Below are 72089 nucleotides of genomic sequence, written 5' to 3'. Positions count from 1 at the left end.
GAGGCGGCGAAGTTCCCATCGGCCTGGCAGCCTCAGCCCCAGACAGCGGAGACCAGCGCACGGGAGGCTGGCATCGCTAGCCAACCTTCAAAAGGGACAACCAGCATCCAGGGGACCAAAAAAAAAAAAAAAAAGCGGACGGAGGGGGCCCCGAGAAAGCGAAGGCAGGAAGGTTCGGAGGCCGCGCGGCCCCCCACGCCTCCTCACCGCGCGCGGCCCCCGGGACCCGCTGGCGAGGGGCCCACGCTCGCACGCTCCAGGCCTCGGAGGCGGCGGCTGGCGCTCTCCATTCCCCCCCCCCCCGCCGGCGACAGCCGCAGCTCGGCGTTGCCCCGGCGACCTCCCCGAAAAACCCTCCCCTCCCCGGGGCCGAAACAAGATGGTGGGCCGTCCAGGCACCGCGGCCCCATTCTCCTCAGCCAGGGAAAGCCGCCCCCCCCACGCCCCCGCCCGGTGCGCTTCGCGGCCGGCCGCTTCCCTGGCCCCGCGGGCGGGGAGGTGCGGAGAGGCTTACCCACGACGCTGCAGGACGTCCGGAGCCCGGAGGAGGAGGAGGAGGAGGAGCGGCGGGAGCCAGGAGGAGGAAGAGGAGGAGGCGGCGGCGGAGGGGAGGAGGGGGACGGGGGGGGGAAGGGGGACCAGAGCGGGGGCGGAGGCGGAGCGGAGGCCGAGCGGAAAGGGAGGAGCGCGGAGAGGCCGGCGAGCCCGAGCCTTCCAGCGCCAACTGAGGTTCGCCGAGAACTCCCCCCCCCCCAATATAAGAGCGCGCACGGCCTCATGGGTAGAACGCGGCTCCTAACGTGCACATCCGGGCGCCTTTTTTGATGGGCCGCGAGGCCCCGGGGCGGGTGCTAGCATGTGCCCCGCCACGAACCTTCTCGAAGTCTCGGGGGCCACCCCGGGATAATCCTCCCCGGGGAAGATGGAAGGGAGCGGCGCGAACACCCACCCCCAGATTAGGGCTTACTGAGTTTGAGCACACACAGATAGAAATGCTGCCATGTCTCTGGGAATGCACAGGGCCGGCGCGAGTCCTTAACAGGGCCGGGGTCACTATCTCTCGTGCCTGAACGGAAAGGAGAAATTAACTCGACTTCTCGAAGTCATTGACTGATGACATCCAGAACGTTTGTTTTGAGCCCAATTTTGTTTTCCCTTCTCACCCCTCTCATAGACAGTCCTGTAGTTACGTGAAGTTCTTTTAGCTTTGGAGATCCCGACGTGATTGGCCGTCCAGGGTGGTACGGCCGTAAGCATAAAGTTCTTTTACATTTTCTTTTGTTTTGTTTGAGCCAGGGTTCCTGGGACTCGCTTTGGACACTAGGCTGGTCACAAATTCAGAGATCCACCCGTTTCTGCCTCCCGAGTGCTGGAATTATGCCCAACTTTAAAAAAAAATAAGAAAAGCACCTGGCTGGGTGGTAGTCGCGCAGGCCTTTAATCCCAGCATTCAGGAGAAACTGCTGCCTAATAAAACTCATGAAGATTAAAACCTATGTTGCCTACTTAATATTTTATACCTTGGAGAGTCTTAAGTTCCCCCTTCGGTTTCTGTACATATTTATACTTAACATTGGACATATTCCCCTCATACTCCGCTAAGCACCCTTTTTTCACGTTTCCCCTCTTGTAATTCCCCATTGACACTTTTGCTTCTATACTCACGCCACATATACATATATTATTTTAACAAATTAATTTATCTGAGTTGGACTCTGACCCTAAACTCACTATGTGACTGGGGCTGGCCTTGAATTTCTGATCAATTTCAGGAAAATGGCCATTTTCACAACATTGTCTATGCTGATCCATTAATATAGACAGTCATTATCAGCTTTTAGGGTGTTCTTCAAAATGTTTTTTGACACAGAGTCTCAATACATAATCCCTGGAGTTCTCTCTGCATACTGCAGTGATATTTTCTGTGTGATCTTATAAATAAAGCTTGCCTGAAGATCGTAGTGCAAAGCTAGCCTCTTTAGTTAGTCATAGAGGCTAGGTAGTAGTGGTGTGGTGAAAAAATTAATAACTAAAAGATCTAAAATTAGGGCTTATAGCAAGAAGGGAACCCTAGAGAAGACAAGAATTTCTGCCAGTAGATAACTCCCTGACTGCAGAGGACGGAGCCCACATGATGTTCTCAGGAGATAAAGAAGAAAGCAGGATCAGCTTTGTTCACCAGCTGTGCAGACATCCTCCTGCCCCCATTATCTTGAGGACAAGGCCACAGTACCCGGGCCCAGAGTGGAAAGGAATTCTGAATCCCAAACTGATAACGGTGGAAGCTGCCCCAGGCCCCCCGGCCCATCCCTCCTCAGGCGCCAGTGGCTGTGATTCGGAGCCACAGGGCATGCAGCACAGGTACAGGTGTGTGTGTGTGTGTGTGTGTGTGTGTGTGTGTGTGTGTGTGTGTGTGTGTGTAACGACTTTGGTAAATAGTTTTATGTCAACTAAAAAAATAAGAGTAACAAAATAGATGGTATGTAGATGTGATGGCTATGTGCAGACTTGGTACAATCATTCTGATACAAAGAAGACAAAATAAGATAAAACAGTGAATGTAGGAGACAGGTCAAATGGAGCTGCAAATTCAAAGTTCCACAAAATCACCAAAGTGAAGGACCAAAAATTAAAATTACTAAAAGTTTAAAAACTTGAGCCCTAAATCTATACAGAGAAAGGGAACTTCTGATGGTAAAGGAAAAATTAACTCCTCAAATCTGGAATGCCATGTCTGGCGCCTGAGCCCCCTCTCAGAGAAGGGAAGGTCACTGGCCGCCACTTATGTCAACATTCCTTCTTCTGTTAATTACTGGTCAGAAAGATCCCCTGCAGGTTAAACATACCTTCCCCAGGGATAACTGACAGACCCTGTGACCCTGCAACTCTGCCTTGTCTTATCTTACTCAAGGGTATTTTGCTTAAAAATATATAGTTACCTCTTTACTCTGTACTTTGTACGACCTTAAGTTGTAAAAGGGTCAAAGGAAGATGTAAAGTGTTTGCTGTGGGTTCTCATACTACAAATACTAAATTTAAAATTAATAATATGGGTTAAAAATTTCGACCATACCAGGTTAATTCTGTTTATAAGTTCTGTTTATTTCTCAAAAAAAAAAGTTATATGTACTTGTTAAAATGTTCTACCTGTGTTTTCCGGTATACGCATAAGTTTTGTTACAAGCATACAGCTAAAACAAAAGTGGTTTAAATATGTTTGCTGTCTAATGCTAACAGCAGTCAGTCATTTATAGACATAGCTCAAAATTTATCTCTGAGCTTTGGTCATTAAATTCGGATTATCAGAAATTCAGATGTTCTTTTGATGTAGATGATATTAAAACTGTTTTATGGTTAAATCTGTTAAAAATTAAAACCAGTTTAAAAGTTAAAACTAGTAACACTGGGAAGTGATAACATAAATTTAACAGTCACCCAAGTGATAATGGTTTTAAAGGCATTAAAGGATTTTTAATTGTTTTTAAAAACAGTTTTTAAAATGTTTAAATTTATAAGGTTACAGGATATCTGTGTTTAGATTATATTGTTAATGTTTGTAGTTAAATCAAAGGGCTAAAATTTAAGATCACAGCCATAAGCTCCATATACTAACCAAAAGTTGAGATGCTCATTTTTTATGATACAATAAGATTTTTTATGATACAGTAAGGCGATGCATCTTTTTTTTTTTTTTTTTTTTTTTTTTTTGCTAAATTTGGTAAGCTTAAGCTATTTAGATAAACTGTGTCATGCAGATGTTTCATGTTTCCCTAAAGGAAGTTCAATTTAAAATTGTTATTTTTAAAGCTAAACCTGACAATGTAAAGTTCTAGTTTTATAAAAAGTTCTTAACCTATTATAAAATGTTAAGAAATACAAGTTACTCGCCATCTTATAATAAACTGTTGGTTATAATCAAGCTAAGTCCTAATGATTTATAACGGGGATAAACCTTATTCAGTCACCTGTATATGTTTTCAAAGGTTAAGCTTAAAACAAGTAACTAAAAACAAAGCTGTCTATTCAGATCTACCTAGCTAGATTTCTGGTACTACAGAGATCTGTAGAATATGGCATTTAAAATGATAACTAAAAAGCTTATAATATCAGACAGAGAATCTCAGATCCTGACAATGACTCAAGGTCTCTAAAGAAGGTTATGGGGGTACCATGGATTGTGACGACGATGACCAGTGAGCAAGATGCTCAAATTCCATGCCTGCTGCCAGGCAGGACCCGGCTCAGACTGTGGAAAGTCTGCAGGGCACTGGAAAATTGATTACACCCCCTTTGCCTAGACAAAATAAGGTCAGTCTTTTCCATGTCCCTCTTCCACAAAGAGACAGAGAGAGAGAAAAACCCTCTCACTTTATGGACCTGGTGAAGATATACTTCTGCCCCCAACACTATAGAGACTTGGGTATAGCTAACTGCATATGGACCAGCCGCTGTCATTTTTAATAGATTCAAAAGTTACATAAAGTTTATCCTTCTCAGATCTCTGATAGTACTGATGGCAGGGCAAGCCATAACTTTGTCAGCTTGGCAGTATTAGGCAGCCTTGATATGGCTCCTAAATAAGGATCTAAAAAATATAAAGACATATGACTCTTAAAGATATAAAAATAATTTACAATATAAAAATTCAGAGCTTAACATTTAATAAAGTCCTGATAAGCTGATAGAGCGGTGACACCTGCTGTTCAGTCACAAGCTCAAGGTTTTATGATTTATTTTGGTTGTCATCTAACTATAAATGTAAAGGGCTTTCCATCAGGCCTAAGGCTCCTCTGTCCAATCTATACCTGGATCTCCTTGGACAGAAGAATAATGTACAAGCTTCTAACCCAAATCTGTAGTTTTTGCTAGGACTCAAAGGTGTAAGTATATTCCTGCTTTTTTACAGATACCTATTTTTTCTACAATATGGATTTCGGTACAGATTGGTAATGATAATATATCTAAAACATTTATGTCCTTTTATATAATAATGTTCATATATGCTTCAGAGACTCAAAAGTCATAAAGCTCAGATCCCCTTCTCACAGGTCAAAAGGACTCCAGATCAGAATGCCTTTTGTTATCTCACCTGTCTGTTCCTGAGGATGGAATTTTCTCCATGGTTTTGGGACTCCTGTCCTTCTTGATCACTAAAACTATGGGCCTAAGAGTTCCAATTAAATATATAAGTTTTAACTTGTGTTCCCAGTTTAAACATGTCTCAACAGATTTCCGCTTCTGGCTGATGAGCATCAGTTGCTGACTACAGCCTGCTCCTAAAGACTGCTAGGCCCCTGCTGTGGATGTGAACAAACTCAGCCGATGTGAATCTATCCCCTATTTTTTTTTCTTTTAACTAGCATTTCAGCCTTCTCTGGCCCCAGACAATACCCCAAAAGTCAGCAGGAAGTAGTACAGGAAAGAATACGTTGCCCCTTTTCCCTGGTTGAGATGCTAAATCAAAAGAAAACTCCCATACATAGGGGACAAGATGATTAACTTGTACCCCAAAACCCTCAAAAGCAGTCTTTTAACTACTAGAGATCCAGATCCAAGATTGGGCCTCTAAGGTCCATAGCAAAGGGGGGGGATGTGATGGAAAACTAATAACTAATTAATTAGGGCTTATGGCAAGAAGGGAACACTAGAGAGAATAAGAATTTCTGCCAGTAGACAACTCCTTGACACGGAGTACAGAGCCCACATGCTGTTCTCAGGAGACAGAGAAGAAAGCAGATTCTCACCACCAGCTGTGCAGACATCCTCCTGCCCCCATTATCTTGAGGACAAGGCCACTGAACCTACCAATCCGAGATAGATAGATAGATAGATAGGAACCCTGCAGGTGTGCTGAACACCACTGCCTTGTAAAAGCTTTGTACTCCATGAAATCTCTGTAACCTTGAGAACTAGTGGTTTCAAGCCTCCCTTTGCCTTTAAAAATGCTTCCCAAATGTAAGCTGGCGCCTTACTCTTCAAATAGAGTGAGGTCCCAGCCGGTTTGGTTCTTAGCAATAAAAATCTTTTGTTTTTGCAGTTGGGAGTCACTTCCTTGGAGATTGAGAGGATCCCCTGTAGGCACAACAGTGGTACACACCTTTAATGCCAGCACTTGGGAGGCAGAAGACGACTGATCTCTGTGAGTTCAAAGCCACCTTGGGTATGTGAGATTGATCCAGCCTAAAAGAAAAACAAAGCTCATACAAAGGCACTCACAGCACTAGGGAGGTGGAGACAGAAAGGCATATGAGTGGGCTGAGAGAGGAATGTAAGGCCGGAGGAGACAGGGCAGTCTGAGCAGCAGTCAGACTGAGGCAGTCATTCTGGGGAAGCAGTGTGAGGACAGGATCGCCCCTTTGGTCTGACTGTCTGCCAGCCATCAGTACCTGGAGGGCCACCTTGGTGGCTGCCTTGCCTTTTGTTGATGAATATGCTGTAGGAGACATCTAAATAAGAGAAGAATTAGCAGCATCCCCCAAACCCAGCAAAACATATGTAAGGGTCCAGGAGGGATCAAAGAGTCTTTTTAAATTGTTTTACACACTTGTCAAAACTCAGTCTCCAAGGACATGAATGGTACCCTAGTCATGTTTAATCAATGAATTTGATCTAGAAGCGATATGGAGTAATTGAAAAACTTGTCTGACCACGTCCCTTTTGTTGCCATAAACCCTGTTGGAAGTATGGTAAATTGGAACCAGAATCATTGGCCCCTTTACGAACGAGGGAGAGATCAGTCCAAGGAGTGGGTATCCATGGCTGAACTGCTGCATTAGGGCCTACATCTCTCAAGGGACATAGCAAATATTTCAAGATTTGCTAGGAACTGATCAGGCTGACCTTGATTTGGCCAACGTCAACCTCATGTTGGAATTACTAGTGCAGAAGAAGGAACAAATGAAAGTAGAGCCACAGGCAGCTCAGCTACAGGTCCTGATGGAGTGCCTCCAGGTTGCAAGGGGATGGAGTGCCTCCAGGTTGCAAGGGGATGGAGTGCCTCCAGGTTGCAAGGGGAAATAGGAGAGTGTAACCAGAGCAGATTCAGTGGGAACTAAGTATTTTGGAAGAGGATGGAAAAAGAAAGGAAGATAGCCTAGTGCCTCAGTTTGAAGCTCCTTCTCCATCACACCATCTGTTAGCCAGCAGTGATTATGAAGGCCCTGTTATACTAAGGGATGGATTCACAAGTCAGAGGTCAAAGGTCTATCAGGAGCGAGAAAAGAGGTGTTGGAGAGTCATCTTTAATTTGATGGATCCTAAACTTTTGGCTTTCAGTTCTGATGATGCAAAAGTGAAGGTGTGGTCTACCAATTTAGACAATTCCGTGGCAAGCATTGAGGCAACAGCTAACATGTGCTATGTGTGCTGTGGGAAATTCAGCCTCTCCTCCAGATAACATTTGGCTTTTGGCTGTGCAGATCACTGTGTTCACTACTACAATCTTTGAAACAATAAACAGCCAATAATGGTATTCAAGTGACACAGAAAAGCAGTTTCTTATGCCAAGTTTGTTAGTGGTGATGAAACTGTCTTCTTCTTCAACAGCCAGCCAACTAAAACTGTGGAATGTGGGCAAACCATATAGTTTGCATTCCTTCAAGAGTCATATTAATGGAAAAAACTTTATAAGGCTTACTTCCAGTGGAGGTTATATAGCTTGTGGAAGTGAGAACAACTCAGTCTACTTGTATTATAAAGGACTTTTTAAGACTTTGTGGACTTTTGCGTTTCATACAGTCAAGGATGTTCTGGAAAAAGACAAGAAAGGCCATGGTCAAACCCTGAGGTATCACAGTTGAGCTAGGTTGAGACACCGGTGAAGTGTTTGCTACAATGGGCAAACATCCTGGTAGTCCCCCCTAGGCCCCCACCCATGGGTACTGCAGGGGAGATGTAGCCACCCATGGTGCAGGGGAGGTGGCAGAATGGGAAACTGACAAGGACCTGGGGGGGTATTGTTTTCTCCTTTTCTCTGTGTTTTGTTACCTTTGCCTCCTTTTGTTTTTCTTTCCTTTTCTTTCTCTTTCCCTGCACACTCTTCCTAATGATCAGAGTTAGAGGAAATATCAGACATCGGTGGGATGGAGCTGATAGACAAATGGATATCAAATAGTTCCTGACAATGTTCATTGTGGACCTTAATCTCCTGCACCGAGGAGGATCTTAAAGAAAGTTATTCTCATCGCCAACAAAACAAGGATAAAATATAACCGAGGGGCTACTCCTGAGGCTACCTTTTCATTCCTATCCAGACACAAAAACTGCATCCAGAGATCAGGGTCCCATATATTCTTTAAAGCCGGGGCCTCTGTCCAAAATTTTTCTAGGTTCACAGATTTGGCCCAAAAGAGACATGAGGGCCCCATATGAGCCCCCTTACAATGAGAAGGGCGATTTGCCATAGTGAAAACACCGGTAAGTGACAGAGGGAAAGGATGTGTGCACTTCTCTGGAGGGGGAGCTGTGAGAAGGATGATGATCAGAGGCACTCCTTGGTTCCACCTCCTGGAGGACCAGTCCTTATAAGGAGGTGCTGGGTGAACCTATCACTTTCATGAGACAAAGACCAAAAAGAAAAGAGAGGGCCCCACAGCAGGACTGAGGGAGCATTCAACACAGAGGGCCTAATAACGGAAAAGCACCCATCAGGGGCTGCTATCTAGTGAGCGGAAGGGATCTGTCAGGGGAGGCACCAAAAAACAAATGCAAGATTGGGTCACTCCTGCCCATGTCGCGCCCCACATTGCAGGTTGCCAGATGTTGCAGGATTCAGAAGCATGTCCCTTTGGGGTAGGAGAAAGTAGGCACAGGAACAAGTTGAAACACCAAGCTCCGTTTATTTCAGGGAGGGAATATACTCCCCAACCTGCCTCAGGGGAGGAGAGCCTCTGAGCTGGCATCTGCTGAGGTGACATGGTCGTGTCTTGAGTGCTGCGATAAATGTGTGCTACCACTGCCTGGCTTTTTCATTTACTTTTTAAAAATGATTTATTTATTATGTACACAGTGGTTTTTTAAAAAAGATTTATTTATTATGTACACAGTGTTTTTTTAAAAAAGATTTATTTATTATGTACACAGTGGTCTGCCTGCACATAGGCCTACACGACAGAAGAGGGCACCAGATCTCATTACAGATGGTTGTGAGCTACCATGTGGTTGGTGGGAATTGAACTCAGAACCTCTGGAAGAGCAGCCAGTGCTCTTAACCTCTGAGCCATTTCTCTAGCCCCAAACGCTTTCTTTTATAGATTATCTTGGCCATGGTGTTTTGTCACAGCCAGTGAGAAGTAAATAAGACATCAGATAACTTATCTGCCACATCCAGTATATGTAGGGCTATTATCTGCTATCAATCTTCTTTTATTACAAAAGACTTTCCCACAACTTTATTTCCAGAGTCTCTTCTTTGGGATCTCCTGTTTGATCTCCGAATAACCATCACATCACTGGACCTCTGTCAAACTAGAGTTCTCAGCATCAGTCATTTTGTTTCTCCCTCTTTTTATTCCCTCATATCAGCAATAAATACTCTAAACCACTGAACACCTTTCTATCTCTGAAGTAGTAGTGTTTTGTTTCATTTTAATTATTTTTGATATTATAATACAATTACATCACTTCCTTCTCCCCTTTCCTTCTTCCAACCCCTCTCATGTACCCCTCAAATTCAGTCTCTCATTTTAAAATGTTATTGTTGTTGTTGGTGGTGGTTGGTGGTGTGGTGGTGGTGGTGGTGGTGGTGGTGGTGGTGGTGGTGGTGGTGTGTGTGTGTGTGTGTGTGTGTAACTCTTGTATGTAGAGGTCAGAGGACAACTTTGATTTTCTCCTTCTACAACATGGGTCTTAGGGATTGAATTCGGGTTATTTCAGGGTATCAGCTTTGGCAGCCAGCACCTTTACTCGCTGAGACTCTTTGCTGTCCCAACTCCTATTTTAAAGTAAATTGCCTATAGTTTTGACTTGCAGAAGCTCTTTTAATAGTCTTAAACATAATTTCATAATAATAATTTTCAAACATTTTCTCTCATTGCATGGCCTTGTCTTTGCTTGATTGAAAGTATCCTTTAGGGCACCAAGTTTTTTCTTTTTTTCTCATGAAGCTCAATTTAACCGCCTTTTCTCTTTTTTTCCTTTGGTATCAAGTTTAAAGAACTATGACCTTATACAAGGTCAAAGTAACATATCTGTATTTCCTTTTGAGATACTTAAAAATCTCAATTCTTATATTAAGTCTTTGGTATATTTTGTAGTGATTCATGTTTGTATCAAGAGGTGCGGTACAAAATCCTTCTTTGTTATGTGGAAATACTATTTTTTTCCTCATGGTATTCCATGAGGCATGAGATATATTCATAAATGAGATATTCTTTAGCCTGAAAATGGAATGAAGTCCCAGTAAATGGTACAATACAGGTAAGCCTTGAAGTCATAGTACTAAAATGAAGAAGCCAGATACAAAATCACATGCTATCTGATGTTTAAAAATATCATATATTCAGAATAGTTGTATCCATAGAGACAAGCACATTAGTGGTTGCCAGGGTGTGGGTGGAGGGTGAATATGGAGTGATTACTTAGTGAGCAGGAATTGTTCCTATGATGATAAAAGGATTTAAAACTTTAGAGAGGTGATGGATGTCTAGCGTAATGAAAACATTGCATGCCACAGAATTGAACAATGTAAAAACAGTTCTTTGTGTGTTAGGTGAATTTTATCTTAAAAATAAATATGAAGCTAATAGGTCTTGGAGAACTCCTGGTATCTAACAATGTGAATAATTATAGATGTAAATAATTCTATCAGGTATATTCTTGATGCCTCATAGAGGAAAACAGTGAGCATTCAGCTGTGATTGGTATGCCATGAAATGAAGAATCTGATTGTTTTGAAACCATTTTTTAAACATCATATGTCCCTTCTAGCACCAAGTTGGCAGTTACTATAGGAATTATATTGGTGGGAATAATATATCCTCCCATTAAAATAACACACACAAAGATTGCATTAGAGCATGAAACAACAACAACAATCTCAAAATGGTATATGGCAAAAGACAGCTTTCATTATAGCCCTCAGGGTTTTGTTTTGTTTTTTTGTTTTGGGTTTTTTTTTTTGTCTTTTTTATTCTTCTTATTTTATTATTTTACATGTTGATCCCAGTTCCCTCTCCCTCCCTCCCTCCCTGCCTCTTACACTCTCTGCCCCCTCACATGCACCCTGACCACCCTCCCCTCCCATCCCGCCACCCCAATTCCATATGTAGGGGAATGCCATCCAGTTGGGGTCATGTAGATCTGACAGATCATGTGAAGTAGGGACTAGGGCTTCTCTCCTGTCTCTAGGTTAAGGCAGTATCCCTCCATGGGGGATGTGTTCGCCAGGTCCTTTGTGCACCAGGGATACATCCTGGCTCCACTGTCTGAGGTCCCTTAGACTGCTCAGTCCTTCTAGCTGAGACCCATATTCGGGGGGTGGGGGGCTGAATCAGTCCCATGCTGGCTTCCCAGCTATCAGTCTGGTGGCCTGTTAGCTCCTCCTTTTTCAGGTCAGCCTTCTCTTTGTGTTTCTGCAGCCTGGTCTTGTCCTCTCCATCTGCATCTGCATCAGCTCAGTGTTTAGGTATGGGTGTTTGCTTCTGTTTCCAACAGGTACTAGATGAGGGCTCCATGGATAAGTTAGTTATTGATCTCACTATCCGGGAAGGGCATTTATGGTAGCCTTTCCACGGTTGCTCAAATTGTTAGTTGGCGGCAGTCTTGTAGTTCTCTAGACCTTTCTTTAGGTTCAGTTTTCTCTTCAAAACAATAATGGCTCCCTCTTTGTCATGTCTACCTCGGCCAGCAAGGAAACACGACCACGACTCTTCTTCAAGCAGTTTATTCAGGAACCTTGTACATCATCTTCTGCTCTGCTTCTGGCTCCCCCAGCCCCAGCAAGCTTTTAAATGTGTACTCACTGCTCAATCAGCTCATGCCACCTGGCGATCCCGGATAGGCCACAGAAGGAGGAAGCGCACCACATCCATCAAGCACTTCCAAATAAGGCTTGTTTACAGCTAAGCTGGGACTACCTGACATCCAGCCAGGTGCCATCTTGGGGCTGTGGCTTCCCGTTCTCTCTCTCTCTCTCTCTCTCTCTCTCTCTCTCTCTCTCTCTCTCTCTCTCTCTCTCTCTCTCCTGTCTTATATTCCTACCCTGACTCAATCTTCCTAGTCACATGTGCTTTCCTCTCCTCCCTTTCTCTTTCTCCTACTTCTCTCTCCACTCACTGCCCCCCCACTTCCCATGTTCTCTGGGGACTTGTCCCTTCCCCCTTCTGTGAGGGACTTTATATGAATCTCTTAGAATACACCTTGTATCCTAGTTCCTCTGGTGGTGTGAATTATAGGCTGGTGATCCTTTGATCTAGGTCTAAAATCCATATATGAGTGAGTACATACTATGTTCCTCTTTTTGTGACTGGGTTACCTCATTCAGGATGGTTTCTTCAAGTACCATCCACTTGCCTGCGAATTTCAAGATACCATTATTTTTTTCTTCAGAGTAGTATTCCATAAGTGTGCCACATCTTTTTTATCCATTCTTCAGTTCAGGGGCATCTAGGTTGCTTCCAGGTTCTTGCTATTACAAATAATGCTGCTATGAACATAGTTGAGCACATGTCTTTGTTGCATGGATGTGGATCATTTGGGTATATGCCTAAGAGTGGGATTGCTGGGTCCTGTGGTAGACTGATTCCCATTTTCCTGAGGAACTGCCAGTAGCTCTCAGTTTTTCAGTGTCCTATTTGTTCATTAAATGTTGTAGCAATGTGCCTGACAGCACAAACTTTAAGGAATTCGATGTAGAACAAGGAGAAACCATTATTGGTCACAATAAACAGGAAAACATATCACCAGCTAGTTCCCCACAGGAGCTGCCATGACTGAGGATTTGAGCAATTGCTGTTTCTTCTTCTGAATTAGTTGTCTGGCAAGGGTGACAACTCATTCCTCTGGAAAACAAATGCTAATCCATCAGATCAGATTACATCTCTTCTCCTCCCTGGGGTCTTCCCTGTAGCCTCACCACTGAGCTGTGGAGCAATACCACTGATCGTGGAATCCGTCAAACCTATTCAATCCATATACTTATTTCATGTTTGGATCTTTGTTACAAAAAATGGTCATTGTGCCTATAGTAGTTATAAACACTGTAAGATAAGTAACAGAAACCTCAGCTGGGTGTTGGTGGCACACTCTTTAAGTCCGGCACCCAGGAAGCTGAGGCAGGAGGATCTCTGTGAGTTTGAGTCCAGCCTGGTCTACAGAGCTAGTTCCATACTCCAAAGCAATACAGAGAAACCCTGTCTCGAAAAACCAAAAAAAAAAAAAAAAAAAAAACCTCAAATTCTGATGACCTAATCAGGAAATGTAGAACTACATTCAGAAAATGGTTTTATTCAGGGCTCAATAGGGGCATCAAAGGAGATTTTCTTTCTGCCTACCCTTTTTAAATGGCTGGTTAATTTTACCTTTCCTTTCCTTGTGGCTGAAAGTTGGCTGCTCACAGCCCCAGGCCCCCTTGTTCCTTTGAATACATGTAAAAGAGTTGCTTCTAAAACTCCTTGTATAAGTTAGGGCTACTGCTGTGATGAAACACCATGTAAAAGCAACTTGGGGAGGAAAGGGTTTGTTTGACTTACTTTTTATCATCACTGTTCATCATTGAAGGAAGTCAGGATAGAAGCTCAAGCAGGGCAGGAACTTGGAGGCAGAAGCTGGTGCAGAGGCCATGCAGGGGTGCTGCTTGCTCTCTATGGCTTGCCCAACCGATTTTCTTTCTTTTTTTTTTATAATTTTTTAAAATTTAAATTTGAAACAAGCTTGTTTTACATATCAATCCCAGTTCCTACATTCTCCTGTCCTCCTGTCCTCCCCTGCTTCTCCCACCAACCTCCATCCCATCCCCTTTCTGCTCCCCGGGGAGGGTGAGGCCTCTTCTAAGTCTGTCATATCATTTGGAGCAGGGCCCAGGCCCTCCCCCCATGTCTCTAGGCTGAGGGAGTATCCCTCTATGTGGAATGGACTTCCAAAGTGCATTCACATTCTAGGGATAAACACTGATCCACTACCAGAGGCTTCATAGACTGCTCAGTCCTCCGAACTAACACCATTTTCTGGTTTGGTCCTATGCTGGTTTCCCAGCTATCAGACTGGAGTCCACAAGCTCCCCCTTGTTCAGGTCAGCAGTTTTTATGGGTCTCTCCAGCTTGGTCTTGTTCCCTTTGCTCATCACTCCTCCCTGTCTGTAGCTGGATTCCAAGAGTTCACTCAACCTGCTTTCTTGTAGCACCTAGGACCATCATCCCCACCCACAATGGATGGGCCTTCCCAATAATCACTAGTTAAGAAATGTCCTACAGGCTTGCTTGTGAACAGTTTAATACAGGCATGTTTCTCACTTGATGCACCTCTGTCTCCAATGATTCTATCTAGTTCATGTCAGTTGACATAAAAATTGCCAGCACATCTCCCTAGCAGAAGGATACAAAAAACTTTCCTAAAAACAAACTCTCATTGGTCTCAATTCCATCATAGCTAAACAATATTCTTGAATGTAACTATTCAGATTTATTGAGCTGGGATTACATTAATTCATTTATATTGGAACCCTACATACTCAAGCAAGTATGTGATACTAATTAACTAGGGGTCGCTACAATAAGATCTGGCACTGGGTCATGGTTTAACCATTGACATCATCACAAAAATCTCTAGGTACAATTGCCTCCTACACACACACACACACACACACACACACACACACTGGGCAACTCTGGGTTCTACGAAATCACAACTGTGCTGGCACACACCTTTAATCCCAGCCCTCAGGAGGCAGAGGCAGGCAAATCTCTGTGAGTTGGAGGCCAGCCTGCTGGTCTACAGAGCAAGTTCCAGGGCAATACAGGGAAACCCTGTCTCAAAGAACAAAAAGAAAAAGAGAAACAAAGAACTTGAAATAATTTCCATTATATTTCAACCCAGAGTTCAAGTGACTTCTTTTTGCCATGCCATTGTCCCCAACACTTGCCTTTTTCCTTGCAACTTACTATCTGTATGTGCCTTCTTACTCAGCAATGTTTCTTCTGCATAGGCCTTTTAAGTCTAAACCCCCAAACCGACTGCTTCTCTCTGGAAAATTCTTACTTCCATTTCCATATTGAACAGTTTTGAAGGCTGTTCCTTTCTGCTCTGTTTGAAGCTGCTTCCTCAGGCCAACTACGGAACTGGTGTGAGAATGGTAGCTGCTTGTACTGCGTAGAATGAAGAAGACTGTTTTGGATTCATTGTCTTCCTGCTGTTTTACCCTGTGGCCCCAGGTCATATTGGGATATATTGCACAGATGGGGAATTGAGTGAGAGCTGGGTTCGGAACCCTAAGGCCCACTTTCAGTCTTGGAAACACCCGGCACACATCCAATCTGACCAAGAACCCTCATCTCTTTTTTCTGTGAGCCAAATACCGTTCGGAGCCTCTTATGGCCCAGCCTCCCTGTGTCTAAGCTTCCATGAGGTAAGGAGAACAGGATGACAACCATTTCTAGCCTGGGCAGCATGCCTCTGCAGCTATGTCTCCTGATCAGCTTTTGGGCTAGGAGGGGGAGAGAAAGGGAGAGGGGAAGTGTCTTCCCTTCCTACAGCTCCATGCTCTTCAGGAGGCATTCTTCTACTTGCCTGCTTGACAGAGAGCCCGGGGAGCTTGTCCCCATGCCCTTGCTGAGGGATTTGCTCTCCAGTCACTGACTAGGCCCTCAGAGTCTCTGAAGGCTCCCTGGTGCCCTTGCTGAGGGATTTGTTCTCCAGTCACTGACTAGGCTCTCAGAGTCTCTGAAGGCTCCCTGGAGCTTGGTTTGCAGCTACATACTTCCTTCCAGCAGGTGGCGGAAGCAAACTGGGGATTACAGGGTAAACTTGGAGCTTTTCTGTTTGGAGGCATTTGAGGCTGGCAATGAAACCAACTTCATTGAGGGCAGGAGGAGGGAACATGTCTCCTATAAAACAAAAAGGTCACCCTCTCTTTTCTGAGAGACAGGCAGCTTTCCTCTTCACTTTTCAAAGATTCCATGCTTGGCAAAGGGACCATTGGTGGTCAAAGGGGAAGCCAGGCCTGTTTCCACAGGCCAGGGACCTTCATTCAGTTAGCTGGCTGTTGCCCTAAAGGCGAACATTCTCACTGATCGGTGTGTTCATGGAGCATTGGGGGGGGGGAGTGCTAGAGGTGGACAAGAGGCACTTTGATCCTGTGTCTCTTTAGTTCTCTGCAGATGGCCAAACACACACACACACACACACACACACACACACACACACACACACACACACACACACACACACACACACACACACACACACACACACACACACACACACACACCTGCACATGGCTCAGACATACTACTATGCGTCTGGGAGCGCAGGGGAGCTGACAGCTCAGAACTCCCAAGCTAGTCAAGGTGTAGAGCAGGCCAGTCCTGGCAGGGTGGCAAACATGGGTGGAGAACAAATGGGGGAAGGCGGGACTGCCAAGAGAAGCACTGGTTGTCTCCCTCCCTCTATCACCCTCCTGGTCCTCTCTCCCCTCCCCTCCTCCACTACCAGAGAGGACCGGTTTCATCCCCTGCACTGTACTGTGGATGCCCTGGGATTAGGGTGTCAGTGGCTAAACCTGCTCTGTCAAGAGCAAATTATCTGCAACCATGCACAGGGCCTGAGCTTGTCTGCACCATATCCTCTGTTACATATTATGGCTTCCAGTTTACCGTTTTCATGTATTCCTGAGTGTACAGAGGAGTAGGTCTCTTTCGTATGCTGTTTCTTTCCTTCCCTTTATTTTGTCCCATTCCTATGTGCTGGTTTATGTTTTAGCTCACTATATTATATTATATCCCCTTAGAAGCCTGTCTGTTTTCTAAGGAGAGCAAAAAGGGGGCAGATCTGGATGGCAGGGGAGATTGGGAGGATCTGAGGGGCATGCAGGGAAGGGAAACCACAATCAGGATATATTATATGAGAAAAAAAATCTCTTTTTAATAAAAGGAGGAGGGAGGGAGGGAGTGAGAGAAAGAGAGAGAGAGAGAGAGAGAGAGAGAGAGAGAGAGAGAGAGAAGATGTGGGAGCTGAGAGCAATATAGCGTTCTCAATTGGGACATTAGTGGTTTAGTGGTTCAAGGAAATTCATGTAAAAGCTGGAGAACTATTATCTATGGTTTAGTTAATAGTGTTATACCACATAAATGTCTTGGTTTTTGACTAACATGCCAAGTAACATAAATCTTAGCAATTGGAGAAGCTGATGAGAAAATCCCATAGTATCTTTATAATTTTTCTTTGATTCCAAATTAGTCCAGATTTTTTTTTCAAGATGGGCTTTCTCTGTGTAACAGCCTTGGCTATCCTTGAACTCGATTTATAGTGCAGGCTTGCCTTGAACTCACAGAGATCCACTTGCCTGTGTCTCTTGAGTGCTGGGATTAAAGACATGTGCCACCATACCCTTCTCCAAATAATTCTAAAATAACAATTTTGCCACAATAAAAGAAAAAAAGATAAAAATGTAATTTTTATGAAAAGTTCTGTTTTTTCCACAAAACAATAATTACAACCACATAAGATAAGGAGCCAAAATTAGCCCCTACCTCACAGTGTTCTTTAAATATGATGTAGTTCTGGGCTCAGAGAATATTCAATAAAATTGATAATTTGGGGGGTAATAATTTAGAACCACTTAAGGGTAGTATAGGCCTCTTGGGTGTGAGCTGGATGTGTGCAAGAAGAGGTGGAAACAGACTTCTTAAGGTTTCATATGCAAACTGATCACATAGGCACTGTGCAAAATGCTTATTCTGATTTGAATAGGCCTTGGCTGGAGTCTGACTATCAAAATTTCTTACAAGTTCCAAGTGGTCCTGATAATGTCACTTGGTCTCATTTGACTAGTACGGAGCTAGATGCTTTGTTGAGGGCTTTCTGAAGAAGGTATGTGATAATGCATCAGACAGAACAAGGAGTCAGATCTCTGCTGCCTTGCATAGTGGCCACCTACCACATGTGTTTACTGAGCAGCTGAAAAGTGCCTAGTCTGAATCTGAGGTGTAATGCCAGTTCAAAATACAGTGATTTAGCACAAAATTAACTAGATTGTATCATTAAGAGTTTGTGTTGACTGCAGTCTGAAATGGAATTGTTTGAATATATTAGGTTAGGGTGGAGCTGAGTGGGGGAGCACTTGCCTAGCATGCATGCATAAGGTCCTAGGTTGGATCCTGTAAGCATAGAAAAAAAGTGAAAACGGAAGATTTAGAAACCCCTGTGAATCAGAGAATCTTGGCTAGTATTTTGAAGTTGACACAATCTCAGAGAAATTCTTTTTTTTTCCCCTTTCTTTGTGATAGTCTGGAACGAACTCAAATCTGATAGGAAGGATAAATGGAGAGGGGAAGAGTGGCTCTTAGGAGCAGCAAGAGATGTTCTAGCAGGGTCTAAACAAGTGTCTTTAAAAAAAACTTCCAAGTTAAATTAGAATTAGATTCCATGATTCTGTCTCCTTGAATAGCTTATATAATTAGGTACATCAGAACATATTCATAACCCAAGAAAGAATACCTGTGGTCAAAACCAGGTTATTAAGGGAAAGGCCAGATAATAGAAGGCATTGTATAAGAAAAATGTCCAACTATGATAAGGAGGGTTAGATTTTTGTGTATTATAGCATTAAAGAATGCTAAAACTGAAAGAATGCAACCAAACTGTGAATGTATTAGTGTGGTGTATGTTTGTAATGTTTCTACAAATGCTATTTTTATTGTGCACATGTAGGATTTTAAACAAGAGTTATCTGAAAACAAAGGACCTTTTACAAATTTAATTAGTTGATAACTAGATTAACTGTTGGTAGTAGTGCCTGAATAGGAAAATATAGTTTTGTACAAAACTAAGATAGTGATTTTGCTCGAGGGACAGGCCCTAATTTTATAAGCTTCAGTGAGCTGGATGTGAAACATAAACCTAGTCTATAGCTGCACATATATGTCATGTCACTGAAGTGTCCTAACCTTCTAAGTTATAAGGACTCTACACACAAATCACACAATATTGTAACCATCTGTCTCTGTCTGAAAGAGTGTTGCTCTGCTGAGGACTAAAATAAAAGAGAATCACGTTTTTAAAAAAATATTTCTTGCCAGGTGTTGGTGGTGCACGATTTTAATCACTGCACTCAGGAGGCAGAGGCAGGTGGATCTCTGTGAGTTCGAGGCCAGCCTGGTGTACAGAGCTAGTTCCAGGACAGCCTCCAAAGCTACACAGAGAAATCCTGTCTCAAAAAAAAAAAAATTCTTTTATGTGAAGGGTTGTTTTGTCGGCATGTATTTCTGCACACCACTTGAGTGCTTGGTGTCAGTGGAAGTCACTGAGTCCCTTGGGATTGGAGTTACAGAGAGTTATTGAGCCTTGGGAATTGTGTATTGTCAGTTGATCCCGTCTTCTAGAAGAGCCTTGCTCTTAACTGCTGAGATGTCTCTCCAACCTCATAGAACTCACATTTTGGAATGAATGTAGGTGTTTTTTTTTTATCTCTAGAGTAATAAAGTTTCTGATATTAACAAAGACATTCGTAGAGTTGGGTGCTTGGGCACTGAAGTCAGTTATGACAGAACTCTGCTTCACGCTTATGATCCAACTGTCCTTAGTTGTTTGGGAAAAATAACCGTATCAACCTTGTAAGGCATCGACAAGCAAAAAAGCTCTTAGCATTACAGTTGGCACATGGTTAAGTACTGTTATTATCATATGTGCTGCCTGAAGAAAAAAAAATTTAAGTGAAAAAAAAAGTAGATGTGATGAGGAAGATCCTGTTGGAATAAATGAATTTAAAACATTAATTTATTCAACAAATAATCTCTTAGGACTGTGTGCCTTGAACTCACTACCTTATATTTATGCAAATAATAAACACAATTATTAACTATTGTGTAATTGTGGAAACTGTGATCGTGGGTTAACTCTGTGATACATTGAAGAAAAGTGGGGATAGCTATAATTTAGCTAATGGATTCACCCAAAAGTTTGTGGTTTTCTCTTTCAGTGGTCCTGGGAACTGGGGTCCGAAGCTGGTGTTTAGTGTTTTCTGGACAATTTGAGGTGTAGATTAACTGGTACGCCCTTCCATTCTTCTCAGATTCATTTTGGCTTTTCAGAGACTGCTGTCTGACATTCAGTAGACGAGGCTTGTTTCCCTCACCCTAATTTTCCTTTCTGAGCCTGGGTTCAGTGTCTAAATTCTGCTCATATCCTGGATCACATTTTTATCTTAAATTGTCCCACTATTAAAAATGTGTTTATTTTCCCCACATATATTACGTCCCCTACTGCAGTTTCTCTTTCCGCCCTTGCTCCAGTTCCCCACCTGTCCCAGATTCTGTTCCCGTTTCCCTTCAGAAAAGGGCAGGCTTCTCAAGGCTCGGCGAGCAGACACAGTAGAAAGAAAAGGGTCCCTCAAAAGCAGGCAAAAGAAATTCTCCAATTTTTAGCTTAAACCCTTTGCCCCGCCTCCCTCTATGTGATGCCCCGCCCACCGTCTCTTATTTTTTTAAGCCTGCTGTGTCTGGTAAGATCCGGGTGGGTGGGCGGGTGACGAGGCACCCCCTGTGTCTTCTCTGGTGAACACATCATCTGCAGAAGCTGCCACATTCTCAGGCCTTACTCCCTCTCCCGAAAGGCCGGTGGCTGGCTCCCGAACTTCATCACAGCCTTCTGGACTCTGGCCTTGTGACCCTACTGGTTTCCTGTCATTCGCGCCTTCCTTTTCAGGCTAGGAGGGGGCGGAGTCGGGACGGCTGCGCCACTGTTGCCGAGGCGACGCCTTGGTTACTTCCGTTCCTTTCAATGCTTCCGGGTTGGCGTTGCGGTGCTGTTTCTTACCGTGGGAGCCTCCGCTACCCAGTCGTCTGAGGAGCTTGAGCAGGTGAGGGGGAGCTCCTGGACTCCCTGGTTGGGGAGCGGGGTTGGGCTGCGGCAGGCCACGCGGGGCCAGGCTGGCCTGGTTCCCGGCCTGGGAGGGGCTTAACGGTCCTTTAATCTCTCTCTCCCCTCAGCTGAGCCCCTTCCCTGTCTTTCACTCTTCTGGCATCGGTGGCTTTACTTCTTCGATTGAACCCTGCTTGCTCGACCCCCCCGGGAGGCCGCCTCCTTCAGGCGCCTCCCTTCTCTCTACGAACTCGCTCGCTCTGACAGCTGAGGAACTGACAAGATCCTGCTACCCAGAGGGTGAATGGGTATCTTTCCCGGAATAATCCTAATTTTTCTAAGGGTGAAGTTTGCAACGGCGGCTGTGATTGTAAGCGGAGTAAGCAAACATCTCCATTGTATCAGTGTGAGGGATGCTGTTGAGAGATGCTCCCCATTACTTTCTACCGCCCCCGCCCCCTCCCCCGTCCCTCCCGAGGTTGAGGCATTGAAGGCATCTATTAAAATGCAGTGCAGTTACTTGATTGGGACCACAGCTATTATCAACATGAATTTTGTTTCTCAGACAAGGTAACATCAGGGACATTTAGAGTTTTCTGCCAGTCCTTGCCCAACCCCTAGATATGCTTAGAGTAGACATTCACTTTTTCCTCCTCCTCATTTATATCACAAAGTGTCCTTTGTCTCCATTTCAACAGATTAACCCCATTGCTAATGAGCATTCTTTTCTGCCTACTCACACCCTAAGCTATTTCCCTACCTCTTCTGTTTGCAATCCACTGTGCTTGTAGCCCCCGGTAGCTAATTAAAATAGAGTATTACCTCAATTCACTTCCCTACTAATAGAACTAATCTTCCTCCGACATCCTTTGACTTGTTCAACTAACAAGCACATTGTGTATTCTGCTTTGTTTCTGCCTCAGTAAAACTATATTGATGCCTCCCTCCACATGAGTGTTTTATGTTTGCTCGTTTGTCATTAAGCATCCTGTTCACCTTTCCCAGATGTCTTCCTTAACTCCTCCTGCCCAAATTTAGTCTGCTCACTATTGAGGCCCAATTTAAGTTCTCTCACTTCCAATAGCTTTCCCAAACTGTTCAAACGCATGCCTATTATTTTCATGCCCCCTTGCTTGTAGATTGTTATACATTTTCCTCTAATATTTAATTTCTTACACCAGATGATTGTCCAGGGATGATAGGTGGAATGACAAATACTGTGAATATTAGAATATATTTCTGTGATTTTATTTATTTTTTGTTTTTGTTTTTATTTTGTATTTGTTTTCTCAGTGTAGCCCTAGCAGTCCTGGAACTAGCTCTTGTAGACCTGGGTGACTTCAAACTCACAGAGCTCCACCTGTGTCTGCCTCCAGAGTGCTGGGGATTAAAGGCCTGTGCTACCACCATCTGGCTGTGATTATTTTTTTTACACAGGGTCTCATAATATATAGACCAGTCTGACCTCAGATGTACAGAGATCCACCTGCTTCTGCTTCACAGGTGCTGGATTCAAAGGCATGCAACTCCATACCAGGCTGTGATTTTTAAAAGCATGACCAATTATATATATTCATAGACATTTCAGTTTTGAGTATTTAGTATGCCTTTAACTTATATCTTTAGGTTCCCTACTGCTATCTTCCAAAGATGTGAATCTCTAATACCTACTTTTTTTTAATAATATTTATTATGTATACAGTGTTCTGTCTACATGTTTCCCTGCAGGCCAGAAGAGGGCACTAGATCTCATTACAGATGGTTGTGAGCCACCATGTGGTTGCTGGGAGTTGAAATCAGGACCTTTGGAAGAGCAGGCAGTGCTCTTAACCACTGAGCCATCTCTCCAGCCCCCATACCTACTATTATTTAAACCAAGAAGATAACCCAGAATTTCCAGACCAGACTTTGAAGGAAGTGTAGGGGCTATATAATATGGATTTAAGGATATTCTTATTGTTACTTATTAGGATATTAAGATGTCCACAGTCAGATTATAAGAATAGATGTGCAAATTCTAAAAACAAGTTTCATTGGCTTCTTCATATAATAAAATTATTTAAGGTACTGTATTTATATTGCTATTTAGATATGCCCTCTGTCCTTTCACCCAAAACTGAGGTTAGTCTCCACAAGTCAAAATAACTATGAGGAGTTGGGATACTTTATGAATCAATTGTCTGCAACAAAAGCAAGAGGCAAGAGTTTGTGGGTAGACCATCTGGGAATCAGGAGCATGTTGTATAAAGTGTATAGTATTGTTCATGTCTAGCAAATTACTTTTGTGGCTTCCTCTAATTGTTTATATATAGGTTGCATACATAAGACACTCAACTATTTGGTATGTTTGTCCTCATTCTATACTAGTTTCTGTGAGGTTTATAAAAAATTTGGTGAAATATGGTGTCATATTTTAGGGAATCTTACCTATTTAAGAGGAGAAGAGATAGGACAACTAGAGAATAAACCTTGCCCTAGTCATCCTTTTATGCCTGAATTTAAGATGTTGAATATCCAGGACAGCCTCCAAAGCTACAGAGAAACCCTGTCTCAAAACCAAAACAAACAAACAAACAAAAAACAAAACAAAACCCAAAGATGTTGAATAAACAAATTTCTCAAAAAATTACATACTGTAGTAAAATAACTGGGACATAATCTGTACATGTATATACAGCTTTACGTAAAAGACTCTGGCATTTGCTGGAACTTTAATGCTTCATTTGTGGGATATGACACTCAAAAGAAACAGACAATTTTAGCTATAGTAACTGAAGTAAAACATGTAGAATGAAGAAAATGGCCAGGCCTATTTAGCCTGAGAAAGAGAAAAATAAAGGAACATGAAAATTCTCTAAATATTTGAAGGGCTCCTTTGTGGAGGCATAAATTTGTTCAATGTGCATCCAAATTGTTCTAGTGTGAGGAAGGGCTGTATAAAGTCTAATCGAAGGAGAAATACAGAATTTCTTTAATGACTTTGATTTCTAACATTGGAGTGAAAGATTTTACTATCAGATGTGACTGGGGAGGTGGTAAAAGGACAGTGTTGGTTTTAGTCAGTCTTCTACAGACTTGTATAATTTTATGGACTAATGAAATTATGGTGGAGCATATACAGATAAAGATCACTGTGCTTATTTTGCCAAATAAAAACACTAAATATTATCAACTACCTACTACCATTATCATTTTATATAAGAAAGGTGATTTGTCAGTGCTCCAAGGATAAATAATATCATTTAATAGTAATTTAAATGACATACGTTAACCTGAAAAAAGAAAAAGCAGCCTAGGTTTTGTTTTGTTTTCCTATCACTTTTGAATTGTGAAAACTTTGGAAAACCTCTGATCTAAGATCCAGCAACTGATCTTTCTGTTTTCTGGTTTGACTCTGTCCCCAACTTTTAGTGCTTTGTTATTGCTCCTGAACACTGAGCACATTTTCCTTATTAAAAGATTGGGTAGAGGGCTGGAGAGATGACTCAGCTATTAAAAGCAGTAACTGCTCTGCCAGAGGACCCAGGTTCAAATTCCCACACCCACATGGCAGCTCATAACCATCTGCAACCAGTTCCAGGGGATCTGGCCTTCATGGTCATCAGGCATGCATGTGGTACAGAGACATACATGTGAGCAAACACTCACACACACACAAATAATGACAAATCATTAAATATTTTTTAGAACACGTAGTAGTAGGTACTAAAGTTGTGGTAGAATTTTTTTTTTCTGTACTGACAAAGAATGCATGAAGTTGTAAAGGGAAAGTCTCGGGGAGAGCACAGCAGACATTTGAAATATCAAAGGCTATTTAGGGAAATTGCTCAATTTGACACCAGAGAGTGATATTCCCCCTTCTCTTTTTGTGCGTTCTTTTGGAGACAGGGTCTTTTATAGCTCAAGCTGACCTCAAACAGAGGGTGACTTTGAACTACTGGAATTACAGGCATATGCCATCATGTCTGACTTAAATTTTATTTTTCTTGTAAAGTTAGGAGGTATGCCATAGTTCTATTTTTCCTATTAATTTCTACTTTTCTCTTTAGAGTTTTAAAGAACTTTCCTCCAAGAGGAAACATATGTAGTATATCCTATGTTTGAACGGAAGCTTCCACAATTACTTTTGTTGTATGTAATTAAGATATTTATGTGCATACTTACTAGCCTCTCTAGAAAACTGCTCTTTGCTTTGTTTCAGAGAATTAATTTTGTAAAAAAATAAATCAAAACACTGTTTCCTCTAAGAACAGACAGTGGTTTAACATTGCTAACCCAATCTGTCAAGGGGAAGGTGGCCAGCAAATGCTATCTATTAAAATGTAAATTCAGCAGTCTAATAATAACTAGCTAATTTATTGAACAAAGTTTTAGGGATTCTTCTAGGCGTTAAATATGTATTATTTGTATATGACACAGCAACCCTATGACATAAGTTTTTATTATTATCGTTTTCAGAAAATGGAGCCAGAGAAAGATTGAATAACTTTCCCAGAGTCACAGCAGTAGTCAAGTAATAGTCAAGATGCAAGTCTGGAGCCTTGACTTGATGTCAGATGTTTAGATTTCAGAGTATTCTTTTTTGAGTGTAACCCTTTTGAAATCGGGAAGTATATATATACTTTGAAGCTCTGAAAAAGAAGGAACTATGTCAAGGCAATCTGAGATTCCTTTAAGAAAAAGTAGTGTTTCCAAGTGGTCCAGGCAGGTGATGCCTACAGCAGTAGTCCTTTAAGCATCAGTATTCTTTCACACCTTACAGATTCTCAGGGCAAGGCTAACCCTCCAATCAGATACTCTGGGGGAAAGCCTCCACAGTCCATGTTTTAATAACCTTTTAGGTGATTCTGGTACTATTTGACAAATATTTTCCTAGATGCTAGAGTTGTAGAAAAGCGGCAGAAAGAAAAAAACTGAAGTTTGTTTGTTTGTCCTAGGTAAGGTTTTTCTCTGTAGTCCTGGCTGTCCTGGAACTTACTGTGCTAAACAAGCTGGCCTCAAACTCACAGAGATCCTCCTTGCCTTTGCTTCTGTAAAGGCGTGTGCCACGACTGCCCCAGCAAAACTGAAGATTTTTAGGAGGACAGATCTAAAAAGGATTTAATGTAAAGACGGAAGAAGTAAGAAGGGCTGAGGACAGAAGTACATAACTAAAGAATTATAAAAGGTGTAGTACATGTATTCACAGTTTAGAGGGAAGGGAAAAGAAATCACTGGATGGATGATGTTCAGTGTCAGAAGTGTGATATATCCATGTTGTTGTCTTTCTCCAGGAGCCAGAAGCAAGATGAATTGCCACTCAGCTCAGAGTGGGTCTTACTGAGTAGCCGCTTTGGTGTATAGCTAGCTCAGTTCCTGGAAGTGAGATGCTAAATTTCAGCTGAGAGCTGAGAGGGCTGAGAACATTAGGGGGCAGTGTTGGGAGCTTGTGCTTTGTGTCTAAATCAAGCTAACTGAATACCATGAACTGCTTTTATAAGATGCCTCAGCCTATGTAACTGGAATTCCAGTTTCCTTGACTCGTGATTGTCTAGATGAATGTCACAGATGGGTGTGCTGGATGGGCCGAAGCTTCTTTGAGTGGGGAAGAGTGGAAAATTAAATTAGAGGAAATGAAGGGCACATGTTGATTTTTTGAGTGACTGTACACCTCCCCTACAGAGTGACATTAAAGAATGAACGTATGGTCATCTGGCACATGAAACAGGACTCTCCATTGTGACTCATTCCACTCGGTGGTTTTTATTTTGTCCTTTACATTTGTTTGATTTGCCAGTGTTGTGGATTCCAATCATATAATCAAGTGTTAACCAATATTCTCTTCATTCTTGTGCCTTGTTCTGATTCGTGTTTATTTTTAGCATCAGAAAAGTTCCACTTTAAGCCATGAGATGTCTGGTCTGAACTGGAAACCTTTTGTGTATGGCGGCCTTGCCTCAATTGTTGCCGAGTTCGGTAAGAATCTGAAAAAAGAATGACAAATATGAGTTTTATGCCATAGATGGTTATGTATGGTACCAGTTAATTTTGGAAAAAAACAGAGAACAAATAGAAAGTGTCTTCATCTTTGTTTTAAAAATTATTATTGCACCAGGTAGTGGTGGCACATGCCTTTAATCCCAGCACCCAGGAGGCAGAGGCAGCAGAATCTCGGAGTTCAAGGGCAGCTTGGTCTACAAAGAGTGTTCCAAGACAAACAGGGTTGTTACACAAAGAAATCCTTTTTTTGAAAAACAAAAAATTATCCTTGCTTAACTATCAATTAGTATTCCTGAGAAAGTAGTAGTAATGATAAGGAAAGTGAGGATAAGAAGTCAAAGTTTGAATTATTTTTGATAGCTTAGTGATTTGTTAATTTTTCCAAGCCAAATATACATAATCATAAAGTACTATATATGACAGTGGTTTCTGTGCATTCCTGTACTAATGGATTTTCATTTATGCTAAGGTTATAATTTTCCTCTTATACAGGCTTTTTTTTGTAAATCCCTTCTCTATTTTAGAAGCAAACAAGATCAAACAAGAGTCATCTCTATTTTGATTTAAATTTTGAAATATTTTTAGAGTGCGGCTTTTCATTTTCCGGATTTTTTTCCCATAAATGGTTCGTGTCTACAATCCAGCAGTTTGTTGACTTTCTTGGTATATACTCTGGTCTTATACTATTCAGGCCACAAAAGTTCAGAACTACATATGTAAAGAGCTTTTTAGTTTTAGATATTGAAGTCTTTCTTAAAACCCATTTTGTTTATGCAACAGCCATTTGTATGTGCTGAGATAAGAAAAGGGACTTTTATTGAAGAATCCTGCTAGGGATGACAAGATGGCTCAGCAGGTAAAGATGTATGCTGTCAAGTTTGATGGACCTGAATTTGAACCCTGGGATCCATGTGGTTGAAGGACAGAACCAAGTCCTGTAGTTTGTCCTCTGATTTCCATACATGAGCTGTGGCAAATGTACCCACATACATACAGTATACACATGCACACAAATAAAGCATAATTGAAAAAAGATAATGGCTGGTATTATTCCAGAACTATCCAAGGTGGGAAGGACCAAGTGAGATTTGGCCAACTTTTCTCATATTATTACGAAGTTGTAAGCACACTCGCAGCTGTCCCCGACTATTGTAACTGCATGTAAGAGCATCTAAAGCAGTGACCCCAAGCTTTCCTATACTTGTGATAATGTGGGGAGATTTTAGGGGGAGAGATACCGAGACTTGAGGTGGGAGGGGATGGGAGGAAAAGACTAATAAATGCTATTAGCATTGGTGTAGTACAACATGAAAAAAACATGTAAACTCCTTTGCATTTCTGGCAGAAAGGCATACTGTGTGGCAAGTTGTGGTTCTTAGGGAGGCTCGTGCAGTTCAATTCACTTCTAGCCTTTACCCTCTGACAGTGGTGATGTAGAGATATCTGAGTGTTATGAAAAGAACCTGGTCTTAGATTTCCAATATTGTTATGGCCTTATATTTAGCCAAAACATAACTGTGTTCTTTGTAAATAACCAGGAGTATGTTCTGTCATAGGCACTTTCCCTGTGGACCTTACTAAAACACGGCTGCAAGTCCAAGGCCAGAGCATTGATGTCCGTTTCAAAGAGATAAAATATAGAGGGATGTTTCATGCCTTGTTCCGAATCTATAAAGAAGAAGGGATTTTGGCTCTGTATTCAGGGTAAGTCTGGCTTCTTTCCTTATATGACAAACAACTGCATGATAGTTTATACCATTCACATTTACCATTTCAACTTGTAATTCTGTATTGGTGGGCTCTTGTATATTTTGTCTGTTTTTAAGTCTTGAGCTTTGGATTTTGTATTAATCTGGCTGTATGTAATACATATGAAAATGGATAATATTGGAGCATAAGCTTTTTTTGAGTGATCTTCTATTTATAATTTTATTTTTTAATTATTTTTCTTATTTTACATATGGATGCCAGTTTCCTTTCCCTCCCTCCCATGTCCCCTGGCCCCCCTCCCATTCCATTCCCCTCCACTGTACAGGGAGGGTGATGCCTTCCAAGAGGGGTCATGTAAATCTGTCAAGTCATTTGGAGTATGGACTAGGCCCTCCCTCCTGTCTCTAGGCTAAGAGAGTATCTCTCCATGGGGAATGTGCTCCCAACGTCCTTTTGTGCACCAGGGTTACATCCTGGTTCCACTGTCTGAGGTCCCTTAGACTGCTCAGGCCTTCTAACTGAGACTCAGGTTCAGGGGGTCTGAGTCAGTCCAGTGCTGGATTCCCAGCTATCAGTCTGGGGTTCCATTAGCTCCCCCTTGTTGAGTTCAGCTGTATCCGTGGGTTTCTGTAGCCTGGTCTTGACCCCTTTGCTCATCACCCCTCCCTCTCTGCAACTGGATTCCAGGAGTTTGGCTCAGTGTTTACCTGTGGATGCCTGCTTCTGTTTCCATCAGCTACTAGATGAAGGCTCTATGATGGCATATAAGTTAGTTACCAATCTCATTACCAGGAAAGGGCATATAAGGTAGCCTTGCCTTTCCACTGCTGCTCAGATTGTTAGTTGAGGTCTTCCTTGTAGGTCTCTGGACATTTTCCTAGAGTCAGTTTTCTCTTGTAACCTATAATAGCTCCCTCTATTATGGTATTTCTCTCTCTCTCTCTCTCTCTCTTTCTCTCTCTCTCTCTCTCTCTCTGTCTCTCTCTCTCTCCTCTCATCTATTTGCCTTCCTGGTCCCACATGTTCTCCTCTCCTCCCCTTCTCTTTCTCCTAGCTCCCTCTCCACTCACTGCTCCCCATCACTCCACCCTCAGGAGATCTCATCCCTTTCCCCTTCTGTGAGGGACTTTATATGAATCTCTTAGAATCCTTCTTGTATCCTAGTTTCTCCTGCGGTGTGAATTATAGGCTGGTGATCCTTTTCTCTATGTCTAAAATCAATATATGAGTGAGTACATTCCTCTTTTTGTGACTGGGTTACCTCACTCAGGATGGTTTCTTTAGGTTCCTTTCATTTGCCTGCAAATTTCAAGATTCCATTGTTTTTTTCTGCTGAGTAGTATTCCGTTGTTTAAATGTGCCACATCTTCTTTATCCATTCTTCAATTGAGGGGCATCTAGGTTGCTTCCAGGTTCTTGCTATTACACATAACAGCGTAAGCTTTTTTTTTTCTGGCTTCTGACACTCATTTATGGCTGTTGGAAAAGCAGTAGTATTCCGCTGTATACATTTTTGTGAGAATTTTCCTGATTTGGCAAACACTGGCTTCCTTTAAGATTTTCTTTGTGAAAAAAATATTATTCTGGCAGATTAAATAGGAATGAGGAATAGGAGAAAGGAAGAATCTTTTTTCATCACCTTTTGATTACCCATCAATTTATGATTTATTGTCCAGTTTGTGGTTTTCCCTGCTGCTGATTTCCTAGGTCATCCTAAATCTAGGCTACCAGTATTACTGAGAGGATGGGAATCAGTTTTACCAGTATCTTGGGTTGGGCTCATTTAAAATATAGTTTTCTTGGCAAAAAAAAAAAAATTCCCCCAAAAATCCCAAACAAGCATCCTCATCCTGAAGTATATGATTTCATGTACCATCTCTTTTACCTTTTTCTTTCATCAGCAAAGATAATCTCAATAATTTTTTCCTGATGTCAAGTAATAGAGTCAGAAATATGCATATCTAGTAATCTGGTTTTTTTCTTCTTCTTCAATCATTTGAGCTGTTGCTTTATTTCTATTTATATCTCCTAAAGTATAGTTCTGCAATTTGGATGAATCTCAAAGGAGGCATGAGTGAGAACATCTTCAGTTTATGAGCAGAATTTAAGTAGGTTGAGATTTTGGCACTATTGCTTCCTTTTTCATCGGGTTAAAAATGTTGCTGCAATTGTTCGGAAATAAAGGTTGATATTTTTTAACCTATGAGGTGTCGGTTAGTGTCTTAACTCTTTTTATATTGCTATATTCAATTTGTTCATCTTTTCTAAAGGATTTTTTGCATCTAAGTTCATGAACAATATAGGTTTGTGGTTTTTGTACTATTTTTGTCTGGTTTTTGCTATCAAGGTAATACTAGTCAAAATGTTTGGGGAATTGTTCCATTTTCTGTTTTCTGGAGAGATTGTGTGAGATTAATGTTCATTCTTCAATGATTTTATGGATTTCTTAAGTAAACTTGTTTGGGCTGGGAACTGCTATCTTTTGAACTTTAATAAAACTATTAATTCAATGGGGGTAGAGAGATGACTCAGTAGTTAAGAGCACTGGCTGCTCTTAATTTGGGCCTGGGTTCAATTTTCCAGCACCCACATTGTGGCTAACTATTGCCTGTAACTATAGTTCTGGAAGATCTTATGCCCTCCTCTGGTCTCTATGGGTACTGCATACACATGGTGCATAAACATGTAGGAAAAATACACATATATACCTAAAGTAAAAGTAAACAAAATATGAAAATTTTAAAAACTATGTGAAAAGTTTCTATACCCTGATAAGCCTCTCCGCTGATGCAGTAATTCAAATCAGACCAAATCAAACCAAATTAGAAAAAGCCTATGTTTAATTTTGTAAAAAATTAATACTGTTAGTTTGGGCCACAGTAACAAAGTACCATGTACTTGGTGGCTTATAAATAGCAGGAATTAATTTTTCATAGTTCTATAAGTTGTCTTTTGGGAGTTTACTCTTCTAGTGTAAGCATTTGACAATAAATTATATAGTCTCAATAAATTATATAGTCTCAGCTATGCTTTGGTTGTATATTTATTGTCCCCCACCCATGTTTTTTAATATTGATGATTGAACCTAGGGCCTAACACATGGTATGCAAATACTCTATCTGTGAACGACCTAGTCCTCCTTTTTAACATTTTATATAAGAGAGGGTCATATTAAGCTGCTCAGGCTTGCCTTGTACTCTTAGTTAAAGCAGGCCTGGAACGCTTCATCCTTCTACCTTAGCCTGCAAGTAGCAGCTGGGGATACAGGCCTATACTGCCAGCATTGGCTGTATCCCATGTATTTTTTAGAAAATTTTTTATAACATTTAATTTTTTGAATTATAATTATATAATTTCCTCCTTCCCTTTCTTTTTCTGCCTGTTCCCATGTATCTCTTTGCTTTCTCTCATATTCTTGGCATCTTTTTCTTTAATTGTTGTTGTCTCCTGTATTTTATAAGATGTATTTGAAATTTTGTTTTTATGTATAGATTGAAAAAATTCTTTTGCAGCTTTCTCTAAACCATACGTTGTTTTTAATGTGTATTGTTTGATTTCCAAGTGTTTGAGCATCATGCTTATCAGTTTCTTCCACTATGGTCAGAGAATATATTCTGTATAATTTCAGTTCTTTTAGCTTTGTTGATGTTTGCTTTGACCTGGGATATGAGTTTTCTTTGTCAGTTTTTCATGGATGAATGAAAAAAATGCATGCTATATTGCTTGGAAGATACGGATAAAGGACTTGTAAAATGTACACATGCATGTGAAATAAAATTAACTTTTCTTTCTCTTTTTTTGGGCAGAATTGCTCCCGCTTTACTAAGACAGGCATCATATGGCACCATCAAAATTGGTATTTACCAAAGCTTGAAGCGATTATTTGTAGAGCGTTTGGAAGGTCAGTATGCTCAACTCTCTTTTGAGGTTATCCTCAAAGGAATTGCTGAAATCATGCTTAGTGTGAAATATTTATCTCATGATTCCAGAGAATGAAAGAATCTCTGCAGGGATAAAGTGAACTTGTATTGACCTGGGCTAAATCCCTACAGAGGGGATGTGTGAGTTAGAGGCACCTACTCTTCAAATTTATCTTTTACTATAAACTAAAATCCGTGTCGCTGCCAAGATTGCTGAATGGGTAAATTCATACAAGTGTGACGACCTGAGTTTGCTACCTGGAACCTATGCAAAGGTGGAGTCTAAAGAAAAGATTTAGGCTTAATACAAAACTATATACAAAACAGTGAATAACAAGTGTGCTCTAAGAAAAGGAAAATCGAGAACAAAATGACCTACATATCTAGTCCTAGGGTGAGGGCATAATGGAGTTTACAATAGAGTTGTCCTAAGCTGGAAAACGTAAGTCTAGTACCTAATATATCTAACTAGGAAGAGAGAATAATAGTTGTGATAGTTTAATCTTCAACCTCATCAAGACCTGAGAAGGAAAATAACAATACTAGAGTAGACAGGAAATGCGGATGGACAACTTCCAAAACGGTGCAGCAAGGACAGAAACAGCAAGCCACCTGAACAGTCACCCTAGGTCTCACAGCGACGTTGGTACACCCAGATTTGGCTAAGGCCAAGAGAACTTGACAGACCACAACAACAGCAGGGAAATAGAATGGCTGTCTTACCCTGACTTGGCAAGGTCAAGCAGTCTTCTATATTTGTCTCCTGCAAGCACATAGGACTGCATGTCCAAATCAGTGGTCAAGGTGGGGGCAATTCTATGCCCAACAGGCCATTAGCTGAGGCGAGATTGAACTCCAGCAGGAGCAACAACAGTGTCCAACATATTTTCGGGAAAATGCACGGTGCTGTCAGGAGCAACAGTGTCTCATGTCAAAGGAGTACTAATATTAAAACATTTAAATGCCATGTTCTGCATGTCTATGAAGGATTGAAGATTAAGCATCTATATCTGACTAATCTCATAGGTACAGGAAATGTGAGTGAAGATAATCTATAATACTCGGGAACTTAGCTAAAAAGACTGATTAAAACTTTCCTGAGTAAAGCAGGAACAAATACTTAAACAATATAACTATTTACATATACCTACATGTAAATCCCTAAAATAGAGGTAGAGTATAAGTGTCAAGACAAGAGGTAGAACTATAAAGGGCAGCAAGATAAATATCCCAAATTGTATCAATATACAAAATGTCTTGAACACAAGAAAAGTATACATACATAGAATATGGTAAAAAATAATGTGCATAAATATTATAAGTGGAAACATTTAACACAATATAACAAAATATAAACTTAATTTTACATAGCTTACCACATAGGAATACATAACAATGTAAGCTGTAAAATACTATCTCATTCATACTCAAATTCTCAAGGAAATAGGCTAATCTACTTATATCCCATCTAAACCATACCTTTACCCACCATTCCCTATTCCTGTCTAAAAGATAAACCGAGTGTAAGCATCACCCAATCCCAAATAACTAAAACCAACCCAAAGACGATGACTATTATCCCAAATTTCCAAGGGTAGGGAAAGGGGGCGTAGTCATATTAAGATTACTTCCTGCTGAAATGGGACGATGATTGCTCCAATGGATCCTGTAGGAAGAAAATTTTTAGCAACCAAATTTCTCAACAGAACTGGCTGTGACATATGTAGTTAGTCACTGTGTGGCAGAAAAATTCTTGACTGTAGTTCTATTTGAAACTGGCCAGGGTGTAATAAAAAGGTGCACCATTACAGCTAGCTAGTCATGAGTTGTCTCGAGCAAAACAGTCTCAAACCGGTTTTAGGGTGATGTTTGTAGTTCCGATGCATCAGGTTGAGTCAAGTGGAAATGATGATGTGGGGCCCCATCTTCTTTCCGGAAAGTTCAAAGACTGCTGTTAGGAATCGTTATTATTCCTTGTGGAAAAGTTACACATCAATATTAAAGTAAAATTTTCAAGTTTTAAGGTATGCATTAGGGAAAGACAACAATAAGCATTAAAAGTATGTGAGAAAATTAGGATTTCAGAGAGAAAATTGCATAAGATATGAGTCCCCAGATTTTGTTTCTTCTGCCTTACACCAATTGGCTTCTTGATTTAAGGCAGAAACCATGAATTTAATCTTAACAACATGCTTGAATTTAGAGAAGGAAAGCCAAATCCAACTCCAAAGCCAGCATTGGTTTACAAAATTTGGGACTTCAGGAATACTAGATAATAGAGAGAAATAGATTTCTATATAGAAATAGTTTACTACAATTAAATTTTTTTTTTTTTTTTTTTTTTTTACCATATATCAGATTCTGCTTCCTTAAGTGATTGTTTCTGAAAAGCTGTCTTCTCTTCTGTAGGCACCTACATGTTCAGTGTCTTTTGGCTGTTTGATGATAGGTTTTCTCTGTTTTCCTGTAAAAACAAGAACAGAACACTTCCCCTACCTTTGAGAGGCCTCCGCACACCTCATAGGACCTAGTTTGTTGGATGACTTGTCATTTCTCTTCATTAAGATGCTTCTCTTGTTCAACTCGGATCTTGATTAACTTAGATGGTATCCATAGTTTTTCTTCTCCTGTAGATACAAATGCAAAACCCCTACCCCAACGTAACACATATCCTGCTTTCCATTCTGAGGTCAGTACATCCTTGAAATACACTGGCTGATTTAGTTCAGAAGTTTTTTCTATTGTCCAGTGTCTTTCTGCAGCTGTTTTTCCTTTTTCATCAGCATTAAGAAAGTTTAATGTTAATAAAGCATTATGTAATCTGTGTTTGGGTGTTTTGGTTCCTCCTGCCTGTTTATGGAGCATTTCTTTTAAAGTACGATTGGATCTCTCAACCACTGCTTGTCCTGTAGGATTGTGTGGTATACCAGTTATGTGCTTTATCTTGTAATACTCAAAAAACTGTTTCAATTTGCTGGAGACATATGCTGGAGCATTGTCAGTTTTTATTTGTGCAGGTATGCCCATAATGGCCATTACCTCTAAAAGGTGCGTTATAACAGAATCAGCCTTTTCAGAGCTCAGAGCAGTAGCCCACTGAAACCCTGAAAATGTATCTATAGTGTGATGTACATATTTTAATTTTCCAAATTCTGCAAAATGAAACACATCCATTTGCCATATTTCATTCCTATTTATACCTTTAGGGTTACTGCCTGGTGGTAAAGGAGTTTGGTTATAGAATGAGCAAGTAGGACATTTCCTTACTATTTCCTTGGCTTGTTCCCAAGTGATAGAAAAATCCTTTTTTAAACCTTTGCTGTTCACGTGGTGTTTCTTATGAAACTCTGAGGCTTCTAGCACACTTCCTATCAATAAACGATCAATTTCATCATTGCCTTGTGCTAGAGGACCTGGCAGACCCGTATGGGATCTGATGTGTGTTATATATATAGGATGAGTCCTCTTTCTGATAGTATCTTGTAACTGTATAAACAATGAAGTTAATTCTGTATTGTCAGGAATAAATTCTGCAGTCTCAATGTGTAAAACGACTCTCTCTGCGTATTGAGAGTCAGTAACTATATTGAGGGGTTCTTTAAAATCCATAAGTACCATGAGAATGGCATACAATTCTGCCTTTTGTACAGAATTGTAAGGGCTTTGAACCACTTTACTAATATTTCCTGATTTATATCCTGCCTTACCTGATTTATTTGCATCAGTGTAGAATGTATGAACTCCAGAAATAGGTGTTTTTCTTACAATGCGTGGAAGAATCCAAATCGTTTTCTTTATGAATTTGATTCTCTCAGTTTTGGGATAGTTGTTGCTAATTGTTCCCAAAAAGTTACTGCAAGCTCTCTGCCAATATTCGTTATCTTTCCATAAGGAAGAAATTTCCTCATTAGTTAAAGGTACTATAATTTCTGCTGGGTCCCTTCCTATTAGCTGACGAAGTCTTAATTTACCTTTTATAATCAAGTCAGAGATCTTTTCTATATATGTTTTCAGTTTTTTATTCTGTTTATGTGGTAGGAATATCCATTCTAATATGATATCTTCTCTCTGCATCAAAATCCCTGAAGGATATTCTCTAGATGGTAATATAACCAGAATACAGTCTAGGTTTGGATCCACACGGTCCACATGTGCTTCTAGTATCCTCTTTTCTACCCATTCTAATTCCTTCTCAGCTTCAGCTGATAGTATTCGTGGACTATTCAAGTCCTTATCTCCTTTTAGGGCCATTTTCAAGTTTTTCAAATCATGCCCTTCTACTCCAATTATGGTTTGCAGTTGAGAAATCTCTCCTAGTAATTTTTGAAGATCATTAAGAGTCTGGTAGCGATCTCTTCTGATCTGTACTTTTTGTGGTCTAATTTTCTGTAGACCTATTTTATATCCTAAGTAGTTGATAGACTCTCCTTTTTGTATTTTTTCAGGTGCAATTTGTAATCCCCAGCGAGGTAAAACTTCCTTTACTTTCTCAAACATTTTTTCTAATATTTCTCCTTTAGAGTCAGCTAACAATATATCATCCATGTAATGATAGATTATGGATTGTGGAAACTGTTTACTGAATTATTTCTAACGGCTTTTGTACGAAATATTGGCACAGGGTGGGGCTATTTAGCATTCCCTGTGGCAAAACCTTCCATTGATATCTCTTCACCGGTTGAGAATTGTTATAATTAGGTACCGTGAAGGCAAATTTCTCTTTGTCTTGTTCTTGTAAAGGTATAGTGAAGAAGCAATCCTTTAAATCAATAACTATAATAGGCCATTCTTTGGGTATCAAAGAAGGCAAGGGCATTCCAGGCTGTAGAGAGCCCATTGGCTGGATAACTTTATTGATGGCTCTCAGGTCTGTAAGCATTCTCCATTTACCAGATTTCTTTTTGATCACAAATACAGGAGAATTCCAAGGGCTGGTTGATTCCTCAATATGTCCAGCATTTAGCTGTTCCTGAACCAGGCTTTCTAAAGCTTCTAACTTCTCAGAGGTCATAGGCCATTGTCCTACCCAGACAGGTTCCTCTGTTAGCCATTTTAAAGGTAGGGCTTTTGGTTCCTCTGTTCAGCATTTGTATTTTGTTTTTGTACTGCCTGGATATTTGGTCTCTGTCTTGTATAGTACTTAACAGTATTCTTTCCACAATCATGAGGTCGTCTATGGTTCCTATCTAATACAGGAGGAATGTTAATCTGTGTATTCCATTGCTGTAATAGATCACGACCCCATAAATTTATCACTACATCAGCCACATATGGTCTCAACCTCCCTCTCTGTCCTTCTGGTCCTATACAGTCAATCCATCTCGTGCTTTGTTTTACCTGAGCCAGGGTTCCAATCCCTAAGAATTGAACATTTACCTCATGCAGGGGCCATCTTTGAGGCCAAGATTTATTAGATATGATAGTTACATCAGCTCCAGTGTCCACCAGACCCTCAAACAGTCTATTATTCATCTTAACTATCAATCTAGGCCTATGACTATTTATAGCAGTTTGCCAAAATATACGTTTTTCATTTCCTTCTGTCATGTTTGATTCAACTTCCGTCACTAGTTCGTCATCCAGAGCAGTATGAGTTTTTATAATAGGCACAGAATTTTCTAATTGTCCTGTGGGAGATTGTCTTCCACTGTGACTGGGAATGTTCGAACCACCTGTGACGTGGGGGCCTTCGAGAGGCCCCCCAAGGAGTTTCCCGATGGTAAAGGGTTTCCTTGCTTGTCTCTGGTCGATCTACACTCATTTGTCCAGTGTCTGCCTTTGCCACACCTTCTACATAACCCAGAAGGCTGAGGCCTTCTGTTTGATTCATTCCTGGGGGTGTTACTTCTAGGGAAGCTTTGCCTACAATTTCTTTTTAGATGTCCTATCTTACCACAGTTATAACATCTGACATTATGATATCTTTTCAAACCTTTGGGGATGGCTTCTCCTACCCAAGCTTCTAAGTCACCATAGTAAGGAACTCTGTTATCTTGATATCTTCTCTGACCTTTAGATATGGCTTCTCCTATCCATGCTTCAGTCTTATTGTCATTATACTCAATGTTGCCTGTATATAGGACCCATTCATCCAAGGGTGCTGATCGCATTTTTAAAGGCCAAAGCACCTGTTTGCATTGAGGATTCGCATTCGTATAAGCTAAAGATTCTATGAGTATTCGCCTAGCATCTATGTCTGCTATCTCTAATTGTACTGCCCTAGATAATCTTTCTAAAAAGATACTAAAACGTTCTCTAGGTCCTTGCTTTATCTTGGTATAAGGTTCTATCCTCTCTCCTAATTCATGAACCTTATCCCAAGCATTCAAAGCTGCTGTACTGCATAGAGACAAGATGTGTTCATCATAGGCAGCTTGGGTTTCTGGGTCAGCATAGAGACCCTCACCAAGAATTTTATCTTGGGGAGCTTTATACCCTTTCTTTAAGCCCTGAAGTTCAAGAGCTTTTGCTTCCTCTCTCCATAAAGCCCTCCATTCTATTTGAGAGGCGCTTTCAAGGACAGCTGATATTAATTGATCCCAATCCTTAGGGGTTACCTTGTTATTCCATGCCCATGATTCTACTAATTGCTTCACATAAGGTGAATGCATGCCATAAGAGACTACTGCTTCCTTTATACCTTTTAAATCTTTCATACGTATTGGTTCCCACTGATATGCAACGACACCTTTTGGATGTTTCTTCGTTGCTGGCTTTTCATGAATAGATACAGGGAAAGCTCCCCTGACCCTAAATGGTGTGGAAAATTTTAAATCTTTTTCATGCCCTATTACCTGTAGTTCTTCTTCTGATGTATCAGACTGAAGGTCTTCTAAAGCCTGAAATCTATTCACCATTGTTTCTTTGAGTGTCTGAACTTCTTGAATCAAATAACTTTCTAGAGACTTCATTGTATCAGTCAGTTTCTTACTTTCTCCAACTACAAATGATTCCATGTTTTTAATCTTATCATCCTTAGATATTATCTGAATGGCGTGTAAACTGCCTTCCAGAAACAATGTTCTATCTGCTAGCTTGTCATTATCCTCAGACATGGAAGAGATTCTGTCATCTAGTCTTTCTATCTGATGTTCCAGTTTTTTAAACTTATTAGTAGCTTCCTCCGACCAGGAGTGGGCTGTTTCTGCTAGTTTGTTAATGCATTGCATTGTTTCTGTTCTGGTTATTGAAGTATCTGACATTAAACAAATTATACCTTTCAGCTCGCCAACGCCATCTTCAATATTCTGAATCTTTCTTTCTATATTTTCTATGCTTTGAATTCTATCATTTTCAATGTTTCGAATCTTAGTCTCTATGCTTTGAATTCCATCATTTTCAATGTTTTGAATCCTTGTCTCTATGCTTTGAATTCTATCATTTTCAATGTTTCGAATCTTTGTCTCTATGCTTTGAATTCTATCATTTTCAATGTTTCGAATCTTTGTTACTAAGTCTCCCATAGTTTGTACAAGTTCCTTATTGTTTGCTGTAATCTCAAACCATTTCTTTAAGAATATCATGTTAATGATGTTTATTCAGGGAGAAATAACTTACAACCTAGACAGATGAACACCAGGAAATTCAACCCGATCCTCTCCTGTCCGAGTCACGCCAGAAAGAGAGCGCCTTCCTGGCCCCCTCCGACCTCCTTCCTCAGGTCACCTCCGCCCATCGCTCCACCCCCCAATGGGCGTGGTCAGTGCTACAGAAGGACTACCTCACTACAGTGGAAGGAGTGAGCACCTTCCATAAAGTTGAATTCTCTATACATAGGCCATGGTATTTGTCCCCCCCAAATTTTAATTCTTTTTTGTTGTTGTTTTGGTTTTTGATTTTTCAAGATAGGGTTTCTCTGTAAACAGTTCTGGATGCCCTGGAACTCATTCTGTAGACCAGGCTGGCTTTGAATTCAGAAATCTACTTGCCTTTGCCTCCTGAGTGCTGATATTAAAGGCATGTACCACTATCCCCTGGCTTAAAATAATAATTCTTTTTTTTAGTTCTTATTTTTGTTTTATTGCTGTTTTGCCTATATGTATATCTATGTGAGAGTGTTGGATCGCAGAGTTACAAATAGCTGTGAGCTGCCATGTGGTGCTGGGAATTGAACCTGGTCCTCTGGAAGAACAGACATTGCTCTTAGCTTTTGTGCCATCTCTACAGCCCCTAAAATAATTCTTTAAAAAGCTTGTCATTCTTGAAGAAGCCCAGAACAGCTATGTCCTGAAAATGAATGATTTCTTCATCAGTTAGAGGACTTGAAGGCATTTTCTAGATGCCAATTTGGGTGAGCTTTCCATAGGTAGTTAAGATTTAGTCTGTTCTAGTCTGGATGCTGTTGTACTTATGGCTACTTTACCCACATGCAGAGTTGTTGTATGCTTTTCCCTTTGAGCCTGATCATTGCACGATGGATATTTTACCATAGGCCTGGGTTCCTGGATGGTTGGGGAAGCTGGAGACACTTCATGTTAGCAGTATCAGCATGTTCTGGAGCCTCTTCAGTGGGAATCCTGAAAGAATCACCTTCTGTCCTGAAAATAATTTCCTTTCATAGATTATTCATGTGGATTTACTCATGTATAGGATCTTCACAAGAAGGAATGGTGAAGCTTGGATTTTCTCTGTAGAACAATATGTTCTGTTAAGCCGGGTGTTGGTGGCTCATGCCTTTAATTCTAGCACTCAGGAGGCAGAGGCAGGCAGATCTCTGTTAGTTGGAGGCCAGCCTGGTCTACACAGCTAGTGCCAGGACAGGCTCCAAAGTTACACAGAGAAACCCTGTCTCCCTCCCAAAAAAAATATGTTCTATTATTCCTTCCTTCTTGTTTCTAGTCTAGTTCTAAATTATTTCTTTTGGACCTGAGGGTATAATTCCGTAAAAGAGTGCTGGCTTAGCATGTATAAGTCTCTCCATTTGTCAGCCAATGCCAGGAATTATACTGCTGCTTTTTCATATTTGATTATAGAAGCCTTCTGTACCAAAATGGGGGTTAGGAGAGATATAAAGCTATTCAGTGTTAATATTTAGATAACTTTATTACGCATGAGATTATATCTTTTAGCATCTGGTTATTAAGTTTTTAAAGTTGACTATCCATATAAAGACTTAATAAGTTGATCAGGATGATATCAACCAATATGCCAAACTGGACAGGGGAAAAGCCCACAAGGCATCAACCTTACACAAAGATCTATAGGCAACTGCAGAAAGCTGGGAGCACAAGAGGTGATCTTCCCAAGGTAAGAGCATACCAACTGATTGTACAGTGCCAAATGATCAGCCCTGAAAACATACATACAAGTGACATTATAGAGACTGAACTGGTAATATTTAGGAATATATATGTTTATACATATTAACATGTAGTTACAATTAGTGAAAAAAGAGGAAATAAATTTTAAGGAGGGTATATGGAAGAGTTTGGAGGGAGGAAAGGGAAGGGAAAACATTGTGATTAAATTATAATTCCGGAAAAAATTATAATCTTGGTCAGTGGTGGTGTATGCCTTTAATACCTAGCACTTGGGTGGCAGTGACAGGCAGAACTCTGAGTTCAAGTCCAGCCTGGTCTACCGACTGAGTTCTAGGACACCCATGGCTGTTATACAGAGAAACTCTGCCTTGAAAAACTGAAAAACAAAACAAAGCGAACCATAAATTATAATCTCAAAAATTTTAAAAGACTTAAAATCAGATGCATTATATGTTTGAAGTGGTTGAAAAGAAAATGCCACATTCTAATTTATGTACTATACTGACAATTTATGTAGAAGAATATGATGTCTTGAAAATAATGTTTTTAATGAAATAATGGTTCACATTTTATAATATGTATATATTTTTTATAATTTAGGAAGGTCTATCAATATTTGAGAGTCTTTACTTGGATAAACCTTGAAGTTCATTTTTAAGTCATCTCTCTGAAAAGGATTTCCTTCATACAGTGTCTCAGGTACTCTGAGAAACCAGTATGGAATAAAATGAACCTTTATTTATTTATTTATTTTACATTTTCACAGATGAAACTCTCCTAATTAATGTGATCTGTGGGGTAGTGTCAGGAGTGATTTCATCTACTATAGCCAACCCCACTGATGTTCTAAAGGTAAGATAGCTGTCTCCCATGGGAGTTGAAAGACCACAGCTTAAACTCAGAGTCTCACATTTTTCTATATTCCTGGGCAAATTCCTCTTAACTATTCAAGGTCTCATTCATTCTTGTTTTGAAATGAAGATAATGTGGTGCTTATAGTATAAAGATGTTGAGAATTAGATATAATATATGTAAACTTGTATAACATTATGCTTCATAGTAGATGTTCAAAAATAATTTAATTGATAGACGTTAACCCATTGGTTTTCAGCCTGGGCTTTGCAATCCCCTATAGTTTACTTTGAAAGTTGTGAAGTTTTAGGGAATTGACTTCTAGATTCCTTACTGTTTATATTCTCCAAGAGGTGTGAGAATGAGTATGTGTTTCTAATAGCCCATTTTGCATTTTATAAAGCCAAAACATATCCCTTACCTATTCCAAATCTTCAGATGGTGTGTGGAACTGTAGCATAAACTGGAAATCAAAGGGAGAGATTGAGGGACAGTTTTTTTGAGAAATTTCTTTTCATAACTGCTTTACCTTAAGTTTATACTGTTTCTGGGCTGAGGAAATGGCTCAATGGTTAAGAGCACTGACTACTCTTTCCAGAGAACTCAGGTTCAATTCCCAGCACCCACATGGCAGCTTACAGTTTTCTGTAACTCCAGTTCTAAGGGACTGGGCCCCCATGGCAAAACACCAATGTAAATAAAATAAAAATAAATAAATTTAAAAAACAAAAAAGAGTTTGTTAAAAAAATTATACTGTTTCTGTCTGTCCTTATCTTGTCCACGTTTTTATTAAGGATGAGCTTTGGCTTTTAATGTGCTATATCTTGGCTTGTGCTGATTGATAAGAATGTGATTGGACTGCTTTAATGTTTATATCAATCACAGAATGAAATACTTACTTTAATGCCAGCCTTCAGCTTTATCTGGCAAATGGTAAAAATTTCCTTCTTAATAAAGCACTAAATGTATGATTAAACTATGCGAGGGAACCACAAATTAGGATTTTTGCTTGTTTTTCTGAGACAATCTTATCTAGCTCATTGTAGCTTTCAACTCATTAAGTAGCAGAGAATGACCTTGAATTTCTGGTCCGCCTGCCTTACTGAGAATACAGGTATTTACAACCATGAATAAAATGTTTAAAAAAATAATATTGTATGTGTGTGGGTGTTTTGTCTGCACATATGTCTGCACAGAGTATTCTTGGAATCCAGGAGAGGACATCTGAGTCCTGGAACTGAAGTTATAGACAGTTATGAGCTATCATGTGGGTGTTGGAATCAGACCTAGGTCCTCTAGAAGAGCAATAAGCACTCTTAATTGCAGAGTCATGTCTCCAGTCCTGAGTTACAAGAATAAATTCAAATTCATTGCTTATGATAAGAGAAAGTACAAATAAGGATCCAGGAAAATGCAAACCAAGTAGTAGGAGACTCACCTTACAGCAATTACAGCAGAGTTTATGATGCATAAGAGAATACTCAGCCCAATCTAAGGGGTTTCCTCCAGGACTTTGCCCCAGTGAATAACAAAATCTTTGCATGCTCAAGTCCCTTGCATAGGAAGAAACAGTATTTGTGTATAATCTGTGTGTATTCCCTTAGATATTTTAAATCCACTTTATATTAGTTATGATGTTTACTATAATATAAACAAAATAAATATGATTATTTTATTATTATTTTAGAAATAATGACAAGGAAAAATTCTACATAACATTCAGTACAAATGCATTTTTTCTAAGTATTTTCCAATTGAGATTTGTTAAATCCGTAAATATAAAACTGCAGGTTACTTTGATCATTATTTGTCTGATATAAATTATCATTCTTTTTAAAAATGAAATTGCCCAGGTGGTGGCACACACTGTAATCCTAGTACTCAGGAAGCAGAGGCAGATGGATCTCCTAATTAAAGGCTAGCCTGGTCTATAGAGTGAGTTCTAGAACAGCCAGGGTTACACAGAGAACCCCTGTTTCAAGAAAGAAGAAGGAAGGAAGGAAACAAGGAAGAAAGGAAGGAAGGAAATTAAATTAAAAATTTAAATATTTATTTTTTGTGTATGTGTGCTTCGCCTAATTGTATGCACATGTACCGCTTGTGCCTATTGCCCATCGAACCTGAAGAGGAATGGATCCCCTGACACTGCAGTTTAGGAGAGTTGTGAGTTGTGAGAATTGAACCTAGGTCCTCTGAATCACTGAGCTGTTTCTTTAGTACCCACATTAAATTTATCACCATCATTACTATTTTGTATGGGGGGGCACATGTATGTATATGTGGAGGTCAGAGCAAACCTTTTGAAATCAGCTCTCTTTTGACCATAAGTTCTAGGGATTGAACTCAAAAGAGAACAATGCTCATTTATAGACTCTGGATTCATAGGTAAACCTGTGATAATATTTGCATATTCGCGCTCCTCTAGACTTCTTACTGTGCTTACAGTTTTTTTTTTAACTTTGCATGTTTTTGGTAAGAATTATATATACTGCTTTTCAGTACTTTTCTGTTTAGCAATTATTTTTTTAATACTTTCTGAAGTCTACAAATACTTTAGGGGAAAAAGTTATGGCTCCACTGTATTCTATTAAATGCATGTGTCATCATTTTTGTAACCAGCAGAATGTTGACATTGGCTTTTGGCATTTGAATAGTCCCTAATTTTTTACTAAACTAATTACTTTTTTTTTTTCAAGCAGGGTATTACTATGTAGCCATGAGTGTCCTGGAAGTCACCGTGCAGTCTAGGCAGGCCTTGAACTCACAGAGATCCACCTGTCTCTGCTTCCTGAGTGCCGGATTTAAAGTCCTGTGGCCACTACTCCTGGCTCAAACTAGTTATAATTTACTGAATACTTGCTATTGTCCAACTCCAGAAAAGATAGATCTACTATGGAAAAGATAAGGCCTAATGAAAATCTTTAAAGAATATACTTTGGCCCAAATTATGTTTTTGTGTTACAATTTAATTAATTTCATCATAACAGCAGAGTTTTAAAAATATTCCTTAATTTTAAAAGAGTGAACTGTTTTTTTGGTTTTCATTTTTTATTTTTTTTTAGATTCGAATGCAGGCTCAAGGAAGTTTGTTCCAAGGGAGCATGATTGGCAGCTTCATTGATATATACCAGCAAGAAGGTACCAGGGGTCTGTGGAGAGTGAGTACTCTTTTTTACTGGTGTTGAATTACACTCTTCATTGGAATTTTCATATTAAGCCAGGTATAAAAAGCTCCTTACCACCCTTGGTAGGATTAAAGCTTACCCATGGTTCCTATTTCTATACATGAGGTTGAGAGATGTATATATGAGAAAATGTAGTATTTGAGATAGCCATTTCACTTTCCTAAAGTTCACAGTGAATTTATTGTTTCAGGATAGCTTTGTCAGTTTTGGATTAAACACAGTAATGTTTGTTTATAGTGGTCTCTGTAGTGCTTATGTTCAAAGGTTACAACAGTGTTTTTAACCTTATAATTATAAAGCATGAGATGTACCTAAAATATTGATAAAATTTGCAAAACTATGAGAAAAAATTCTAGTAGTTCCACCACTTAAAACTAATCACATTGAACATTTTGACATTATCTTCTAGCCTTTACTTATACTTTGCTTGTGCTGTCATTGTTGCAATAACTTTTATTTTTGTTTTGTTTTGAGATAGGGTTTAAGTAAGTAGCTCAGACTGGTCTTGAACTTATGTCTCCTGAGTGCTGATAAGTTAGGTCTGTTCCACCATACCTAACTTCTGTTGCAATTACTTTTCCTTTTGAGACAGGACCTTACTGTGTAGTCCTAGAACTTTCTAGGTAGTCCAGGGTGGCATCAAACTCACAGAACTCCCCCTGCCTCTCCCTCCTGAGTGCTAGCATTAAAGGCATGCATCATCACAGTAGGCTGTTGAATAACTTTTTATTCTATTGTGATCACTGAATTATTCTAAGCAAATAAGACTTATTAGACTATGCAGAGAGAGTGGAATGCAATGGTAAGTCCATTAGTAGCCTTTAAATAAAAATGAGAGCTTTGTTATTTTCCTTTCTTTATAATTTTCTACAGCTAATTCTTACCTTAAAAATTCAAGCAAAATAGAGCCGAAAGAATTGAACTATGAATACCCATAATCTGGATTAGACAATTAATAAAGTTTTGACATAATTACTTGATTTATTTCTTTGAGTATATAAACACACACATTATTTTGCTAAACAATATAATAGTATGTTATAGACATTATGGAAATTCCCTAAACACTATATGAGGTGTCCCATAAGAAGAAGGTAGAGATGGCTCATCAGACTGCTTTTGCAGAGACCCGAGTTTGGGCTGCATGCAGTGACGTTATCTGCACTCATGTGCACATTCCCTCTCATAAACATACAAAATTTAAAAAAAAGTAACGTATAATTTAGAAAAAGAACAAGAACATTCTCTGTGCTAACAATACTGTTGTCAATAGTAAGAAACTTAACAGTACTTTAGGGGCTAAAGAGATGGATCTGTGGTTAAAAACACTTGCTGTTCTTGCAGAGGACACAGTTGGGTTGCCAGCTCCTACATGGAAGCTCGAAACCATCTATGACTTTAGTTCCAGGGAAATCATATAGTATATTTCCACATAGTCTTTGACTTGTTCCTCTATTGCCTGAAACTTAAGACTACTGGCTTTATTATGTCTATTCTAACCCTTTGGAACTAGGGCAAAAGATACGTGTTTGGTTAAGCAGTGCAGAAATTACCTACTTAGTCATATGCCAAGCAGGTCTTGTTGTTGTAAAAGGTAAACTTTTCTTCCTTTTGCAATTAGTAGGTAATTTATGAGGTGAAATTCTGACAACATACGTATGTTCCAATACCTAATAATTGAGTGTAACTACTTTTATGGCCACACTACTTGTATGATCCTAGTACATGATATACAGAAGTAAAGTATATTGTGTTATCTATTCTTTTGATATAGACATAACCATTAATGATTCTTGAGGCTTGCTTTTTGATAACAGTAGAGTGTACTTTCTTGATTACTTCAATTTAAAACAAGAATAGAACTAACTAGAACATTTTCATGAATTGATGCCAAGAGACAAAGACCAAACAGTGAGATTATAAATTAGGTTAGGGGAACCCACCATCTTATTTTTAATTTTATTTGTGGTAATTACTATACAGTATACATAGAATTTCAATAGTATTGAATCTATTCACATTGTTTGCAACCAATATCCAGAACTTTAAAAATTGTTATTATTTTTATTAGCATATATTAATTATAAACAATTATTTTAATACAAGTATCTGTTGTATTTTTATCATAGTCACCCCTTATTACCCTCTCTTGTTTCCCTCCTACTGAACCCTTTTCGTCTTTCCAGTTTATTTCTCTCTATTTCCATGTTTTTGTTCTTATTTGTGAACTGATGTATTTAGCTTTACTTACAAGAGCATGGATACCTTACCAGTGTTTACATCACTGAAATTAAATGTCCTTTGCTCTCCCAGCAACCATTAACTGTCTATAAATCCTCAGGCAGGGGTGGGCCTCATGAGTCCCTCACTTCTGTTAACTGCCTTTAAATCAGGCAAGAAAGGGGCCTCATGAGCCTCTCTGTACTCCATGAATTCATTTCATCATGCAAAGCTGAAACTATAACCACTAAACAACCATTCTTACTTTCCCCTAGCCTCTGGCAATCCCCATACTACCCTCAGTCTTTGTGAATTTATCAAGTTACTCATATTCGTGGACTTACATAAGTTTGTCCTTTAATGAGATTTCATTTAGCACAGTGATGGGAGATGTCATTCTGTATATGTTTCTCATACTGATTAATGAATAAAGCACTGTTGGCCAATAGGAAAGCAAGATAGGTGGGACGAGGAGACGGGAGGAAAGAGAAAGTAGTAGGGAGAGTCAAGATGGAGAGTCTGGAGAGAGCAGGACTCCAGCCAGCTCTTGGTAAGATAACCACGTGGGAATATTAGATTAACAGAAATGGGTTAATACTTAAGACAGAGCTAGCCAATAAGAAACAAGTAACTGGCCAACAGCATTATATCAAATGCACAGAGTCTGTGTATTATTGGGGCTGGCGTGGCGGCGGAACAAGACCAGCAGCAGGCTGGCGGAAAAACCTTACTCTTACAGCACAGTGTCCCTGAGATTCATCTGTGCAATATAATGTTTTTAAATTTCCTTTCTGTTAAAGACTGGATAATATATGTGTGTGTATATTACTTAAACACTTCACAGACACGCTGTATATATGGATGTAGACACACACACACACACACACACACACACATATACACACACACTATCTGTTCAACTGATGGATATTTGTGTGTCTTTCATTTTTTTTGACTATTGTAAATGATGTTGCAGTGAACATGGGTATGCAAATATACTTTTGGGGACACTATTTAATATTTTGGAGTACATATATAGAAGTGGAATTGCTAGATTATCCGGTAATTCTGTTTAATTTCTTGAGGAACTGAACATCGCTATCTTTATTTTCCAGACTACTTAACATTATTAAAACACATAATGAAAAGAAGTAAAACTGTATTTTTGTTATATGTCTTCTTGAGTTAGGCTGTATGTGGATTTTTCTGTCCCACCTGCCAGCTTCCAAATAACCACACAGAGACTTACTAGTTATGAAAGCCTGGTTGATAGCTTAGGCTTGTTTCTAACTTGCTTAAATCAACCCATATGTTTTATTCTATGTTCTTTTAACCACATGGAGATCTTTAGTTATGAAAGCTTGGCTGATAGCTTAGGGTTATTTCTAAGTTGCTCTTATAATTTAAATCAACTGAAATCTGAAGAAAATTTAACAGAGGCACTCCTGAGAGGCTGGATCATCTGAGCCACCCATTTTCATTGGCGTTTGTTTCCCTTGCTCTGAAAACACATAAACTTCCAAAAAGATGATCCATACCTGCATTAACACAAGTATGGTCTATGTATTGTATACAAGCCAGCCAAAGATGACTTTTTGTTTTATGTTTGAGCAGGTAAAATATATGTCACCTCTTGTAGTTATTTTAGGTTTATTTCTTTATGTCTGTAACCAGGATTTTCAGGGGGGGTCTTCCCCTGTCTAATCTGCTCTCTAGTAACCTTGAACAAATCCACAGCCTTTGTGGAAACAAAAGCATAACCTCTTCCCAAAAGCAAAATGTTGTTTGAATTTAATTTTAAAGTGAAGGCAGTCTTAAGTTTCTAGGTGGGTTTATTTACACAGTCCTTTTCACAGTTCTTCTAGCAGTTGTTATTTGCTTATCAGCAATCAAAAAATTCAAAGCCAGCACAATAATATACAGGACCCAGATTCCCTGTATATTTCCTATCTCTACATGGCTTATTCTTTTTTTAATTAATTTACACTTACTTTAAAGCACTTATCCTATTATTTTTAAACTATTTAATTATTTTTATGACTGTTCTATACCCCTTTTCTTTTTTTCTTACGCCTACATACATTGTTAAATATACTGAAATCTGTTTAGAGGTTATTTTCCCCCATATTAACCTACTTTACTGTGTATCTGTAACCTTTTCTGTCCGCATGAGCAAAATATTTTTAAACATTTATTTACTTTTATTATTTTTTAACAGTTCCCTCTCCCTGTTCCCCTACCTCCCTCTAACCCCATCCCTCACCCATTCCTTAGTAAGGATAAGGCCTCCCATCAGGAGTCAACAAAGCCTGTCTCTTTCAGTTGAGGCAGGACTAAGGTCATCCTCCCTGCATCGAGGCTGAGCAAGGTATCCCACCATATGGAATGAGCTCCAAAAAGCCAGTATATGCACCTGGGATAGATTCTGGTCCCACTGCCGGGGTCCCACAAATAGACCAGGCTAACCACCTGTCATTCACATGCACAGGGCCTAAGTTGGTCCCCTGCAGGCTCCCTAGCTGATGGTCTAGGGTCAATGAGCTCCCACAAGTTCTGGTTAGCTGTCTCTGAGGGATTCCCTGTCATGCTCTTGGCTGCCCCCTTGATGAACAAAATCTTAAGCCACCATACAGCTTATGGCTCAAGCCCTCAGGCATTGGCTGGGAGACATGTCTCTGCACTTTAGCCTGCGCAAGAGACTGTAGAAAGCTCATTTGGTTCTGTTTTTGAATGTTTGTTACCTTTTTAAAGTTTTTTCACATCATATGTGGAAATACATGGCTGGACGTTGGATACCATATGTAGTGAGTCTTTCTGTCCTGCCAGCCAGCTCCCAAATAACAACACAGAAACTTATTAGTTATGAAAGCACAGCCGATAGCCTAGGCTTGTTTCTAACTTGCTCTTATAAGTTAAATTAATGCATTTCTATTAATTTACTTGTGCCTCATATCTTTATTGCCTCATCACTGTATTGCCCATTCTGCTTGCTTTTTATCTCATGGTGTCTCCTCTTCTTCCCAGCATCCTCTCTGCTCCAGAAATATCGCCTAGCTATTGGCTGCTCAGCTTTATATTAAATCAATCCAAGTGATACGTCTCCACAGTATACAAAAAGATTATTCTACAATAGACATATTTTATTTACATGTAAAAATATAGTTCTGGGGATACCTGTAAAAATATAGTTATAAGAAAAGTATAGCTCCATGGTGGATACTTTGTGTAGCATGCATGAATCTGTAGGCTCAGTGCCTGGTATGCCTGCACATAAATCTATATAGAAATGTTTTATTAATATACTCTAATTTTGTTTAAAACATTTTTAAATTTCAACAAAGAAATACATTTACTCCCTACCCCCTGCAAATATGTGATCCTTTTAGTCTGTTTAATATTCCTGCTTTGGATGTAACATTTGTTCCTGAAAGAATATCATGGTGTTCCTAATTCCATACAGAGAAGGAGCAACAAAATGAAACTTACATAAGAGTTGGAGAGACAGTTGTGCGGTAAGGCTTATCTGGTGAGCTGGAGTGCACCTTACCTGTTCAAAGAGGATACCTGCTCTTTAGCTGTGGTCTCTTGCTGCCACGTGTTAGTGGGAAGCTGGGTGTGACTAAATTGTGACTTTTTTCAGATTTATTTATTTTTATTTTATGTGCATGAATCTTTTGCCAGAATGTTATGTAAGTGTACCACATTCATTATTGCCAGGAGAGGCCAGAAGAGGGCATCAAATATCTTGGAACTGGAGTTAGAGAAAGTTGTGAGCTGTTATGTAGGTGCTGGAAAGTGAATTTGAGTCCTCTGCAAAAGCAACATAGGCTTTTAACCACTGAGTCGTCACTCCAGCCCCTAAACTTTGACTTTTCAAGAGAAACTAGAAACTTGCATTTCTATGAGAAACCCCTTGATTGACAATTAACTGAATTTTTTTTTTTTTTTAGAAATGTTGTATAGGCCACATAAATAATATCTGTGGACTGAAATCAGCAAATAATCCCTACATTAGGACCTTGTTGATCATCAGTGTGGTCTTAACAGGGATGGTCATTCTGTTTAACAGAATGAAGCAGATTAACCTTGGCACAGCCACATCAACTGTAAATAGGGTTTGGGAATTCAGAGCTGATGAATACTTCATTATAAACGTTGCCTCAGAAAGTCATTATCTACTTGCTACATTATTTTCAGTTCTTAAAGTTTACTTATTTTCATTGATTGTCTATTTTTTTCAAATGTACTTGGCAAATCCCTTATACATAATTAAGGAGGAATGTGGATTTGGGGGATATTTATGTTGGTAAAATGATGTACAAACAAGAGGACCTGAGTTTGATTACCATAACTCCCATGAAAATGTCAAAAGCCAGGCACATGGTGTGTGCCTCAATCCCAGTGTTGGAGAGGCACAGATGGGTGAATAGTCTAATATGGGAGGCACGGGACTCAATGAAAGACGCAGTCTCAAAAATAAAGGTGTTCACACGTACCTGCCCACACACAAAAGGAGCAATGTTAATTAAACCTGTAAAAGCAGAAAATTCATTTTAAAATGATAGGCATAAAAATGAGGGGCTGGTGAGATGGTTCATTGGGTAATGACACCCCTCTCCAAGCCTTAAACATGAGTTCAATCTCTGGGACCCATATGGTGGAAGGAGAGAACTGACCCCTGCAAGTTGTCCTCCACGCTCATACACATGGGTAGCATGCATGTGTGTTCTTAAACATTTAATGCAAACACACACACACACACACACATGCACACACAAAATTAAAATATAATTAAAATTGGATAAAGGAAAATTGTAAAATAAAATAACCTTATCTCTAATCCTACAAACAATATTTTAATGTATTTCTTTCTAATATTTTCCTAAGAATATATATTCCTTTCTCTCTAATGTTAGAATAGCAGTGCTGTATATAATGTTATATCAAGTGTCATCTACCTTTTTTTTTTGAGACAGTCTCTCGTTGCCCTGGAACTCACTTAAGTTGGCTGGAGTAGGTACCCAGAAACCCCATGGATCTGTTTGTCTTGCTCCCATCTCTGGGAAAAGGAAAAAATTTTGACTTGTCATGCATTCCCAGCCATTTGTGGTTGAGTGAGTTGTGATAGGACTATTCTGTTGGTTCACTGGCCTGTCACTGCAGAAGGGCCTATAAGGGAAGAACTGTTTTCCTTTATACATTCTCCAGCTTCTCACACTTCTTGTTTCTTTCTTCTCATCCTCAAATTCTAGGAGTCACCCTGGGAAGTTTCCCTTCTTCACTGACTTTTTTTGTCTTTAAATTTTTTACATTTTAGAGACAAAATTTCATCATGTAGTTCTGGCTGGCCTGGAACTTGCTATGGTAGACTTACTGGGATTAAATATGTACACCACCATGCCCAGCTGCCAGTGGTTTTTTTTTTATTATTTTGTTATTATAATGAGTGTGGACACTTGTCTCACCATGTTTAGAGAAATTCTTCCTCTAGTATTGCAGACTGAGTTTAGGGCAGTGTATATCCCATGTGGCTCTACCATGGACCTATATTAGCAGCTGTCTTTCTGTTTTATATTTTGAGAGATAGGGTCTCACTCATTTGGTAAGGCTAGCCATGAACTCATTGTGTAGTCAACGCTGGCCTTGAATTTAGGAATCTTCTGCCTCAGTATCGTGTGTGTGTGTGTGTGTGTGTGTGTGTGTGTGTGTGTGTGTGTAAAGGCATTTCTGTGGGTGACAGAATAATAACCTTGTATCTGTATGTGTTCACAGGTGCTCTTGGAAACAGTGCCAATGGATGCCCTGGAGCTAGAGTTACAGGCAATTGTGGTCCCCCTGACATAGGTGCTGGGAATTGAACTCAGGTCCTCTGTAATAGCAGTGCACTCTTAGCCACTGAGCTATCTCTCCAGCCCCTCTTAAAATAAAAAAAAAATCTATATGTATGTGTATGGATGTTTTGCCTGCAGAGATCAGGCAAGGGTATTGAATTTCTTGGAACTGCAGTTACAGATACTTGTGAATTGCTACATAGGTGATGGGAATTGAACCTTGGCCTCGTGGAAGAACAACCGGTACTCTTAACTGCTGAGCCATTTCTTCAGCACCAAAGGGTGTTTGTTCATTTGTTTTTAACTGAGACAGGGTCTAACTATACAGCCTGCTATATAGACCATGCTAGTCTTGAATTTAGAACTCTGCCTGCTTCTGCTTCCAGAGTGCTGTGATATTACCATGCCTGGCCCCCTTACAATTCATATGGCCTAAAATATAACCTATTTTATAGAAAGTCCATGGGCTACTGAGAAGTATTTGCATGATACAGCTGTTGGGTAGAATATCCTGTAGATGTCTATGTTTTTGTTCATTTTATCTGTATTATAGTTTAACTGATTTCTTTACTATTTTTGCCTAGATGAGATCTGCTGTTGGCAATGAGTTACTGGAGTTGCTTATTATGATTTTATCTGTATCTACTTGTCTATTTATGTTGGTGGTGTTTGTTTTATGAAATTATGTGTACCAATATTTGATGCATGTATATCTACAGTTGTATATGTTCTTTGTTGATTATTCTATTTATTAGTGTGTGGTGACCATCTTTCTTTTCTTTGCTAGAGTTTGGACTCTGGGCCTTGTGTAGCCTGGCAAGTAGTGTACTAGTAAGCCATAATACCATCCATGGACCTTCTTTAGCTTTTCTTAATAATTTTGTTTTGAAGTCAACTTTGCCACCTATGGGAGTAGCTAATTCTGTTTGCTTTCAGATTCTTTTTGCTTTGATTATCATTTTTTGTTACTTTCCATTTAGTCTCAATATGTCTTTGCTAGTGAGGCAAGTCATTTATTGATAACACTTAGATCTTAAAGTGTTGTTGTTCTTTTAATTCTGTCTGTGGCTTTTTACTAGTGACTTAATACCATTTACACTTAAGGTTGTTATTGAAAAGGTATGTACTCTTCCGTCCCTTCTTTATCTTAGTCATTGCCTCATTTAAAGAGTTAATAATGATTGATTCTTCTCACCTAATTCTTATTTACCTGCTCTATGAAGATTTATTCTTTTTTTGTTATGTCTTGTTTTTTTTGAGACAGGGTTTCTCTGTGTAGCTCCTGGAACTAACTCTGTAGGTCATTCTGGCCTTAAACTCACAGATACCCTCCTGCTTCTGCCTCCCGAGTATTGGGAATTAAAGGTCTGTGCCACCAACACCTGGCTCTTATTCTTTTTTTTTAAGACGTATTTATTTGTTATGTATATAGTGTTCTGCTTGTATGTCTGCCTACAGGCCAGAAGAAGACACCAGATCTTATTACAGATGGTTGTGAGCCACAATGTAGTTGCTGGGAATTGAACTCAGGACCTCTGGAAGAGCAGCCACTGAGATATCTCTCCAGTCCAAAATTTATTCTTTACTAAGGGCTCCTGGTCATATATCTTTAAAACATTTTTATTATTTTATTTATTTATTTTATTATTTTAATTATACTTGTATGTGTTTATGTAGGTATAAACGCAAGTAACTCTGTAGATTAAAGTAGAGGCAGGGGATCCTTCTGGAATTGGAGGCACAGGCAGTTGTGATCTCCCAAACATAGGTGCTGGGAACTGAACTCAGGTTCTCTGTAAGATCTTAGAGTTTCAGCTTCAATGTAATCCACAGGACTCACTGCTCACTGCGGAGGATGGGAGCGCATTCTATCCTCATCCTTCGTGCCTCACACTTCCTTCCACTTAAAATTCAGTAGGTCTGTATCTAACTTGCTCTCTCCATGTTAATTTTTCTTGTGGACATCTTCCATCCAGACACTGTGTCAGGGTATCTCTAGGTGTCTTAGGTATCCCTGTTCCTGAGCTTGTGATTTTCCCCCTTCTTTTCAGTTCTGCAGAATAGCTTTGTGAAGCACTGGGCCCCCTCTCAAGATGATACCTGATTATTACACTCCCACATTTGGGGAGTGATGCAGCAGACTGCTTCGCCAATGTTCGTTGGCCATCCAGGAACACTCAGTGTCACACCATGTCTTCCTATTTGATTTAATGCTTGCAGGACTGCCACTCAGTTGCCACTTTGGCTTACTGGACTCTACTGCTTATGTGTAGTTGCTACTAACCATCTTTCTCACCCTCTTGATGAGGCTGTAGCTGTGGACTTTGCCTTAGGTCTCTTTGCCTCGCCTTTCTATATCTGTGTTGTTGTTTTTTTTTTAAGCTGTATTCTACCGCTTTCTTGATTCATTCATGTTCTCTTTTTGTCCTTGTAATACAGAGTCCCCATTGTTGTCCTGACTTCTTATTTTGGGAGTCATATAACTTGCCACCTTACTACTGAACTTTGCCCTCTACAGAGCCTTTTCCTTTATGCTTTTATTTTTTTTCTAACAGCCTTATTGGGCTGTTGGGAAAATTCATATATTATAAAAATGTTCATCTTCAAAATATACAATTATATCAGGTGGCTTCATAGATTTATGCCACCATCACTATTGTCTAACTTGAGAGCATTTCATTACCAAAAAGAAACTCCCTACTGTTTATTAATCATCCCCATGACTTCCAATCCTCAGAACATTATAAAACCATTACTCTCCTTTTTGTCCATCTAGATTCACGTACTTTACATATTTCATCCAAGTAGAATTGTATTATGTCAGTCTTCAGGGACTAGGTTTGTGCACCTTCCATCTCTCTCCTTCCTTCCCTCCTCTCTTTCTAAGCAAATAGTCTAAATAGCTAAACCCCATATTCCAGTATATCACCTCTTTTTATGGCCAAATCAAAATTCCATTTGAGGGATATACTGTATTTTTTGTTTATCTGTTCATTAATTTATGCGCATTTGAATTATTTTGTACTTTTCAATAGTGTGTTAGCTATAGCTGCGAACATTGTCACGGGCATTTTTGCATGAAAATGTGTTTTCAGGACAAGTGGTGGTGGTGCAGGCCTTTAATCCTAGCATATATCTATGAATGGAATTGCCAGGTATTCTGGTAATTTCATATTTAATGTTTTGAGGAGATGCCAAATTGTTTACCATTTTTGTGCTCCATTTTATATATTTATCAGCAGTGGTAAGGGTTCCAATTTCCTCACATCTTTACCAACACTTACTAATCTTTTAAATATTTTTTTCTTATTTTACCTATCAATCCCAGTTCCCTTTCTCTCCCATGTCCCCCACAGACTTCCCATTCCATCTCCTATCCACTCCCCAGGGATGGTGAGACCTTCCTTGAGGGATCATCAAAGACCGTCAAATCATTTCGGGTAGGGACTAGACCCTCCCCTGTGTCTCTAGGCTAAGGGAGTATTCCTTCATGGGGAATGGGCTCCTGAAGTCCTTTCCTGAACTTAGGGATACATCCTGGTTCCATTGTCAGAGTTACCATAGACTTCACAGGCCTCTTAACTGAGACCCATGTTTGGGGGGTCTGGGTCAGTCTTATGCTGGTCTGGGGTTCATGAGCTCCCCCTTTGTTCAGGGCAGCTGTCTCTGTGGGTTTCTGTAGCCTGGTCCTGACCGCTTTGCTCATCACTCCTCCCTTTCTACAACTGGGTTCCAGGAGTTCAGCTCAGTGTTTAGCTGCCAACACTTACTATTTTACTTTAAAAAAAAAATGACTACAGTCATCCCTGTAGGTGTGAAAGAAATAGCATGTCATTGTGTTTGTTTTGTTTTTGTTTTTTGTTTTTTATTTCTAGGCAGAATTTCTCTGTGTTGCCCTGGCTGTCCTGGAGCTAACTCTGTAAACCAAGCTGGCCTTGAATTTAGAGATCTACCTGCCTCTGCTTCCCAAGTGCTGGGATTAAAGGTGTGTGCCACCACTGCCTAACTGTCATTATGGTTTTGATGTACATTTTTCTAATGACTGCATTCTTTACGATTTTCTGGTACTTCTCCATTGTGTGGGTTATTTCCCCACTCACTTCATTGTATCTTTTAAATTGCAAGTTTTTAATTATGGTGGAGTCCAACTTAATGTGTTTTATCTGTTTTTCTTTTGTCTCTTGTGCTTTAGATATTATGAATTGCTTTATTTTAGTACAGAATGTGGATTGGGAATTATAAACATACCCAGTGTTAGTCATTGATTTGAAAGGATCAACTATACATTACTGAGTTTATTTTTCTGGAAATTTTTTCGTCACTGTCAGAATTTCTCAGGTGTCTGATATCACTTTGGTTTTGTAGGGTGTGGTCCCAACTGCTCAGCGTGCTGCCATCGTGGTGGGGGTGGAGTTGCCAGTTTATGATATTACCAAGAAGCACCTGATACTGTCTGGGATGCTGGGCGACACCATTTTAACTCACTTTGTGTAAGTGATCTATGTTTGATTCCTTCTCTGTGTTCAGCAGTTTGACTATAAAAAGCCTCTTTTACTGATATCCTCAGGTGAATTATAACTGATATGCATGCCCTTAATATTTGTCTCCTATGGACAATACTTAAAGCCTTCTGAATATTTTATACTTTTAAATGAATTGCTATGTATGAATTATATAAAATAGTGAGTTTTATTGTGCCATTTCCTATTATTTTTCTCATTATTTAAATAGTGTGTATTCATTACAGAAGATTATGTGTTTGAGTATCATATTTCCTTATGTAATAACACAACATGTTCATATTCATAGCATGTATATGTAGTACTTTGATTATGTTTTCCCCCACCCAATATCTACACTTAGGCTCAGATGCTGTGAACACCTGGGAGCTGTGTATAGTATGGAGACCAATTAGATGTTTGTACGATACTCTTTTTTGTTTTGTTTTGTTTTTTCAAGACAGGGTTTCTCTGTGTAACATTCCTAGCTGTCCTAGAACTAGCTCTGTAGACCAGGCTGGCCTTGAACTCAGAGATCCTCCTGACTCTGCCTTTCAAGTGCTGGGATTAAAGATGTGTAACACCATCACCTGGCTTGTAAGATATTCTTAGACAGTTTGTAGTTTATTTACTTTCTCTCTTTAGAGGAAAGGTGTTATTTATGATTTGTTAGAAAAGTAAAGTTAACCTCGAAGTATAATGGTCAGGCAGTAGTGATACACACCTTTAATCCCAGCAACCAGAAGCTAGGAGGTGGTGGTACACACCTTTAATCCTAGGTCTCAAGATGAAGAGGTAGATGGATCTCTGTCAAAGGCCACCCAGATCTACATAAGATTGAATCAATCTAAAAAAGAATTACAGTTCACACCTTTAATACCAGTACCTGAGGGGTATAAAAGACAGGAGCAAGTAGTCAGTATGAGGCATTTATTCTCCAGCCACACTGAATATAGGAACATTCATTCTCCAACCATGTTGAGGAGAGGCAATAGTCTGAGGCTTGGTGAGAGCTTGTAGAGACAGTGTGTGGTAGAGGTAAGAAGCTAGTGGGCCAGCTGCTTTGCTTTTCTAAATCCTTAGTCAAGCTTAAATAAATTATAAATAGTGTATCACTACATTCATTTATCTCAGACCGGCCTCATTTTCACTGTGTAGCCAAGGATCACTTAGATTTTCTGATCCTCCTGTCTTTAATTCCAGAGGGCTAGGATTACAGATACGCAGTGTGCACTAGCACAACCCGTTTCTGCGGTGCTAGAGATTAATGCCAGGGCATCAAGCTTGCGAGGCAAACACTATGAACTGAGCTGCAGCCCCCATTCCATCAACTTGTACTTCTTACAAGCACATTGCTTTTCTTGCCTCAGAAGGGAAATTTCCTCTCAGTGGGATCTAGGGGGAAAAAAAGGGGTCAGATTTTATAGTTTCTGAAGCTAAACAGTTTTTGACAAAGACTGTTTCTGTTCTTATCTTACATTTTCTTTGTCATATAACATGTATGATATTCTGCTACTTAAACACATTTAGTATATGATGCTGTGGTCAGAAAATTTTATGTAACTTACCAATGGTGCAAGACACTTCCTGCTTAAGGATGTTGTTAGGCCTATGAACTATTTACTCTATAAATAGACTGAGTTTTAAAATGAAAATGAAAGGGACAACCAACCTTTCATTAGAAAGGATTTTCTTTCTCTTTAGATTATAATGAAGGGCTGTCAGGTTTTGTCTAATGGATCTGAGTTATTATACCTTTTGTGTTTGACCTAAATTCTGTTTAAGTGGGCAAGTGGTGGAAGTGGAGATAATATACTTTCTTAAATTAGTTTTCACCTTTAGTTCTAGCTTTACCTGTGGTTTGGCCGGGGCTCTGGCATCTAACCCAGTTGATGTGGTGAGAACTCGAATGATGAATCAGAGAGCAATAGTGGGACATGTGGACCTCTACAAGGGTACTCTGGATGGTATTTTAAAGGTATGTATACTGTGGATTTGGGTTAGAGTTTCTGTTTTCTTTGATGTTTGAGACCTTTTCAGTCTTTATTCTTCTTGCTGCATATTCTGAACATTGAACAACCATTATGTGTTATTTTAGTAGCCTGAGATCAGTCAACTCAGAACCTTGGTTATCAATAGGCTTTGGATTTCACAAGTGGTTGTATGTTCATCTAAGCTTGACGACCACTTTTCTAAGGGGATAAAGGTGGAACAGTGAGTGGGTTTTCTAAGTTGGACATATTTCAGAACCACCTGAAATTAATTCAGCATGTCAGAAGTAGGACCTGAGAATTTATGTTTCCTAGAAGTTCCCAGGTAGTACTGGTTCTGATCTGGTTGACTTAAAGAGATATTGAACTGGAGATAAGGATGTTGATTAAAATCTTGTGTAGTGATCTGAGTGAGAAAAGATGAAGGCCTGAGCCTCAATATGACTGCGAGTGTAGAAGGTAGAACAGAATTAAGAATAATTTAGTTGAGAATAATTAGAATAATAGAGTTTTGTTGAGATGATGTAGAGGTGTGGGAAAGAGGCGGTGTCAAAATGACTTCCTGGGTTTGGATTTGGTGACAAGATAGTGGCAATCAGTGATGGAGGAGACATCATAAGATGAACAGGACTCAGCAGTTAGGAACACTGGCCACACTCTTGTAGAGGACCTAGGTTCAATTTCCAGCTCCTACATGGCAGTTTTATGACCATCCATAACTCCAATCTCAGGGTATCTGACCATCTTCTGGCCTTTGTGGGACCAAGCACACACATGAGGTACACAGACAGACATCCATACATATAAGAAAATTAAAAGAGGGACTGGAGAGATGGCTCAGAGGTTAAGAGCACTGGCTGCTCTTCCAGAGGTCCTGAGTTCAATTCCCAGCAACCATGTGGTGGCTCACAACCATCTGTAATGAGATCTGGTGCCCTCTTCTGGCCTGCAGGGATACATGCAAACAGAACACTGCATATTAAATAAATAAATAAATAAATTCCTAAAAAATTAAAAGAACAGATTTTTTTAGGAGACATGGTTTTTGTTGCTTAGTTTGATGTGTACGAGGAAAAGTCCGTGGTACTTGGAGATATTAGGCTAAGTTGGGGGAATTTTGTGGTTATAGGTAAGTGTCCTTGGGATCATTAGCGTACAGATAGATATATAATCAAACAGAGAGGTAGGTAGAGTAGTTCACAACCTTTTTACTTTCCGAGTATACTAAAGTAATATACAATATTTTTTTGCAGTAAAGGTTTGTGCCAAACTATATCCTTCAGAGAATTGTTCCCAGTCACTACTTCTGTAATGATATGTATAGTTCTTTAGTATCTTTTTTACCCCTACACCCCATGTCTCCCTTTTTCTACATTCCAAATGCACGGAAAATTGTCCAGCCCTAAATGTTTTTCTCCTAAGTGTTCATCCATATACTTTCTTAGATATCTGCTGTAATAACTTAAATGATCCATTTTGCTTTTTCCTGCACCTTTTTGCTTTCTCCCACTCCTCTTAATTCTCCAGATCTCATATTTTTTTATTTTTTCTTTATTTTTGAGAAAGTATCTTGCTATGTAGCTTAGACTTGTCTGAAATTCCCTATTTATCCCAGACTGGTCCCAAATAACACTAATTGATATAAACAGACAGGTATTAATAGATATTAATGGATTTATACTCACATTTTGATATATTTATTGCAGAGCTCTGTTATCTGTGTTTACCTGCAGAAGTTCTTATTTGTTCACACATAACCTACTTCTTCAAATGTCCTGGAGAATTATAAGGATTCAGATTATTCTTGGAACTGTTAGAGCATCATACTATTTTTGTGTGTATGCATTTATATTCAACAAAACTTTAATGTTCCAAGAGGTATGAGGTGGTGGGTATATAGAGGTGAACAAGGCAAACACTGTTCATTCCCTATTGAAAGTTATATGGTAGTTGAGAGAGATAAACAAATAATTTTAGATAGAAGTAAACATTGAAATAGCAACTTGGTCATTTGAATTCTTTCAGCTAGGATGCTTAAGAAAAGCTTATAGATAATTTGGATGATGGGAAGGAGTTGGCCACATGAAAAATCTTAAGAAAGCCATTTCATAAAGAAAGAGCAGATTATAAAGGGCCTGATTTGAAATGAGTTTGACATATTAGAGTTAAAAATAAGTATTATGTGGCGGAGTATAGTGAATGAATGAGAAAGTAGTACGAATTGAGTGTACAGAATCGGACAGGGTCCAAATCATATAGGATCCTCTAGATCGTTACAGAGAATTTACAATTAGAATGGAAACCACCTGAGAACTTTTAAGTAAGAATGTAATATGTATGATCAGATTTATAATTATTAAAGATTGATTTTAGTTTGTAGGTGTAGATCTTAGATCAATTGGGATTTCGTTGTGGTAATTGAGATAGTGATAGATTATCTCTGTGGTCTCTTGTCATTTAATTATATAGTTTTAGGTTATCTGCATCTCAGCTTTATTTTGAGTAATTTTCAAAATTAAAATGTGAATTTTGCCTTGCTTCACTCCTTCCCAATTTGCTGCTGGTCTATTGGTAGAAGTATATTATCTGTGGCTGCCCATCAGGAATATCGTTACTATGTTATTATTTGTCCTCTCCATCCCAAGTAGTTAATAAGGACTCTTATTTCTTAATTCTTAATTTTCAGGACAAGGAAAAAAAGAGATACTTTTAAATCTGGCTGCTCATATCATTACCTTATTAAAATATGCTCATTTCTTAAAACTGGTAAAATTCATTTCACCAATGAAAAGGCAGAAATGAATTTTACATTTTTCAGTATCTCACAATACACCCAACATATTGCTACTTCTTAATAAATATTTGCCTATTATATAAATTACCTTTTGGCAGAATTTAGCATATGATATCAGCTTTTGACCTTTAGTCTGTCATCCAGTTCTTTTCTTTCTTTCTTCCTTTCTTTCTTATGTATACATTGTCCTGCCTGTATGTATGCTTGCAGGCCAGAAGAGGGCACCAGATCTCATTACAGATGGTTGTGAGCCACCACGTGATTGTTGGGAATTGAACTCGGAACCTCTGGAAGAGCAGCCAGTGCTCTTAAACTCTGAGCCATCTTTCCAGCCCCCTGTCATCCAGTTCTTGAGACCATTTGGTGCATATAGAAACATCCTACTAAATAAATCAAGGCACCACACTGCAAAGCAATTCATGTCATTCCCCACACATAGTCCTCAAAAGCATTCACATGAAATATATCATCGAGTCACAATAACTTTGAAAGTAGAAAATAGAGTCAGAGAAGTTAAATGACTTTCTCAAGTCCTTATTCCCTTCCTTGGTTTTCTTCATCCCTTTTATCATTTTTGGTTAACAATATGTATTCATATATTAGTATCTACCAATATCTGTCTGTCTGTAACAATGTTTATTTGCTTGTCCACATTAGAACATACATTCTATAGGGGCACAGACAAATTACTCTAAACTCAGGGTTTTAAAAGAATAGTTATTATTTTCCAGTTTGGGGGCATCAGGTATTGAAAAGCAGCCTTGTTGAATGATTCTAGAGTAAGACCCCTTAAGAGTTTGTATGTCAGCCAGGCCTTTAGTCATCAAGGCTTGACTGGGGGCTAGCATACCTGTTTCAAAGACAACTTGTCAGTGTTAGTTAAATGCTTCAGCTTCTTGTGAGTAGGCCTTTCTTCATGGTATGACAGCTGGTTTCCTTCAGAGTGAATAATTCAAGAAAGGAGGAGGAGTTAGACACCTTACTATATATCAAATACCCTTTATAATCTAGCAGTGTTAATTTCTGCTGTGTTCTTCTGGTGAGTCATAATAGTCCTGATACTTTATGATGTGAGAACTATACATGTTATGGATGACTGGAAATAGGGTTCTTCAGGTGTGCCATTACTTTATGTAGCTATCTCTAGTTACTTCTATTATATTGCCTGTGCAATTATTAATCACAATTTCATTACACATATTCATATAATGATCTTGAATCAATTATCCTGCATTATCCTCTCTTATTCCTGTCCCTCTCCCTCAAAACTCCCTTCTACTACCCAGCAACTTCTATTTCTTGTCTTTTTTGTTTGTGACCCACTACATTTAGTTAGGGTGTTTTCAGACAGGTCTCATGTAGCCTACACTGATCTCAAATTAATTGTATAGGTAAGGATAGCCTAGAACTCTTGATTTACTCCCTCTACTTCCACAGCTGAAATTATAGGCATGCGCTGCCATGCCCAGCTCTTCTTTACAGTTATGTTCCCAGAATTAAGAAGTATGTGGTATGCATGTTGAGTACTGAGTAAATGTTGAATAATGATTTGATGGATTCAGGCTTCAAATTATTTAGACTACAAAATATATCTTCAGAAAAGAGGCCATTCATAATAACCAAAGCTTCTGGGTGTGGGCATGGAATGTGTTTGTCAAATGTAAAAAGAAATGGAAATTCACTATTTTTGGTTATGTCTTTATCTTAGATGTGGAAACATGAGGGCTTTTTTGCCCTCTATAAAGGATTTTGGCCAAACTGGCTTCGGCTTGGACCCTGGAACATCATTGTATCCTTTTGGAAATTGAGAATGGAAGCCAGTGCTCCAAAGTCCCTGGTAATTCTAGGTTGTGGAAAGATAATTTTGATTATTAAATCCTTTATAGGCAAGTAAAAACACAAGAATCCCATTGAAAACCAGTGTGAATGGAGCCAAGTAGAGAAACACTTTCCTATGGAGGCAAATACACATTTAAAGGGACAGAAAAAATGTTCCAAATGTTCCTCTTTAAATCAGGATGTCTAAGATGACTCAGTGTGCAAAGGTGCTCACCTCCATACCCACTGACCTGAGTTTAATCTCTGGGACTTATGGTGGAAGGAGAAAATTGGCTTCTATAAGTTGTTCTCCAAACTACAGACACACACACACACACACACACACACACACACACACACACACGCACACACACACACACGTGCACACACAGCAAGTGCAACCCCTCCCCATCAAACAAACAAACAAATGAATGAATAAGCAAATAAATGTAATAAAGTAAAATGTCATTCACAGCCAGTCTTAAAAGGGCTATGAAATTTTTAACAACAGTGACAGAAGAAGCTCATAGGAGACACCATGCTGTTGTGGTCTACATTTCTTAACGTCTAACTATGAGACCTAAATAGCTGCTAAATACTAGCAGGACACAAAGCATTCATAGAGAAAAAGAATCCCCAGCCTAGTAAGACTCTTTATTGTGGGGGCGTTTCTCTCCTTCAGCTGTGCTTGAGTGCCTCCTAGTTATGGAGCTATGTGCGGTACACTGTGTATGGTTCTGTGTGGGTACATGTGAGCTTGGCAGGGTTGAATAATAATAATTCCCTGTCCTTCTGGAATCTGTAGGGTAAAAAGAGAGAATATCTCTCTTTAGAATTGTATTTGTTCTGTTTGCTTTTGGAAACTATAGCTATATTATAATCTGTTTTCATTGCTCAGTGCATTGATCATAATGGGTACATAGTAGGCACTCAACACATTTTATCTTAAGTTTTTGAAGCCAATCCCCTGTAGACAAAGTGCATTAATTTAGAGAATGCGATGCATAATTTTCAAAACAGGTTTAATTTTCAGTTATGAAATCAGAAATCTTCCATGACTCATTTTTCAGTTTTTTATTACATACGAGCAGCTCAAGAGGCTTCAAATCTAAGAACTGAAAGTCTAAGCCCAGCCCTGCCACACTTTCTACTGTTATCCTTTGTGTTCCTAATGTATTTTGACAAAGATTTATGTGTTTACAGAACCAGTGGTCTCCCAAGGGCCCTTTAATTGAAGAGTAGTAGAATGTCTTAAGGCCGTTTATGCATTTGTGTTACCTCTTCCCTAAGAGGAAGTATTAACATTGAGAGTGTGACCCCAGATTGGTGTCTTCTGTGAAGATGGATACTGATGGGTGACATTCAAAAGGGCCTTCTTTTCAACTGTGGGTTAAATGTAGTTGGTTATCTCCAGACAGGCTACAGCAGATGGTTACCAGCACAGTTACTGCTATGTATGTTATAGACCTTGGTTCTCATTAAAGTATTTATTGGCAGAATAATTTTTGACTGTGTGTTCATTTACTCTCTTCTTTCCTAACTAACTCTAAGTTGCATCTCTAGAAAGTAAAAAAGGGAAAGTGACTATGAAATCGAGACTGGACTCTTAAAATACATTTATGGGAGTAGAATAAGTGTATTGTATTTTTGCAAGGCCATTTGTCAGCATAATGCCACCTGCTTCTAAATATCAGGCCAGTGGTTTTTTCCAGAATATGAAACAAGTAAGCAAGTTGACCATTTGGAAGGTTCTACATGCAGATTAAATGCTAACCAAGTTTACAATATGGTCTTGTGTTCTGAGTTAAGGTCTTCATAATTATCCACTCATGTGTTCATTCACATATTATTATGTGCTTTTTATTTCCTGGATGCTGGGGATGTGAAGAATGAGTCTGTCTCTGGTTTTAAGCTCATGTGATAGTAGAAACTGGTTTGAAAGTAAACCATAATAGTAGGTTCTAAGTACTATGAGTGGGATAATCAAAGACCTGCAGGAGGATGGAGGAGAGAGAGCTTTACTTAGAGGCTTTGCCAAAGCTTCATAGTGGAGTTGACATTTAAGCTGAGTCAAAGGAAGAGTGGATGTTGCCATGTGGATAAGGCCGTATACATCTTGACAAATGTTTAACAACATATATCTGCCATTAGAGAATCATAAAGAATGGTTTTATTGCCCTAAAAATCCTCCTAGCCCTTAGCAACCACCAAGACTTTTACTGTCAATGGTAATGCCTGTCCCAGAGTGTCATAATTGGAATCGGGTAGTGGCCTTTCACATAGGCTTCTTTCTCTTAGTGAAGTATGTTTACATGTCCTCTATGTCTTTGAGAGATTTACTTATTTTTATTTTGTATGCATGGCTGTCTTTCCTGCATTGTATGTATATGTCCCACCTGTGTGTATGGTGCTCCTTGGAAGCCAAGAAAGCACCTTGGATCTCTTGGCACTAGAGTTACAGAAGATTGTGAGTTACCATGTGGGTTCTGGGAACTGAACCTGCAGCCTCTGCAAGAGCAACAAGTGGTCTTAACCACTGAGCCATCTATTTGTCCCTGTTCTGCATCTTTGGATAGCTGTATATCTCATTGTGGACTGGTGCTATGTTAGATAACATGTTGCCACTGGGGCAGACATAAAGGGGAAGAGCTTTATTTTGGTTCATGGTTTGAGACGTTTCAGTTCAAGTAGGTGAACATACTTTGGGGACTGTGATGAGGCCCGCACTGTGGAAGAAAACTGTGATAGAAGAAAGCTATCAGCTTACTTGCCAGGAAGCAAGAAGAAAGAGAAGAAGGGACCTGTGTACCAATATAGCCTTCAAGGATGTGCCGTCGGTGATCTATTTCTGGCAATTAGGCCATACCTTATCATTTCCCACTATATCCCAGTGGTATCATCAGCCAAGGACCAATCCCTCAACACAGGATCCTTAGGGGGCAACCCTTAAATCCAAACGATAACTGTTTCATCTGTGCACAACAGTCTATCCATCTACTTACTAAAGAATATTTTGTTGCTTTCAAGTTTGGGCAGTAATAAAGGAGTGGTAAACATTTATGTGGAGGATTTTTATATAGGTATAACATTTCAGTTTGCTTATGAAAATATAAAGGAGCACGATTTCAGAATGGTATGAGAATGTTTGATTGTACAAGAAGTTGCCAAAGTGTCTCCTATGGTGCCTGTGCAATTCATTCCCAGCAGCAATGAACAGGAGTTACTGTTGCTGTGCATCCTTCCTGGATTTGGTGGTGTCATTGTTTTGACAGCTTCTAGTCTAGTGGATAGTAGTTTCTCCTCGTTTGTTTATCATGTTACTAATTTGCATTTGGTAGTTTTTAAACTTGTTGTTGAGACCTTAGTACATGAGCACCACATCCACATCATTCCCACTCCATCCCCCACTCTGGCTTCTCCTGTGTCCCCCCCATTCATGGCCACTTCTTTATTACTTACATCACTTAATAGCAATTTTTACGTGATGTCCTCTCTTCTAATATCATTAACTTGTTAAAATTTCTTACACTGGGTCACAGTTTATAACTTTATATTGTATTTGTGTGACCGTTCAACTAAACTAACATCCATATTTCTGATCAGGATGTAATCTCTGTAAAAAACAACAACAACAACAAAAAAGGAATTGCCAGGTGGTTGTGGCAAACACCTTTAATCCCATCACTTAGGAGGCAGAGGCAGGCAGATCTCAGTAAGTTCGAGACCAGCCCGGTCTAGAGTGAGTTCCAGGACAGCCAGGACTGTTACACAGAGAAACCCTGTCTAGAAAAACAAAACTAAACAAAAAAAATGAAAGGAATTATATTGACTGCTGGATTCTTAATGCCTAGCAAAATTACACATGGCAAATATTTGTCAATTGATTAAGCAAATTAATCTATAGCTAAAGTATCAGGTAAAATACCTAAAAATATAGTGAAGATTCAGAAGGTACTATAGTATATATTAATTTAAAATTGAGTGACCAGACAGATGATTTATGATAAGGATTACTTCAAACTGGAGCCAATAGAAGGTACAGTGCTGCCATGGTTTTAAGTACCATCTATATACTGATGACTTCCAGATGGACATCCAGCTTCTGCCTTCCCCCTGACCAGCATACTAGTTTTGTATGTGTGTACTATTGCCTACTACACATCAAGTCTAATAGGCACTTCAGATTAGTGTGTGTGTGTGTGTGTGTGTGTGTGTGTGTGTGTGTGTAAGAGAGAGATACTTCAATGATTTATTATGTGATACTGGATTTAGATGGTTTTCTTGGAGACATTGACTGTGTCTATATCATTTGCCCTTTATTTTCCACTTCCTACTACTTTCCTATGTTGGCCCTTCTTTTCCATTACCTTCATTATTAATCTATCCCTCCTTCCTTCAGTGAAAGCCAGCAAAGGTCATAGCAGGTAACACTGCAGGGTTCAGAAAGATGTTTAGAATGCGGAGTCACTAGTAGCAGTGAAATGTTGGAATTTTTAATTTTTACATGGGGCTAGATTTCTAGCCCTCTCTTCCAATGTTAACTTTTATTTATCGCTATCTCTACCTACCTACCTATCACTTATTTATTTTTTCGAGACAGGGTTTCTCTATAGTCCTAGCTATCCTGGAACTTGCTTTATAGACCAGGGTGGCCTCAAACTCAAAGAGATACACCTGCCTCTGCCCCCTGAGTGTTGGGATTAAAGGCATGCACCACCACTACCAGGAGGTGTAAAGTTATATTTTATAATAACCAAATTTATAGGACAAATGATTAAGCTATTATGTACCTGATTATAAATAATTTTCTGTTCACTAAGATTTTAATCACTTCAGTCTCCTCTATTAGTGTAAGCTAAAAATAAAAAGTTGCCTTCCTGAGGCTGGATGTGGTCCATATTTTTAATTCCTGGAGGTGACTTCCAGACCAGCCTGATCTACATAGTTCCAGGACAGTCTGATCTACATAGACTCTGTCTCAAAGAAACCAAGTTGCCTTCCCAGGGTACAGAAGTTAACAACACTTGCTACTCTCACAGAGGATCTAGAGTCAATCCTTAGCACCCGCGTGGTAGCTCACAGCTATCCTTAACTGTAGCTGCAGGAGATACAGCTCCCTCTTCTGGCCTCTGCTGGTGCTAGACATGCATTCAGGCAAAGTAGTCCTATACATTAAAAAAAAAAATATGTGACAGACTTTGATGATTCCCCCATGGAAGGCCTCACCCTCCCTGGGGAGTGGATGGGGGTGGGATGGAGGTGGGTGGGGGGCATGGGAGGATGGGAGGGATAGGGAACTGGGATTGATATGTAAAATAAGATTGTTTCTAAATTAAATAAAGAAGATTCCCCCCTTTTTATTAAAGAATCTTTCATGACTTCTTCATTAGAATGGCTGTTTACCAATGATGATAAATTCTAAACTTTTAGTCTAAAGGATGCTTCTGTTTATTCACAGTCTCAGCATCAGACTCCAGTTGTCTTACCTTACTCTTTATAAACACTTTTTTGTTTTCTATGGAGACAGGGTTTCACTGTGTAGACCTGGCTGTCCTGGAACTTGCTCTGTAGAATCTGACTGGCCTTGAACTCCTAGAGATCTGCCTACCTCTGCCTCATGAATACTGAGATTAAAGGTGTGTGCCACTACCACCACCTGGCATTGTTGACACTTTTTAATGCATCAATGTCTCTATCACTTATTAATAAGAGAAAACAATTTAATGTTACTATATATAAGAGGGGATCTGGTCATCTTAAAGATGTACTTGGAAGTTTTTGAAGTGTAAAGGTCTAAGAACCACTTACCCTGAATCAAATTTTTACACTTGACATCATCTCATGGCCATCCAGCTGTAATTTATTTATTTATTTTTTTGCATCTCATCTTTTTTCAAATTACTGCTGAGCTGATAAGACAGTCAATTGCTTTTCTGTGTGAAATATTTTTACATCTGTTGACTGTCTCAATGAACAAATTTGTAAAAATGCATTTAACCGTTTTGTAAGTCAGCACAGCCTTTTACATGACCTAAGACAGTGCTATCTCAGTGTATTTATAAGCTGTTTAGTGCCTTAATGTCAACACAATTGAGACAGAACTGGAACTGATGCACATTTGTTATGGTGAATGGGAAATGGGATTAAATCACGGGATTGTCAGACAGCATGTGTCAAAACAGAACAGACTTGTGTGGAGCCTTGCTCAGCCTTTCTGCCCTGTGTGATCTTGCTTCCTCTGGTGGCCAGGAGCAAGTGAATCCTGCCTGTCTCACTGTAAAGGAGTGGGGTCTAAAGAAATGGGGTGCTTAGTATGTAAAAACAGATCTTAGACCCTTCATGTCTGCATTGATTGTTTCCAGGCTTCCTCATGAGAGGGCTGCTTGAGCCCGGTGACTGATTGTCATCCCAACAGCTTGTAAATCCAGGGAACATATGGCTGTGTAGCATGTTAAACTCTCATGCACTTTATCCTGCCATGCCTGATCCATCAGACAGAAGAAAATCTTTTCTGTTCAGTAAGTCTTTCAGAAGGACTACAGCTTCTCATCTTCTGCTGCATTAAGACTCCCCTCCTAGCTCTGTGTGTAAATGCTTGGCTTCCACGCTTGCTTAGCAGTTTGTGACTTTGTACAAAGATTGCCTCGGAAAAATTTGAGTGATAACACTGAAATTGATATCTGGACATCACACCGTGCTGTATTGATGGAGTCACAGTGAAGGGCTTTCTTAAACGACTGTGTTCTGTAGTCCAGCTTTCTGAGTTTCAGGAGACAGATTAAGCATCTTGATAGCAGGACTTAAGAGATTTCATTTTGTTGAAGCAAACCAGACCTAACATAAACCAATTTTTCTTGGATGGTTTATGCTTTCAGCAACTTGTGTGCTTTTATTTCCTTGAGATAGTCATGTCAGGACTGTATGTTTATTTGTGGTTCATTTACAATATCTCTTAGTAGCCATCCTAGGGAAACTTAACACTCCAAGGAATGCCAGCAAAAAACTAAGTCAAAATAATTA

The 72089-nt window shown here is 39.5% G+C and overlaps 1 protein-coding gene across 3 annotated transcripts; it reads left to right on the top strand.

Moving 5' to 3' along the window:
• Positions 1-20926: 20926 nt before the first annotated feature.
• On the top strand, positions 20927-66571 carry Slc25a14 (solute carrier family 25 member 14). Of its 3 annotated transcripts, none has more exons than XM_051178970.1 (11): positions 20927-21007; positions 21138-21379; positions 26871-26964; positions 28545-28692; positions 32505-32599; positions 42645-42730; positions 45794-45889; positions 58333-58457; positions 60309-60444; positions 64960-65040; positions 66140-66571. In XM_051178970.1, the coding sequence occupies exons 2-11, from the start codon at positions 21314-21316 to the stop codon at positions 66179-66181; spliced, it is 969 nt and encodes a 322-aa protein (XP_051034927.1). In that variant the 5' UTR covers positions 20927-21007; positions 21138-21313; the 3' UTR covers positions 66182-66571. The 3 variants fall into 3 exon arrangements, with proteins under 3 accessions (XP_051034927.1, XP_051034926.1, XP_051034928.1); XM_051178969.1 differs by having other exon boundaries at positions 21138-21388; XM_051178971.1 differs by lacking the exon at positions 21138-21379 and having other exon boundaries at positions 20954-21007.
• The last annotated feature ends 5518 nt before the right edge of the window (positions 66572-72089 follow it).

This window comes from Phodopus roborovskii, unplaced genomic scaffold (genome assembly GCF_943737965.1).
Source record: "Phodopus roborovskii unplaced genomic scaffold, PHOROB, whole genome shotgun sequence".
In the NCBI taxonomy this organism is placed as follows: domain Eukaryota; kingdom Metazoa; phylum Chordata; class Mammalia; order Rodentia; family Cricetidae; genus Phodopus; species Phodopus roborovskii.
The sequence above is the reverse complement of the archived record's forward strand: the minus strand, read 5'-3'. Positions and strand labels throughout refer to the sequence as shown.

Excerpts from the sequence above, each read along its gene's own strand:
- Slc25a14 (XM_051178969.1), top strand. The coding sequence starts at position 21,314 with ATGGGTATCTTTCCCGGAATAATCCTAATTTTTCTAAGGGTGAAGTTT. Across the intron at positions 45,890-58,332 it reads GTACCAGGGGTCTGTGGAGA|GGTGTGGTCCCAACTGCTCA; the intron begins GTGAGTACTCTT and ends TTGGTTTTGTAG. Across the intron at positions 60,445-64,959 it reads CTCTGGATGGTATTTTAAAG|ATGTGGAAACATGAGGGCTT; the intron begins GTATGTATACTG and ends TCTTTATCTTAG.